Source organism: Beta vulgaris, chromosome 9 (assembly GCF_026745355.1).
Source record: "Beta vulgaris subsp. vulgaris cultivar EL10 chromosome 9, EL10.2, whole genome shotgun sequence".
Classification (NCBI taxonomy): Eukaryota; Viridiplantae; Streptophyta; class Magnoliopsida; order Caryophyllales; family Amaranthaceae; genus Beta; species Beta vulgaris.
This window is the reverse complement of record NC_079210.1, coordinates 43121842-43193930: the sequence shown is the minus strand read 5'-3', so window position 1 is coordinate 43193930 and position 72089 is coordinate 43121842. Positions and strand designations below refer to the sequence as shown.

Sequence of the window (72089 nt, the reverse complement as noted above, 5' to 3'; positions counted from 1 at the left end):
CCGTCACACCACTTCGTCCATGTCCTTCCCGCAGTGTATCTTTCCCCTATGACCCATTTTGTCCTTCTTGTCGCTCAAAACTCGTAACCTTCTTATTGTCTGTAGGAGATAGTGTGCTGAATTCAAATGCTTTTGTGGATTCTATACCAGTCGGGGTCGAAAAATTGCTAGACGAAAACCGTGATAACCTTCGTCCTAATGAGATAACAAATTATGTTATCGCAATGGATCATAGATATAGTAGAAGGCGTTATTGTAGTGATGAAGAGGCTAGGGCGTTGCGGGAGAGCGAGGCGGTGAAACCTACTCCAGCTAGCGAGGCAGCTATCGAGGCGTTGGAAAGGTTGGATGGTGGAGGAAAAGAGGTTGATTGTTCTATTTGTCTTGAAGAGGGAGGTACGATGATGAGTATAAGGTTGCCTTGTAAGCATGTGTTTCATGAGGGTTGTATTGTTAAGTGGCTTCATCAAAGTAATGTTTGCCCTCTTTGCCGCTACAAGTTGCCGGTTGACGATGTTATTGTTTAAAGAACACTTCTTTTCTCAATTGGAGTATGCCCCAACATCAAAGCAAGAAATACAAAGGAAAATTTGGTTGTCTACATGCAACAACAACGTACAGTTTGAAATATAATACAACTACCACAATTTGGCCTTTTTTTATTTTTTAGTTGGTAGACAAGATGAGTTTAATTTTTTCTTTTAGGTGTATTTGATGTTTAAGTGGTATATATGAATTTGTCAATGTTTTGATTGGTTTTTTCAAGCAGTTCAACGAGTTCCTTTCTTTTCACTCATGTTCCATCTTTTTCCTGAGCATCTCTTTTATGGCTTTATTGTTTTGGCTTTCTCTGTTTTGTTTTTGATGCAATTCATTTTTGTGTTTTTTTTTTTTTTGTGTGCGTAATACATCTGATTTCAAGAATTAGAAGTTGAACTACATCTCATCACTTGCATCATGGACAATGTTTTGAGTTTTGGGGCTTGTTACTATAAGGTGTTTGTTGTGTGAATGTTTTTTTTGTGTGTGTATCATTATCTGTGTTAGTGAAAGGAGGAGCAAATGGTCATAGACAATGGACTTCAAAATCGAAATACTAAAAAAAAAAATGATCTAAAGTCTCTATGACCTTGTAGATCTCCTATAAGAGCGAGAAAGACCGTGTATTACTACCCTATATATATAATGCAACAAACTATATTCATATGTTCCAAGTTTTTCAATATGTTTATTTTTACATCCAAGCCAGGCTAAATGTCATATGTACATAGGAATATTAAGTGTATTGTCTATGATCATATCCTAAGTATTATATATAGATTATTGTTTTGACCGCAGTTTTTAAGACTGTTTTAACCGCAGTCCTTATGTTTTATTCCACTAGTGATTATTGATACATCAATAAAAGATGTGACCTATGGAGTATCAAGTACCACCCTAGGAAAATTTGATCATATAATTAACCATAGAGATTCCTCTGTTAAACATGGTTAGAGGGTTTAATCAGGAGTTTAATGGCTTATGGATTTGCAATGATATATGCACTAGTACAAAAATGTTGATTTATGTTGGATATGGGACCCCCATTTGTGTTGTTTCCAAGTCCAACGCAAATTGCTGTGTTTTTATGAAAAAAGAAGATCAAAGGTATTGTTGAGTTTACATATTGCATTAAGATTCCAAACCAGATTGCAACATTCAAATTGCAACATATTGTTGATTCTTTCTACCACCATTTAGATTGTAACATAATAAAAAATAAAAAAAAAAGATTAAAATAACAACTCCACCACCATTCATATTCCAAGCCATGATTTTTTCTCTCTACAACTGTCATGTGTTCAAAAAACATGAATATATATATACAAAATTCAGAAACAATTTTCCAATCTTTTTGCAAAAGAAAAAAAAAATACAAAATTCATCTCTAACTAATACTAGTTCTTAATTGTTCTTCGTAATATGTAGCTTCCTTTTCCATCCTACAAATAATCAAAGAAAAATAATTTAGATGGAATAAATAAATGAAATACAAAAAAATACAAGAAAGTAGATAACAATGATATTATGAATTTAAAGCCCCAAGTAAGTAACATTGATGCATTTCAAATAGAATGCAATTACCTATAAAGATGGATAAGGAAAGGAGAAGAGATGTTAATCTCTTCTTCTTCACCTATGCAACATCTGGTCAATGCTTCATCCAGTCATCTCATTAGAATCCTATAGTTTCCATTTGTCCTGCTCAATTTCATAGCATTAGCAATTAAAGAATATTAGGTAATCTCCATTGGTAACTGATTGACCATTCCATCAATCACTGAGGAATAAAAACAGGATTAAAATTGATATTAACAACTATACATATTCAAGCGCACACACATAAACACAAAAATTTACTACAAGTATTAGGTTTTTGGGGAATGAAAGAGATAATTTGAACTGTATACTCCCTCTGTTTCCTAAAGATCTTCCCTCTTTCCGTTTAAGTGCGTTTCCAAAAGATCTTCCCTCTTTTACTTTATTCCTTATTTGGAATTTGTTTTCCGCTTTTTACCATCTCATGTCCCTATCATATGGTCCACCATTACATTATTAATTCAATTTTACTCCCTTTCTCTTTCCTACTTTAACTCCTTTTTATTTGTTTATTTATCTTAACCCCTTTCTCTCTCCTACTTTATTCACCCCACACCCCACACAAGTGGATCCTCCTTGGTATCTGTAGGAACGTTAACAAGGAAGATCTTTAGGAAACGGACGGAGTAATTCTTTAACGTCGAAGGTAGCAACTACACCTTAAAGTTATACACAAGGATAAGCAATGGTTATTTTGTCTTTGATTTTCCACTCATTTGGACTAGTTGAAAGCTGATTATTAGTTTCAAGCTATGAGATATAGAAAAGATTGTCTCTTTTTGTGGACAAAATTCAAAAGTTTATGCTTCCTATGATCAGTCCTTTATTTATCTTGGTTCTCTTAGAACATCTAGCCTGTTAGCTAACAATGAGTGAAAGCGATCCAGATCCGATCCAAAAAAAATCTGGATCGTATCGGATCGAATATTCGAAATTTTCGAATCGGATCATTGGATATTCGGAAAAAAAAAAAAAAAGAAATTTTCAAAGGAAAACTTCATAAAACAAGTTCCGGATCGGATCATCGGATATCTGGTATATATTGAAATCGGATGTTTCGGATATTCGAAAATGAAAAATTCTGATCCGTATCCGATTCAAAAAATTTCGGATATTTGATATGAAATATTCGGAAATTTTCAAATATTTGTTATGAAATATCCGAAAACTAAAAAAGCGGGTCGGGTATCCAAAATATCGGATCGGATCGACCGGGTCAGATACTTATGAACACCCCTAATATAAGCTATTGATTTTTTTTTTCAATATTGAAATTGCTCAAACTCTGCATTGTAGGGTTCTTGTAGAACTCTAGATCGAGGATCCAAACACCAGCCTTACTCACTTTAACCGAAACAATTTAGTATTCCAATAAAAAATATCAAGGAAATTTTGTTGTCACGACAAACATTAAAATCTATAGCGATATGATGAAAAAATTAGAGTATGAACCTTAGAATATTATAGAGAGCTCCAACTAAGCATGACATGTCATTCTTTTTAATTTTTATTTTTTAAAAAAAATAGTGTTTGACATAGATATAATTACATATAAGATTTTTTTTTAATAAGTGAAGATTACACTCTGATTTTGAATAAACAACCTAAATTATTCAATTATATAAACTGAATATAATTTTTGCTACATATAATTCGCAATATATTTTTTTTTACCATCGAGAGTGTTTGAAATAAGTTCCCTATAAAATGAAGTATGATTTTACAACTTATGAATATATATATTTATTTAGATGAACAATAACATATTATTTTCTACTTATTTTAAATACATATAAAATTAACTATAAAAATGGCGTATTATATGTAACAATAGCAACTATGCTTTTCAAAATCATACTTTTAAAAATTGAGTTATATAAAGATAAAAAGTACAAACATATAGTTTTGAACCTATAACATACCATGATGACATTACATGGAGAATCAAATGAAAGTTTGTCAATGACATTGCAGAGGTATTATGCAATTGACTAATTATTTTGTTCCTAGAATATTTGTTGTATAAATAATTATTTATGTTTTTATTTTCATATATCTATATGGTAGATCTTATTCTTTTCTCAATGAACTTAATTCTTCTAAAACTAATTTGAAAATTAAGGTTCGAGTTTCTAGACTATTTGAGGTCGTAGATAATAAAAAAGGGAAAGTTTGATAAGTCTTGATATGGTCATGTTGATGGATATATTTTTTCTCTTAAATAGTATTTTCGATTATTAACAGAGGTTAGTTTTATATTTAATTTAATTTATTCGTATATACCATCTTTATGATCTTCTTTTTTGCTTTTCCATCTTCTATTCTATATGCGTTAGTGTTTATGGGCTAATAATTAAAGGTTGAAGTTGTGGCTGACACTCATATTTTTTCTCTATTCTTTCTGTCCTGCATCTATTAAATTTTTATCCTCTACTTTCTTAAAGAATCATTTGGGTATTTTTCATGTTAAATATGTGTTAGCTATTGTTAGTCATACTAATTATTGGGATACTATTTAATAATAGACTTAGCTACAATATTCAACTGAACATTAAAAATATAAAATTTAAATATCCAATAACAAATCTAGAAATTAAAGCATAACGACAAATACTTTTTCTGTCTTTTTCTACTGTAACAATATAATGAATTTGGTAATGGTTTGTAAGAAAATAAAAAAGGATAGTTTAGCATAGAGGGTTAAATGGGGATAAGTAAATCCTTAATAAAGTAAACACAACTTTATGAGGCAATTTAAGTAATTAATGATGGTTTTATTAATATAAAGTAAAGGTGATGTTGTCAACTATAATTGTTTTTCTTTTACCAAAAGTAAAGTGATTCGAATAGATGAAAATACTCAAAGTAGTAATTGTTGCAATTGAAAAAGAATGGTGAAAATAAAAATTGTGTTGAAAAATCTCATTTCTGATCAACAAAAAATCAACAATGTTAACAAAAAAAAATCAAAAATAAAATAAACAGTAACCCGTGCAATGCACGGACTTCAAAACTAGTAACATATAAAGCGGGAGCAAGAATTCTATGTGATAAACGAGTATAATTCGTCATGTTTCTCCAATAATGTACTCAATAAAGATGAAATCATATGGCTAAATTAAATCCTAAACCACTCTTAACAATAAGTCTTCGAGTTAAGTACACAACTGGGTACTCAAGTTTGCGTTTTGTTTCAGTTTGGGTTCTCACTTTAAAAAGTTCCAGTTTGGGTATTCAAATGACGGACTTACTTTTTTGTGTGAAAATCTGTTAAATTCGCCGTTTGAAACGTTTTTCTAGGCGTGTGTGAGTCAAGAACCCCCACTTAACACTTGCACTTTTATTTAGGCGGTATTTTTGGCAGGTTTTATTAACTCCTCCACGTCTTCCTTCCTTGCACTTTTCATTTAATTTCATTCTCTCCATCTTCTTCCTTCCTCTGTGCATCTTTTTCCCTCTCCTCATCTTCTCACCAAAAGTGAAAGATGATCAACATTCAACCCCTAAAAGATGCAACCGCTTCTGCGAAAATGAAGGAGGAAAATAATGTATGCATGAATCTGGCGGATTCTATTTCGGATTGAAGCCCTTTTGCTTGGAAAATGTTAGTTTGGTGAAGCATCCAGTTTATTAAGCAAAACCTCCTTCGAAGCCTTAGAAAAAGTAATGAAAACGGCTGAGAAAGTGTTTAACACCCCTTCTTGTAAGTCCCATGAACTTAAACCTAAAACTAGGGTTTTCTTCTTCGAAAATCTAAGGAAAAGGGAATAAAAATTAGTGAGCCTAACACTGAGGACAAAAGAGAGAAAATTATGCCAACGCCCAATGAGAGTTTTGTGCCCAAAAGGAAGGGAAAAGAAAAGGTTTTTGAGGTCAAGATGGAGATTAATGGTGATTCGGAGGAAGAACAGGGTTGTCTTGGGAGGGAATGTCTATCAGAGAAACTGAATTTGCAGAGGGGGGAAAAGGCCATGATATGTTTAGCGAAGACGATGATGGAAAGCTTCGCCTTTTTAAAATCTGTGAAGACTATGAGGAGGACTATGACGACGATGGTCCTGAAATTAATTCCTCTAAGCCCATGTCGTGAAGGGGAGAAATTGGATCCAGATTATCAGGCTTTCCTATTATTGCGCAAAGGAACTCAATAGAGTTCTTGAGATTTAATTTAAATATCAGCCTCTTATCTTTTTCTTGACTCTATGTGCTTATCTTTGTTTTTTTTTGTATTTTAATGTGTTTATCAATTAAATTTTGTTGTGTGATTAATTGCATTTTCTTACTCCAGCTTGTTATTATGAAAAGTAGAAGAAATCAGTGAATTTGACCTCTAAGCTGGTGAATTTTGGTCAGGTTTATGGTCTGATAGGCAAATCTAGTGTTGCATTTTGTGTGAGCTGATGCTATAAAAACTAATTGTTTTGAAGTGTAAGCATCTGCCTCTATAACTCCCCGGGATTGATTGTCATCTTCTGTTTTTGGTCATTGGAAACATGAAATTGGAATACGTAGGTTTATAATAGTCATTCCTACATCACTCTTTGATATGACAAATTAGTTTGAAACTAGGGCAATTCGAGTTTAGATTAAGGAACTTGAGTTATACATCAGAGAATAGAAATTACTTTTCAACTCATTTTTTGTGTTTTCTTGTAGCTAGAAGAATTCCAACAATAGCTGCTCAATGGAAAAGTAACCAGAATCATCAACTTCCCTATCCTCCAAGCTAACTCAAACGCATGAACTACTGACATTTTGTTTTTTTTTTTTTTGGGTGAATAATATAACTTAGACAACTACTTTCTCCGATTTGTAAATGTCTAACTATGTGATGGATTTGGAATTGAACTTAGAATTGTATGAAGTAGGTGTTGGTTTTGCAAACCCACCATTTTGCTTAATATGCTGGGAAAGTTAATCTTTTTGCTGCTGCTGATTTCTTGAAAGATCGAATTTTTTGGATGTTCAATTATATATTTTGCTATGGTTTCAGTTTGGCCTATTGTTTCAATATGTATTTGATTTTTTTACAGTTGAAGAATTGGGCTGGAATTTTAACGCACTGAATTAACTGAATTTTTGCCACGTCACAATTTTTTTGTTTTTTATGCCGATAATGGTTACTTTTCAAAGATCAGTACCAAAAGTAACGTCCGTCCATTTTGATTATCCAAACTGGAACTTTTTAAAGTTTAGTATCCAAACTGAAACAAAATGCAAAGTTGAGTACCTAGTTGTGTACTTAACTCATGAGCGTTCTTATACGGATGATGTTGTCAATCAAGAATGCAGACAACATGACGATCGCAATTCTAACGTGCACATTGCATATATGTACCTTTTCCTTCTTATTAACTTTTATTATAGTTGTTATTATTGCAATTATAATTATTGTAATTATAACTAATATTATTACTATTAATTATTGTTTATTATTAATTATTCCTCTTATTATTATAATTATAATTATTATTGTTATTATTCATTATTATTTGTTACTTATTATTGGTATTGATTATTATTATATTATATTAATAATTATTATTATTAGTATTTATAATAATTATTATAATTATTTATATTAATAATATTAATTATTATAAATATATTTTTTAATATCAATTATTATTATATTATTATTATTGTTATTATTATTATTATTATTATTATTATTATTATTATTATTATTTTAGTTCAGTTCAGTTCAGTTCAGTCAAAACAAGTTCAAAAGATCGGGACATAAGTGAGTAGTATATCATAAAGTTTATTATTTACAAAGTATTGTAGTGACTTTTGAAAAATTTATTATTGAATAATTAGATTCTAATTTCTAAATATCAATATAATGATGTTATATACAATTAAAAATAAAACAAGCTAAGAGTTTTGCTTAGGCTGTGGTACCACGCAGGTTAGATAATGTAAATACCCTAACTTGGGGAGAGATCCATTGATTATCTATATAGTAACTACAAGACATTACGGCATGTTCTCCCCATCTTATTTTCAGTTTAGCCTAGTACAGTTCAATTCAGTTCACTTTAGTTCAGTTTGGTTGCACTCAGCTCATTTTAGTTCAATCTAGTTCAGTTCATTTCAATTCCTAATTTAATTTTGATAATTATTATTATTATTATTATTATTATTATTATTATTATTATTATTGAATAACTTATTATTATTTTATTTAATAACTATTATTATTAATTTATTATTAATTAAATAATACTTATATTATAATTATTATTAAATATTAAATATTAAATTATTAAAAATTATTATTACCATCAATTTACATTACATTACATTACATTATATTATATTATATTATATTATATTATATTATATTATATTATATTATATTATATTATATTATATTATATTATATTATATTATATTATATTATATTATATATATTATATATATTATATTATATTATATTATATTATATTATATTATATTTATATTATATTATATTATATTATATTATATATATTATTAATATTATTATATATATATATATTATATTATATTATATTATATTATATATATTATATATATATATATATTATATTATATTATATTATATTATATTATATTATATTATATTATATTACATTACATTACATTATATTACATTACATTACATTACATTACATTACATTACATTACAATATATTATATTATATTATATTATATTATATTATATTATATTATATTATATTATATTATATTATATTTGTACAATTATACTTTCAAATAATATAATACTTCATATACTTGTAAATTTAAATAATATGATATAATACTTCATATACTTGTAAATTTAAATAATATAATACTTTTCCATCTTCTACAATTATACAATTATACTTGTAAATTTAAATAATATAATACTTCATTTACTAACAATTTTATTTTAATTATAGTTGTCTTTCATTATATTATAAATACATTACACTTCCCTAATTTCGAATAAAAAGGTTCAACCTTTTCTAAATCATATATTATAAAGAGAACCTTTTTTAATAAAGTATCCATGTATTTTTCCATTTCCTACATTATATTCTGAATATTTTTTTTCATTTCAAATTGTAGCTTTGAGTTTTTTTATTCTATATTGCACCCCTCTGTTAAATCAACGTTAAGTTTTTCATTAGTTTCTTATTTTTAGTTCTTCGGACTTACATTATACGGGAGAGAAATTTTTCGGCTTTAAAAGGGTTGGATACGATAAAGTAGTATGGTACGTAGAGTTTTTACGGGAAGAAACTCTCTCATAATGTAAGTCTAAAGAATATAGTATAATGAACCATATAATAATATAGTATAATACAAAAGGGTTATAAGTGTAGGTTAACGTGAATTATATTCTACTATTACGAACCGTTATTTGGTTAGTTATATAATGCTACCCCAGATTGAAAATCCTGGCTCCGCCACTGCCTGTACTGTGGCCAATTTCTGATGTAATTTCCATGTTTTTCACCAATCCTATACTAACCCCAAACTTTGCACACCACATTAAATTGGATGAACAAACTAACAGGGAGAAATTATTTATAGTTATATGTTGTTCTTTACATGCACTGCTGCTAGTTTATTTGGATTGCCCAACTATATAGGTTTCAATGAAGGAGCTGCAGAAAGATAAATAAAAATATTTCACGGGAAGTGGAAACATAGAAAGGGAAGCAAGGAAACACAATTTTTGTACAACAAAGGAAGATGGTAATGCAGAAACTAAAGCAATAAGCCAGTAGTTTTGCTTAGAATTCTAATATTATTTACCTTGTATCAATAAATAAAATGCACAGATTTCAAGAGAAATCAAGTAGGAGATTGGACAATTAGCTCATATAAGTCTAATCTATAATATTTAGCGACATATTGATAAGAATAATTAGGGTTATGTAGGCAGTGAGTTGGCTCAAATATATTCTATATCTATGTGCAAAACAAGGAAAAGAAAAGGATCCTTAATCAGAGTATAACATACAGTAGTGTATCCATATTCCATAGTCCATACAAGGTTTTCATAGTGCAAAATTTGTACCTTCCACGGATCTAACTTCCTCGAAGTGTTCGACTTGCTGCATATACCATTGTACCAACCTAACAAATTCATAATTCTTTCCCAACCCAAACACAAATACTACTAGAGTTAGGATTTAGGAAACATGTTAGAACTTGGATTTAACTCCCTATTTAAATCCCTCCCCACTCTTGAAAACGTTGTTATTCATCTCACTCAATCCTTAATTCCTTAAAAACTTAGACCCATCACCGTATACACCCTATATATACACCCTATACACTCACATATCACAGATTATAACATACTCAAATTATCTTGATCCTTCTAGCTCCCATGGATAAGGTAGTAATTCCTTGCTCTCACGACCACCTTACAAACTTACGGCCATCACCCAGTACGCCTTCTTCTTCCCACATATTTGAAGTTACATTCATTCGCAAAGTTTTTAAAAGATTGATCATATGTGATCGTAACGGCCAAGAGTTAGCCATCACACCACTTCGTCCATGTCCTTTCCCGCAGTGTATCTTTCCCCTATAACCCCTTTTGTCCTTCTTGTCGCTCGAAACTCGTAGACTTCTTAGTGTCTGTAGGAGATAGTGTGCTGAATTCAAATGTTTTTGTGGATGCTATACCAGTCGGGGTCGAAAAATTGCTAGACGAAAACCGTGATAACCTTCGTCCTAATGAGATAACAAATTATGTTATCGCAATGGATCATAGATATAGTAGAAGGCGTTATTGTAGTGATGAAGAGGCTAGGGCGTTGCGGGAGAGCGAGGCGGTGAAACCTACTCCAGCTAGCGAGGCAGCTATCGAGGCGTTGGAAAGGTTGGATGGTGGAGGAAAAGAGGTTGATTGTTCTATTTGTCTTGAAGAGGGAGGAGATATGAGTATAAGGTTGCCTTGTAAGCATGTGTTTCATGAGGGTTGTATTGTTAAGTGGCTTCATCAAAGTAATGTTTGCCCTCTTTGCCGCTACAAGTTGCCGGTTGACGATGTTATTGTTTAAAGAACACTTCTTTTCTCAATTGGAGTATGCCCCAACATCAAAGCAAGAAATACAAAGGAAAATTTGGGTTGTCTACATGCAACAACAACGTACAGTTTGAAATATAATAGAACTACCACAATTTGGCCTTTTTTTGTTTTTTAGTTGGTAGACAAGATGAGTTTAATTTTTTTTTTAGGGTGTATTTGATGTTTAGAGTGGTATATATGAATTTGTCAATGTTTTGATTGGTATTTTTCAAGCAGTTCATCAACGAGTTCCTTTCTTCTTCACTCATGTTCCATCTTTTTCCTGAGCATCTCTTTTATGGCTTTATTGTTTTGGCTTTCTCTGTTTTGTTTTTGATGCAATTCATTTTTTTTCTTTTTTTTTTTTTTTTTGTTGTGTGCGTAATGCATCTGAACCGTGTGAACTTTGATCCGTCGGAGGATAAAAGTCACTTAGATGTTCAGCATGGGTAGTGTTTCCACAACTCGACTTGTCTAATAAGTAGAAATTAATACAGGAAGAGGGTTATATAAAATACAAAATTTGTTAGCATCTACCACTCTTACTTTAGCTGATATGCCAATGCTATCCGCTAATGAGCTTAGTACCTGCGCTTAACTGGGACAGGAACAACTCCCTGAATATAGAAGCAATGAGTGTTAAGTTATTCCTAACACTTTGTGTTCTCGGTTATTGCCTTGATGGCTTAGCATATAGTTTGAAGAAATTATACAATTTTCCCAACTACTTCATAAAGAATTGTCTTATTACCTTCGATGAAATCTTTAACCCACCCGACCCGCAGCCCGCAGGTGGCCTCTTACTCTCTCGTTTACTCTATTTATATCCTATATCATCGAAGCATTATCACCCGTGTGCTTATTGTGCGATTCTTAGTTTTACACAATCTAGCAATAACTCCTACACTTCCCTATTATTTTACTCTAAATAATACCTGCTGAAGCTTAATAGGGAAATTATTTGAGAATGGATGTTGTTCATTACATCCTTGGCCTCAATAATCAAAGCATCTAATAACTGAAATTTTAAAATAAAAAAAAATATATTGAACAATCCTCGTACATTTGATCAGAATAAAAGCTTGTTTACCTTTTCCATATCCAAAGTTTGACAAGATATGGTGATATTTATGTACTCTAAATATGCTGAAAGCTTTTCTTTCTAATGCGCCATTAGACTCCCCTAAAGTTGCTACCATTGAAGTATGTATGACCTCTATTTTGTGAATAATTGCTTCCAAATTATTTAATTTGTTGCCTAGATTATTAGGAGTGATGAGACTCAGTACAACAGTATCCAAGAAAAAATACATCGGATTTGATCCTAGTTTAGTGAAACTAATCCATATATTGTTTCATGAAGCTCTATATATATAGTTGTTAAACTCTGAAGACTGAACTGAGCAATTCACATAGTTTCCGCACAGTTCATTCAGCAGCAGTTCCAGGCTTCCAGCAATGTTAGACTCATTTTAACTTCCACTGGCGTACCTCTGCCTTCACTCTTCGATTCGCTTATTCACGATTTCTCAAATCTCACTAGGGTCTGTTTGTTTGTTCATCTTGCGATTTTTCCGAATTCTGATAATTTTATTACCAATGCTTATTTTCTTTTGGTTTTCTGTAAGAGTTTTTTATGCTAATAAGAAGTTGGATTTTGAGCAATGTGTATATCTTTTATCTTACTTGTGTCGGCTCTCTCATTTTATCAAGAAATTCGGTAAGTTCAAAAATTTTGACCGGAAACAAAAACCAATCTATTATTAGTCTGAATTTTGGCATTTTTTATTGATTTTACATTCAGGTTTTAAATCAAGTGAGAGATGACTTTAAGGATGATTTTTCCTTGTAAACTAAGTGGCATTTTTTATTTTACATTCGGGTGTCAAAAAATATGAGTAAGTGTTAGAATTAAGACATCTTCTATTGATTTTGTAAGCCCAATATAGTGTGTTACTATTGACTATTTGTATCTCGAGAAAAAATTATTTTTTGACGACAATTCCAGTACATACATCTCAGTCATACCAGTACTTCCATTTTAGTTTTCATATATCATTTACCTCTATTTTATATGTTATTATACCATTTTGACTCCTTTTCTTGAACTATTTACCTCTTATTTTTGATTATCGTGTTGTTTTAACCTTTAAAATCTAGTGGTTAATTAGGCATGATTTTATACCTGCATTTTTTAAATTTTGAAATCATTGTAGGTCGTTAAATTTTTTCATGGATAGTTAATATGGCCGTCTAAAAATTCGCATTTCTACTCGTGGCAATTTTATTATCTTCTGCTTATTTCATCAATATTACTGTTGAGCATCACTTTTGCTGGTTAACGAGGTATTCTACTTGAAATTTTGTTGTGATTGTAGCAGTTAACAGTACTTGTTATATTGGTGCACCTGTACATATTTTTTTTTTGGGCGAAAGAGTAAATAGATCATTAATCCCCCCATTTTTTTAATCACATGGGTACCTAATTTTGACGTCTTCGCTTTTATCAGGTACAATGGGTCGTGGTTATATTTCCATATTAACATAGAAAGCTATATGAAGTATGATAAAGCTTGGATTATGTGAATTTCTTCGTAGATTTATGGGTAGTGCTAGATAGTTTTTTTAGATTTACTTTGAATTTTGTAAGATATTCAAGTTACTTCGGATATCGAATTTGAAGATTATTTAGTTGTCCTCCGGTTGTCTATAATTTGCTACTCATTAATACTTCTTTTATTATGTCATAGTTTTGTTTTTAACGACATATATATATATATATATATATATATATATATATATATATTATATATATATATATTATATTATATATATTATATATTATATATATATATATATAGAGAGAGAGAGAGAGAGAGAGAGAGAAAAGCTTAGTTTACACAATAACAATAAACTCGTAGTCCGTATCAATTTGGGCAACAAAATAGGTATTGCACATTGTTATTTCAATTTAGCTCGAGATTTAAAATTATGTACAGCAATTTGTAGCCTAAAGTATTTTGGGCGACGAAACTAATGTTGCCCAAGACATCATGAATGTAAGACTACAAGACATAATGGCCGACAAATGTTAAGTTGTTGTTGCCAAAAGTCAGTCAAGTATAGACGACGATTTAAGAAACCCGTCTCCCAACTGTCCCATATAATGTGCAACGAATATGAGTCTCGTGGCACAAAGAATATTATGGGCAACGAATGTAACTCAACGCCCCATATATTGTTTGTGCGGCGATTGCAATTTGACATGCCCAAAATATAAGGGCAACGAACCTTATGTGACGAAATCGGCGCGTGAAAATCTCGTCGCCCAAACATTTGTGCAACGAAATTGTCCCATTAGGCAACAAAAATATTTGTTGCCCAAAACCTTTTTTCTTGTACTGAAGTCTATCATAATCAAGAGACAACCTCAAACCAGCCTAATCAACAAACTTCCAGAAATTAAATTCCTACGCATTTTAGGAACATGAAGTACATTTGTAAGAGTAATAAATTTTCCAAAAGTGAGTTTGAGAGTAATCTTCCCTTTGTCGCTAACTTTTGTTGAAGCAGAGTTGCCCATGAACACATTCTCACCTTCCAGCTTTTCATATTGATCGAACATGGCTCGGTTGGTGCAAATGTGTCTCGATGCTCTTGCGTCAACGATCCATTCAAAAGTATCTTGAGCAAGGTTGACCTCGGATACTACAGCAACAAAGTTTTCATCTGCTTTCACCAAGTTTGCTTGGTTCTTCTTTTTGTTCCAGCAATTTGTAGCCTTGTGACCAGGTTTACCGCACTCATGACAGCTGCCTTTGAACATGTATTTCTGCACACCTCCAGTTTGAGACTATTGTCTCCCTTGTGAGAACTCTTTGTCTTCTGGTTGTTCCTGTCATAAATGGAGTGTTTGGACTCTACAAGATTAGCTTTAGGGAAAACAACATGAATAGAAGGTTTTATCCTTAAGGCGGTTTTCTTCTTCAATTTTCAGATGACCAACAAGTTCTTCAAGGGTAAGGTCTCTCTCTCTTTGTGCATGATCTGAGTTGCTTCCTATAGTCCTTCCAAGAAGGGGGAAGTTTCTCAATAAGAACGATAGTCTGGGTATACTCACAAATAACAAAACCCTCGACAGCAATATTGGTGCAAATGGTTTCATAATCATGAACCTGGTTAATAATGAGTTTCTCATCATATATCATAAAGTTAAGCCACTTACTAATACAGTAACGTTTGGATCCAGCATCGTCAACACCATATTTCTTTTTTAGGGTATCCCAAATGTCCTTAGCATGGTTATAAGTCATGTAAATATCAAGCAGTGCATTGGACATATAGTGTAGTAACATCCCCTTACAGGTTCTCTCATCCTTAGCAAATTGCGTGCTATGCGAGCTATTCGCGCGACGAGGCTGTGCGAGAGGGTGTGCAAAGTCGAGCGTGGTCTGTGGCTCGAAGGGTTTGTGCGAGGCTTCGCATGGTTCGGGTGTTCGCGTGGTTGTGAGGGAGTTCGTTCGAGTGGCTAGGTTCGCGAGAGTGGGGGTCGAGCGCGAGTGCTGCCGGAGGTGTGAGTACGTCGCGGTCGTCGGCGCAGGTCATACCCTCTCTTTTATTCTTTAAATTTTTTTGTATAATATAGCTTCTCGTTATTACCTATTATTGCATAATCTGTTTTATCGTTAAGTTGTAAGTTAATTAATTTGTGATTTTCCTAGGCCAGTTTCCCAGTCCGCTCATCAGAGGGAATAACAGGATCATCAAGATTATAAGCCACATCAATTTGTTGAAGGTGAAACCTGACCCTGACAGCCCAACGTTTATAATTTTTCCCTTCAAGAGACTCAATCTTAGACATATCATGAATGGTCAGACGAGATGCCATAGCAACAAATTAATACACATCACCTTTAGAGTTGTTGTAACTAACAAGCGAGGAGACACAGAGAAATAGTTAGAAAGATCTTACTTGAATATGAGAAACGAGAAAAAAGAATGTTGTGATGTGGAGAGATCCACTGTCCTTAAAGGTGATTTCGCCGCAGCACGGGTGCAAACTTCCTCCTGATGACCACCCTCCAAGATTAACACAGACATGTCTACATGCACCAACAACGTATAAATTTAAATTGGTAAAAATAGAAATTGACTTGAAAGGTAATAGAACTACCACAATTTGAACTTTTTTGTTTTTTCAATTGGTAAAAAAGATGAGGGCGTATTTGTAGTTTAAAGTGGACACCAATTCCTCTCTTTTTCCTTATACTTTACAGATATCATTTTATTGTCCATCTAAGATAGTGCTTTATTATGGTAACCTGAGTAGTTGAGATTTGTATTGCTTACTCCCCATTTCTTTTTTCTATGATCCATTTGTAGACGTTACTTCTTCCATTTCACAATATTTGTCCCGAAATAAATTACTTGCACACTTGCACATAGTTTCACAAGAAGGATAGATATGCTAAATAACAAGTTAACTAAAGTAATTCAAAACACTTATTGCATACTGTTTATATATCATACATAATTCGCCTGTTTACTTTGTCTACCACCATAGTAAATAAATATGCTTGTCAAGAAGTTTTGTTGCGATTTACAAATACTATAATACGAATGATCAAATTAAAATCATGCCTGACAATCCCCTTCTTAAAGGCGTAGCAAAGGAATGTATTACCGCGCAAGTGGTCACTAACAATATTATAGCTTTCAGAATTACTTTGGATGCTTGTAATTTAATTATGCTAGTATGTTGTGTAGTAAAGCGGTTCACGTCGTGGCCAAAGCTTCCCATCTTTTCGAAGAAGTGTAGGTTTGATGGAAGATTTACCCCCCAGATGTAGTTTCGCATATTCTCGTGGATAAAACCTTCATTTTAGTGAAAGTATTGTGTCAGACCGTCTGACACAATACATTTGGTCGGACGACCACTCCTCTCTTTCTGTTCATCCCTTCCACCTTTCCTACCTCTCTCTAACTATTCTGATTTCTCATCATCAACCTTCATTTTCTCTCTCCTCTCCTTCTTCCATTCCAACAAAAAACTCTTGTTCAGCTTTCTTTACATAATTCCACTTATTGGTTTACACTTTTGCTCTGCCATAAACATCATAACCCAACTCAGTTCCTAAAGAAATGGAACACCATAACACCGTAAACACCATAACACCATAAATTGATGCAAATTTCTCAGTTGCTCAACTGTCAGATTTTGGGAACCATGGAGTTCAAGTGTTCGCGTCCAACACAACTACTCGCGAAAATGGGACATCTAGATCTGTAGCCTCTAACAATGGCTTTCAAGTATCTACCATGGATGTTGAAGGTCATTGGTAACCAGATTGAGATTGAAGAACAAAGGAAGAGAAAGAGAAGTGAAAGGTGCGCAAAACATTGGAGTTTTAAGAAGAGATTTAATCCATATGAATATATGATAATGAGATTGATGACGATGAATTGGTGATGATGATCGTAAATGGTGATGAATTGATTTTGTTGTCATTATTAATACAACATCTCTTCTGCAATTTAGGGGTAAGAAGAGGAATGAGAAGAAGGAGAAAGTGAGAGAAAGCAGAGGTTAGTGTTTTGTTTTCTTTTCAGTTGGACTTTGTTTTCTTTCAGTTGGACTTTGTTTTCTTTCAGTTGGACTTTGTTTTCTTTCAGTTGGACTTTATTTTCTTTCAGTTGGACTTTGTTTTCTTTCAGTTGGACTTTGTTTTCTTTCAGTTGGACTTTTTTTTTTTTCAGTTGGACTACCTGAAAAAAAACGAAGACTACCTGAAAAAGAATGAAGACTACCTGAAAAAAAATGAAGACTACCTGAAAAAGAATAAAGACCAACTGAAACCCAAAGTAAGTCTAACTGAAGTACAAAAACCAACTGAAAAAAAAGAAGACTAACTGAAAACAAAATGAAGACTACCTGAAAAAAAATGAAGACTACTTGAAAAAAAATTAAGACTAACTGAAAAAAAATTGGAACCACCTGAAAGTCGTCCGACCAAAGATTATGGTCGGACGAGTCCGACACAATACGTTCTCTTCATTTTAATGATATGTCTATTCGCTCTTTTCAAAAAAAAAATCGTAGCCAAATCAATTGTAATAAATCAAACAGAACTTAATAGAAACTATTTGAAACTTAAACTCAATAATCCAAACAGCTTCTAAAATCTAGACTTGTATTATTCATAAACTCGAAAATCCAAAAATCGAATTACTTACCCTTTTCATTTATCTTTCATAAATCACACACATGTGACATGTCGGAAAATAGTTTGCTCCAACATAAGTATCACATTCACACAATCACATACGTGATACGTTCTCGCTTTTTTCCTTGCGCAACAAATCACCATAACATAACACAAGTCCTGAAGTCCACAACAGACGAACACATCGCCAAATCAAATTTCACAATCCCAAAATCAAAAACCCTAGAAAACCCCTCTTTTCTACTCTCACACTTTCAACAATGGCGTCTACCGGAAAATTCCGTCAACTTCTGAAGAAATATGGCAAAGTGGGCTTAGGAGTCCACTTCTCAGTCTCAGCTGCTTCAATCTCCGGCCTTTACGTCGCCATTAAAAACAACGTCGACGTCGAATCTCTCCTCCATAAAGTCGGCATGGGAAGCGTCGATGTTACCACCAATGAACAATCAGAGCTTCCTCAAAACGACGCCGAATTCAGCTCCGATCTTCCGACGCTTTCTCCGCCGCCAGAAAAGAAGAGGAATCGGACGGCTGAACTCGCCGCTTCAAGTGGCGGCGCTTTTGCGTTGGCGCTTCTCTGTAACAAAGCGTTGTTTCCAATTAGGGTTCCGATTACTATTGCTCTTACTCCTCCTATTGCTAGGTTTTTGGCTCGTCGAAATCTCATAAGAACCAATGTATGATTACTTTATTATATACTCGTTTTTGGATATTATCTGAGTTTAGCTTTGAGAAGTTGGATTTTTTTTTTTTTTTTTTGCATTTTGGGAGGAATCTGATTATGATTAATTGATTGATCAATTTGATTTTCTTCTTCTGGTATTTGCAGTGAATACTTTGATTAATAAATAGAATGAATTTGTTGTCATTGGTGATAAGTATATCTGGTAGCTTGATTAGTTTGTGTACTGATATGTTGTGGAATGTTTAATTGTTTGCACTTTTTGTTTAGTAGTGTACGATCTTTGGTATCGTATCAAGGGTTGATTGGAATGGAATTAGTCGTATTGGAGAGGTAAGGTTGTGTACATTTGAACCTCGTAATCGTGGTTAGAGTGGGATGCTGTTGGGGGTAATGTTGATTTTAGACAGAATGTGGAACATGTATTCAACATCGATTTTAATGATGTTTAAGATCATTCAGGAGAAAATGTTTTTGGTTGGTGGGAGCTAGTTAGCAAGGAGCAGGGGATTTGAAGAACAGTTTCGATATTAGAATTTTGTCGGTAGTGGTGTTGATCTTGAGTGTTGGTGTTGATGTAGACTATTGCAAAAAGAGTAGGCAATTTGCTCAAGATTTGCTCTCTTCGGGAGCTGCAGGAGTTTTGAAGTTTTGTTATAGGGTTGTTCTTGCCTTATTGCTATATTCCTTCTTCTAGTGTATATTGGTTCACTAGGACATTTGTTTCGGACAAAATGGTACATAGTGTTGAACTTGGGGTATGTTCATTTCAAAAGGTGTTGTATCTATGATCAATTGATCTTTGTAACTATATCTGTGATCATTGATTCATTGTCTTAAGGTGGTGCTCTGTAATTTAGCCTAAGATTGGTTTTCACTTTTTGCCAGCTGGTTTCTTTGTACTGGAGCAGAACCACCTTGCTCGAGGATTTAGAGTTCCTGATGGCTATTTTTCTGGTTTGTTCTTATAATTTTGTGTTAGTGTTAATGATGATTAGAGGATGACCTTACATCAAGTTATTTCTTGCTTACTGAAAGAATAGAAGAGTCATCACCTTACATAGTTCACTATCAATTTCTAGCATAGGTAATCACCTTAAGACATTGGTTTCACTGTTTTGTATGAGGCAATAGAAGAGTTTACTGCTTACTAACTGATCTTACAATTTTCATGTGATTGTCATCTGTCAACATATCAAACTTCGTGTTCTGCTCTTTGCATTGCGCGTTGTATGTTGATCACTTGCTCCTATCTTACATCAAATTAAGGTGTCAATATCGTCTAAATGTGCTTGTCTTTCCTTAAGAGAACTAAGGGGGCGTATAGTTCACTTCATGGTATGGATTTTTAATCATCGATCTCAAACCACTTTATTGGTTCAAATTCCTGCAATTTTTGTACCTGGGGAACCCACCCTGCAAATCTCCCAAGTATCACTCAATCCAAACCCATGGGTATCATCATATCTCAACTTCCTACAAATTTGAAATTCTCACATGAACAGGAAATCAAATTTTGCGGGAAGCGCTTTCCCTTAAAATTCCCAGGAATGACTTGAACTTATGGAGCAGCTCAGCTGAGTAATATCTTCCCCCACAATGCAAAAAGCAATGCTATCTGCTTCATGTTAGTAATTACACAGATTAGTTGTTGGCTTGTTGCTGCATTCTAATGTGAATTATCGCGATCTTATCGACTGCCAAGGCAACATTTTTGTACCATATTCATTTGAAGCTGCACTCCGTTCTGTGTTTTCAGTTTTTATCCCTCTCCCCCGAACAAATCTAGGGATGTAAAATTGTAAACTATATGATTGATGCAAATTTTAGCATCTTTTGGTTACAGCATTAGTTATCGTACAAGCGTGTAATATATAAAGCAAATTTGAGTACTGTTATAATCATTTGCACGATAAAGAATGGTATGGCCGTTACCTTCTTGTAGTATGGCAAATCTGAGATTATGTCCTCATTCTTTTTTCCTTCCCCAAAAACGGGATTATATCCTCTTTCAATCATCGACATTGGCCTCTAGTGTGCTTCGATGAGTTCAACCTCCTCTTGTAAGTTGCAAATACGTAATTCTTGGGAAACACAAGTTTTAAATTAATCTCTGTTAAGTCCGTAGCTAGAAGAGTTCCTCAAGAGAGAGAGAGAGTGAAAAAACTTTTCCTTTTAGCAAAGAAAACCTCCAAGCTCCCACCGCCCCGCAAAAACCCTAGGGGGCTTGATAGCTGCCTGAGCCGCCTCGAACTCCTCACGACGGATGTGGGGCCCCTCCTCTTCCCCTCTTTTGGTTTCGATCTCTGTTTTTGTGGGTTAGTCTAGTATAGTTCGCCAAGCGCCGCCCTGAGGTGGTCCTTGTGGGCAACAGGGTGGAGTACAAGGGTTCACTTGAAGGAAAATCGAGCTTCGTCGTCGTCTGTTCACTAGTTATATTTTTTGCTTTCTGTTTCGCGGTTCTGGTTGGTCAGTCAGTCAAGTGGGGATGTAATAGCACCCTCATGGAAAAAGGTGAAATATCGTTGCGCGAGAAGTGATTGCAGGCTCCTCTGTTGTCGTCGCCTCCAACGCTGGACCACTAGTATTGCCACTGTCTGAGTGTTTGTTGTGTTATGGACTCGGTGGTTCATTTTTTTAGTTTACGTTATCTGTTACAGTTGTAGTTCACGTTTAACCGCTCCATCTACCCTTGCCATTATGTTGATGGTTATGTCTGGTTGTTAATTAGTAGTGATAGGTGGGCAATAGAAGGATCTTGGTTTCCTAAAAGGGACGATCTATGAAATCTGGACAATAGATACATTGCTCTTGGAGTTGGCCATTGGTTAGTAGATGTAGCTTTACGGGTTCGATTGTTTGGTAAGATGAGAGAAGGTTCTCAATTTTGATATGTTCTAATTCGATCTTCTAGTTCAGGGATTGCAAAGTTGGATCTTCTGATCTATATAATGGATGAATTATATCAATATAATTCGTCCCAAGTTCATGTGATGACTTTAGGAGTTGTCACACTTCAAAAATGCATTATGTGAAAGGCTCTCCAAATTAGTTTGGGGCAAGTTTCGACCTCCACGCATTTTGAGTTCCAGTCTCGCAAGTCAAAAACTCTAGATATCCTTGCAGAAGGGTAGGAATTCACCAAAGGATGTGATTTTTTGTTTGTTCAATCAATAGAATTCCAAGAAGATGTTTATATTCAAGGACCTTGGGATTTATCATTTTGTGAAGGTAGGATTCTACAAGATGAGTTGCGACAGTCTATTTCTAAAGATCATCTAGGTTTAACATCTCATCATATTCTCCTTCAATGTATCATCTATTTTTATCCAAGACATATAACACAACCACACCACAAATTGCCCAAGGCAAATTTCATTTGGACTGGTTCGATAACAAGTTGGTTTGCCTTCATAGAATATATCAATTCAAGTTTAGTGTATGTTTGCATTCTGTTTTACGTTTGGTTGAACTATCTTTGAATTGTAATTTCGTTTTTTTATTAATAAAAATTTTGCCGATGTCAAATAAAATAGAACAATAGGTTCATTATTCGATTCAAAATTCATGAACCTTATTAAATAAGTTTTATGAACCTCGAAATGTGAGCAAAATTCATAATGTTCTTATGTACACCCATGTGATTTGCCGAAAATAAAATATATTGGGACAACACCGAATACCAATTTGAAAATGTTATTTGGTGATAGTTTTTTGTAGAGAAAAAAACTCCACTTACCTAAAACCTAAGATCTATAGTAATAGGATGGTTCAATTTCCTAATCAACAAAAAAAAAAGGATGGTTCAATTTCGAAAATGAAAGAGAGGGTTTGAGAAGGAACTGATTTCTTTTGAGCTAATCAACTTAGCGAGGCCCGAAGATCGGACAAAGGCTTGCTTTGTTTTCAAGCCCACCAATAAACATTTTTAGAGTATTATAGTGTTAGGCGAACTGCAAACAAGTCTGTCCCCATTACCCCAGAATTGACAAAATTCCAGCCAAAATTTGGGACCATAACAAAACTAAACAATCATTAAGAAAACTAGAAAAGGGAATTCCAAAGAACCATACGGCATACATACAAGATAACAAGAGTAACGAATGGTCATCGATAATTTCTATAATTAAGATGCAAATGCAATGAGCTGATATTACAACTTCAAGCATCTGAATGAGCTAATTATACATTTTGTAAGAAAAACCAGCGCAAACAACATTGTTTGCGCGGAAAGACTAATTTTTCTAGCTTGTCTGCTTCTTTGTCACAATCTTTTTACTGTCAAGAGAATGTCAATCATGAATCAGCACAAACACAGAATACTTCTTTTGTAAACTGCTTCCCACAAGTTTATTAACAGTACCCCCCTCAAAAAAAAATTATAACCCACAACTCCCAAGCAAACAGAAGAAAAAAAAAAGGGTTTAGAATGCTTTCTTTCATCCATGAGAAGCATTTGACATTCTGAATACGAACCAAAGACCAAAGAGAGAAGTGATTTTATACCTATCTCATTGTCCTTTCAATACAAAAGAATCAAGGTATGTCATTAAGCAAAATTAGCTTGAGCACAAAAAGAACTGTATCCTGCACATTTTGATGAGACAACCGTGATTATCGCTTGACTCACACGAGTGGACCTGAGATTTGCTCCCAAAAACTTGAGCTGATACCCAAAAAAAAGCAACATGTAAAATTGTCAGAATACATCCAAATCTAACATTTTCCTTGGCACAGAAATAAGAAAGAGGTAGAGAACAAGTAAAATTGAACCCATGTAACAAGAAGGATAAGCGTGAAAAAAATGAAAAAGAAGGTTAAGGTTATTGTGTAACTTCCATCTTCAGTAAGTTTTAAACTTAATGAGATAAGGAGGTACTCTTAACAAACCAAACTGTGCAATCTTTTGAAGGAGAAAAGAACCCTAACCTGTTGCAGAATTAAACAACTGACGGTAAAGACTCTTGAAATGCAACTACGGCGACAGCAGGTGTTCGAATTCATGACAATCAGCTCCTATATCATTCAAATTTGAAATAAGCTTTGGCACAATCTTAGCCAGCATCAACTTGAAACCAACAGATGTGGCGTTAGTTTCGCTTTTCTCTGTAATTGAAGCATCCTTTGCCAAAGATCCGATCAGATAACCTTTCATGTAGGCATCACAGGCTTTTAGGACGTAATAACCACGCTGCTTGAAATGTTCTCTTACAAGATCTTCAAAGTCCTAGAAGATCCAAAAGAAATTTAACAGTAGATGTCAAGCCTCTAGCAATCATAGCTTCCAGAAAAAAAGAACTTTTTTCAAAAAAAAGAAAAGGGAAATTCCCAATGGTAGGCTCCTATTCTTGAGAATTCCCAATGATAGATTCAACTTTTTTTTCTTACCATTACGTAGCATTAATTAGCTCAAACTTCAGTTTCATGTTTAGTTATAGAACTTCTGTTAAGTTTTGTCCAAACCCTACTAACCATGATTTATTTAGAGGTAATACCAAATAACAACACCAACCATATCCAATCACACCACCATAACATTAGGCAGTATAAAACATCCTACCCACTATCATACCATGCTTAACATGATTTAAATCAATAGAGAATTACTAACATGAATCCTTAGCATATGCTTCAATAAAAACCACAATAAACACATATTTTATACTGGGAAAACTAATTCATCCAAAAATATTAGTAGGTATAAAAAGATTAAGAGCATATCATACTTAAGATTGGGCCAGCATACAAGTGCATATAATTAACGCAATATGCGTGTGAATTATAACCTTAAATTAGACTTGATTAAGCTGTGCGCTATACTTGATTTTTGGACGCTAAATCGCGTTAATTATATGCTAAAGAGGGACCGGAAAACGTTTAAGCCTCTAATTAATGCTATATTTGGGTAATTTAGGAAGACTGAGGCCTGGCAATGGGAAGAAACAAAAAAGTTTAATCTACCATTGGAAATTCTCAAGAATAGGAGCCTACCATTGGGATACTCAAAAGAAAAATCATTGCCCGCTAACTATTGCTATTTCTTTAGGCAAAAAACTTGAATTATTTTACATAAAAACTCCATCATAAACTCAATATAGCTTCAACACCTTAACATTTATCCTTTAGATACAGCGCTGCTGTACCAAACAAACATCAACCAAGGTAGCCCAGAAATGAAGCACATATGTGATGAACCGACATCTTTAGGACAAATTAAAGAAGAAGATTATGGACTTAAATGGAACTTGATTGATAATTTTCTAAAAAACAGTAAGATAAGGATAGTGATTAGTGGCGCCACGATTCTCAAAGTGGGGGGACAAAATACGGACATCGGATTGTTAAATACTTAACGTTTTACATACGAAATCTCAACATGTTTAAGGTCTTACAATCCAAAGAGAAATGACAAAAAATGCTTATAGAGGATCAAGGTTGGTCATAATTATCATACCCTCATGACCTCCTTACCAATAAATTATATTTGCCTTACAAAAAAGTTTATACTGATAACCAAAAAAATCAATCAATAAAATTATTGTAACTCCCCCTTTAAAAACAAGAACACAAAAGTATTAAAAATGCCACGTGTAATGAGGTATTTACATTATGTTATAGAGTTGTTACATCTATAAGCTTGTTAGGACATAGGGGATAAAACTTAATAATAATTCTTTAATTGTAGTTAGGTGAGCTAATAATACTACAGAGGTAAAAGCTCTCTTTCTCTCTCCACAAAGAAAATCAACTTCTTCTTTCATCACTTTCATGGAAACAGAGCATACTCACTCGATCTTTCTCGTTTAATTCTTTTAGATTCCATGCGTTGTCCAAACATTCGAATTTTCGCGAAAATTCGAAGCTGAAAATCTGCAATTAGTATTTGTTAGTTGAATTTCTGAAAAGTTTCGTCATGAATTCGTTCTTCAACTCAATCTAAGTTCGGTTGAAGTTTGGCTGAGTTTTTCTTGTTGAATTTGTGGTCGATTATCTCAATCTACAGTCTGAATTCACGAGCTGCTCTTCGCGAGTTTGTTGCGGCTGTTCTTTGAAGATTTGGTTCAAGAAATATGAAATTGTTTGCAATCGATTTTGTTCGATTTTTTTTGAGGTCGATTTATCAATTTTGTGGTAAATTTTGTTCGCGAGTTTGAGTTTCTCCATATGAAAATCATCTTCTTTCATCATCATCAATCATTAAACACCACAAGAATCATCATCTTTACCAAATTACTCAAAATTACATTTTTTTCAAGTGGGGGGACATCTGCCCCCATGTCCCCCCTGTTGGCTCCGCCTCTGATAGTGTGATTACAAGCTTTCGAGAGGCTTGCTCTCTCCCAAAAGAACTCTTAAAGTTCACCCAAAATACTACTCAATATTCAACATATCCTCTTTCTCCCTAATTTCCTCTATTTACAGAGTTTCTTCCCTTCTAACCCTCTAACTTATTTCTCAAGCTATAACTAATTATTGCAATACCAAAAGTACCCCTCTCCCTAGGTTGGTTCATTACAATATGCTAATATGTCAAGCAAATAAATGAAAATTTCAATGTTCATTCTTAGTTGCTTTTGAAAAAGATATATTTCCTCTCGTCTTCTTTATATAGTTGCATCACTTGGATTTTTACACTGTTCACACATGTATTTGATTCTTTTTTACATGTAATGAATAGTCACGTGATTCATTTCGATATGTACTTTCAGAATATCTATTTTTTTTAATTATTACAAAAGAAAAATTAAATATGTTGATGGTTTAAATTGTGCATTAATGTGCGTGACACCTAAATAATGCAATTATAGATAAAAAAAAAAAAAAAGAGGAAATATATAAGAGACAAAAAAAAGAGAAGCAAATGAAAAATTAAAAAAAGGCAAAAGCGCCTGCATATCTCTTTTTCCTAAGCCAGGATGCCTCCTTCTCCCTCCTCTTCCGCCTTCATAACCATCTTTAGAGTCTCCCTCATCCTTCCCACCGAGGATCTCTATCAGTTGTTCAATTTCCTCCAACCACAGCAGAACTTTCTTTTAACGACATAATAAACTCGTAGAATTATCATCAATATCTACCCCTTATACCATGAACCAAGAGTTGCCTCTGCATCTTTAGAGTCTACCTTGGACCACATAAGAAGACCACCTGGCCTCTATCCCAGTGGTCACGGCTGCATGGATTTAACCTTCCCATACGGCCATATCCCATCACCAGGAGCCATGAATGTCAATTCTGATGTAATTGCACCAACTTATGAACTAGGGAAAGAAAACTAAATGACTTCATAAATTTGACCTTTCTATATTGCTATAGATCATTATTGATATTGCAGTAACCTTGTAAATTGATGTAGTTGCACTCAATTCATAAGCTAAATAAACCAAGTGACTTCAGATGGCATTGTATCTAGTATCCCGTCCTTCTTCTTAAAATCATATCATAATCCATATAAAGTTGTGTGCCCGAATCAGAAGGTTGAAGGAACTAACGCCACAGAGAATGACACCAAACCCACATTTGTACTTAAGATAACAGATTAAAATTAGAACAATTGGACTTCAAAAGTTCTCAAATAGCTCGTGCAGCAGGCAGATTAAGGTAATGGTAATGCATTCATACACAATGTTGTAAATACACCAATGTGCATACTAATGCTTTTTCATCTCAAATACCTATTTTTCACAAACTCCCATTACCCTCCAATACTACCACTTATCAACTTATGAGGTGATGGAAATTAAAGAAGAAACACACATGTCTAAGGATGAAACTAAATAACCATGGTCATTGACATGGACTCTTAGTTTTAAAAGGCGCAAAGCGCAACGCGCAGAGAGGCGCAGGGCGAAGGCGCGCGCATCTCGTAGATGAGGCGCACTATTATTTTTTATTTAATTATTTATTTGGGTACTGAATTTCAAAGGATGCGCCCAGATTAATGTCTAAATAACAAGAATTAAAAAAATCCCTTACTTTTTCTTTTAAAAAAAAGGGTATAAGTTGAAAAAAAAAAGTCAGAATCCTAATTGTACTTGACTTTTGTTAGGTAACATTAAAATATGGAAAAAAGAAAAGAATACAAAAAGTATAGTAAAGAAGCTGACGTGAAAGGAAGGTCAAAGAAGAGATAAAATTCTCTAAAAAAAAGAAGAGAGAAAAGAGGACCGAAGAAAGAGGGGAAAGGAGATCGAAGAGTCACTGACTCATCAAAGAAAATAAAGTTTTCTTAAAACGAAATACAGAGAGAAGAAATAAAGAAAGAAAAAAGGAGAAGTTAGAACGACACAAAAAAAAGAAGAGACGAAGAAGATAAAGAGAAGAGAGAGAAGAAAACTTACCTCAGATCACCGGTGAGGAGACGCCGAGCAGACGGCGACCACCGGCGAGGTCCAGGCCGGTAAGCAGCGAGGCGACCACCGGCAGAGGAGACATTTGTGCTTCTAAGCCCGTTCTAGGGTTACCATTCCACAAGCAAAAAACGAAGGGTCGAGCAAAATAAAATTCAAAAACGTGGAAAAGAAAAACGAAGGGGGGCGTGACCCATACGCGCGCCTCAGCCCAAAAAGGGAACGCTTCATGCGCCTTGCGCCTCCTTAAAACGCACCAGAAGCGCACATCTCCAAGCGCCTCTTGTTGCTCGCTTCACCTTGGATGACAGATGCATTTTGCTCACCGCCTGGGCTCGCCGTGCGCCTTGGGAGCGCTTTTTAAAACTAAGATGGGACTTGCTTAGCAAACTCACAAATAAGTTACGTTGTCTTACCACCATTTATTATTGGCTAACAAACGGGTCATATGAGGTCTATGAATGCGGCCACTTCAGAGGAAACATATGTGAGCAGCAAAATGCATAGCACAGAATAACCAGCTAATATGCTTGTCATAAGCCAGAAGTTCCAATAGAAAGTTTAGAAAATAATTTATTAGTATTACAAGCTTGCAACCATCCAATACACAAATATTACCATAACAAAGCCTGATAACAGAGCAAGCAAAGGACAAATGTGGGATCTTCCAGAAAGGATACTCAAGAAATTCTCATAGGCATGCAGTATAAAGCAATTTTGTAGTTTGATTTCAGTTCAGATATACATGCATATCAACATAATCCCAGCGTTACTTAAGACCCAAAAATTTCCCATGATCCGAACAATTGGCTGAATATTGCAAAACCATTTCATAGAAAGTTCACTGATTTCTTTTTCTAAGACTAAATCAACTTCAGATCTCCTATAGTTGACAACAATTCTGCTTCTGTTGTAATGAAAGTGATAGAGACCTTTATGATGAAAGAAAAGCGACGCTAGATGTTAATCTCTAATGAAGAAGTAGCAAAACAGCTCATATACCAGCAATAATGCAAAGACCTTCAGGTACAATCAAGTATTAAAGCGAATAGTGATTGATGACAGATATTGATCCCTTAGAAAAAGAGTTGTTAATTTACCTTTGGAGGCTTTCGTATTAGATACATGATTGTTTTGCAATGAAGCAAAAAGGTATTCTCATTGTAGGACAATGAGTTTTTCTCCCCTTCAGCTGTCCCGATTTGCTTATCATATCCAGCTTCATTAAAATAAGGCTTCGAGTTCAGAACTAATCCTTGAAGTGAAACCAAAACTTGAAGAATGCTTGAGGATTGTGGATCCCAGACTTCGTTTCCTCTTCCTGTCCAGGTGTTTAGCAGACTAAGGCACACCTTGCCTTCCTCGTATAAATTTGGGTTTATACGCCAGCCACCAGAATGATAATGTGCCGACTGCAGAAGAAAAGAATTTTCACTACCAAGTATCGGCATTTACAACTACAGTAAAGGCCAGGAAATCCAACAGAAACTGAGCTTTGCATTTCATATTGTGGCATAAGAAAGCATTATACACACCGGTGGAACATCAGGATACTCCGGAGGAAGGTGGAAATCGAAGAAGAAGAGACCATCTTGGTAGGGTGTTCCATAAGCTCCCACAATTACTGCTCTCAACAGATCCATTCGATCCTCAAATACTCTTACATAAATGCCATCTGCAGGGGAAACGAGGGAATGCTTAAAAAAACCAATTAGTGTATAAGAATAAGACTGCAGAGCGTATCAATGGCAGGCCAATAAACCTGGGAGGTTGTTCTGAAGAATGTTCCAATCTCGCTGAACCTTCTTAAGCCACTTCCTGCCACTGTTGCTCTGAAATCATCGTTGACAGAATTACCTCAATAATTCATAAAATTAATGATAACCATGCATAATTAATACACAACTAAGGACACACATTTGCTCAATATGCCAGGAAATATGACCTAAAAAGAATACTTCAAGTCAATCTCATGCATATCCTCTTCATCATGATACCTACTTCACCCCTTGCCCCAATTACCCCTCCAGACCCTCCTTAGGTCACAATAATTGAACAGATGTACCTAAAAACCAAGCCTATTGATTCCACACCAAAAAAATTATACGGGAACTCGATTATCTAAAATGCTGCTTTGATACACATTGATGTATAGGACTTACCGGTATGTTGGAACCAAGGAAAAAATGATCCAAGGGATCTTTCGCAGTATCAAAGCGCTTAAAGCTGCATACGTTGTCATCACTGCATAGTGCAGTATGTGATTCTTGGGCCAACACATTTTCCGAAGCTTCAGTTATATCTGACAATTTTGCAGACTCAGCTTCAGCAGGTTCCTCAATTTTGTTCGTGTTATTGTGTCCACTACCAACGTCATTTACACAAGGATCTTGAGAATTAGACTCGTTGCTAGAAGCTCTTTCATCAGATAGATTTACTTTATCCTCTAGTTGCCTGCTGATTTCCACAGAGTCGTCTGAGCCATATGAATCCTCATCCCTACGACCACGAGAGAATATACCAGACGCAAATCTGGTAACAAATCCAATAGCAGCAAGTGGAAAAGCCAATGGTCCATTATTTCCCGAATCATGCTCCGCAATCATGATGTCTTCTCCTGCATCAGGATTGACTTCTGTGCCTTCTGGAGATGGTTCCTAAAGTCATAGATGGTGACATCAATTAGCTAACTAATGAAGCAACACAATTAGCAAAAGGATATATATATCAGTCACTGTCAGGAGGGTACTGCCAAATCAACATAACACAAGCTGGACAGTGGACATATAGCCATTTGACGACAAATGGAATAGCAAAGGAAATGCCATTTTTTTTGTTTTTCCACTTATTAATTAGGCTTATGTCTCAGACTAGGAGCGGTTCTTATCAACTGCATTAGCTATACGGGAACATGCAAAACGAAAAAGGGCGGTGCTGCTCCATAACACAACTCCCAAACTCTGTACAATGACAAATCCCCATCTTTGATTGCTCCTCTATTTCAACATGTCTCAGCCTATTGTGCACGTGCCTAAGCATAATATTAGCTACCCCTAGATTTCTCAGCATATTGTGCATAAGTTGATACCTACGTATAAAGTACTCCTCAGTCCTCACCACTTACCCAACCTATCCCGTCAACCTTCCTACTTCCCCTTTCCCTTTCCCGCTTTGCATCTCCATCTTTCACTCCCCATTTTTTGCTCTATGTTGAAATTGTTCCATTCACTTCCTATCCTTCTAAGAATCAGGAAAGCTGTTGCAGCAAGCAAATACCATATAGAACAAACATGGACAAAGTGGTAGCATAGGAAGTTGAATAAGGCCCAAACGTAGACCACATTGGCGATATTTGCTAAGTATATGAACTGACTCAATTTCTTCATCCTTCAAGTTTTTTAATATCTTTTATCTTATCTTGTGAGATCTATGTACGACAATGTACAAAGTTAAACTACATGTCTGCATCACAGATATTCTGCATCTAGAACTTACCAGTTTCCCATAAATACATATATATCCTCATTTTCACCAGCTATATTGAAAACAAGAGGAGGAAATTCATTTCAAATGGTCACTAGACACGCTTGAAATATAGACCATGAACTAATTATGTGATGCAGAAGGGAAATAGAACCTTTTCTGTGTTTCCAAGGGCCTCCGTTTCATCATCCTCAACTGTTTCCCAGCTAGCAGCATCATCGCTAATTTCACTCCCACCGACAATAGATTCATCATCATCACGACCAACAACATACACTGCCTGAGGGCCAACCTGATACCAAACTAAAAGACAATGTTAATCAAGAATCAGAATATCAATTCGATAATTCGATAAAGTAACACTTACAACAGACCCATATGCTAATATATTTGCACATCAAAGAAATTTCTACTACTGAAAGTAAGCATTTGATAAGTGTGGTAGAGTACCGTAGAAACCATGCCATCAGCCCATGTTACTTCTATATCACCATTTTTTAAGCCAGTGATATTTCCAACCCAGGATAGATTTGTCAATTCATTGTAAGCTGCCTCGTCAGATGCATCACCTTCTTTATCATGAGAATATGTTCCGGACTCTCCTGTGCTACCATTAGGAACATTTGATGCCCAATGTTTTTCTGCCATAAAAACTGGGGACAAGCGTACAACTACATCCCCGTAACAATAATCATAATCTGGATGCGCTTCAAGTTCATAAACACTAACAACTTCCTCTTTCTCAAATTCTCGGGGTTCTTCTGGCCGAGATAACAGCTTTAACCATTTCACACAAGCTGTCTTCTCCTTCGCATCGACACTTTTGACAACCCCCACACGTCGTATTTCAGAAGTATCTTCGCCATCATCAGCAGCTTTCTCTACCACATATTGCTCAGCAATAAAATCATGATCACCAGGGCTTTCAATAGGAATCAGCAATGTGGAGTCTAGTCCATGCTGTACAGTTCCATCTTGCCACGCAACATCAGCTTTTGTCTTAGTACCAACAATCAAAAGAGCTCTTTCAAAGTTTTCTTCCTTTTTCCGTGCTTTCTTATCCCTCTTAACCACAACTTTACGAAATTTCTTTCGATGAACATGTCGATTCTCATGGACAATGTCCTTTGATATGGACAAGGAACTACCACAAGAACTCGATTTTGGTGACGCGTTGTTTTGAGCATTCTCATCTACACTCTCTGATGTGCTTGCCCCATCAAGATACGTCAATTCAACATGCCCATTCGAGTCCTCTGGAATGACTTCATCTGCATCACATTCTCGATGACCAGATTTAGATTCATTAAGCCGCAACTTAGACAAACCTTTATCCAAAGGAGTGGAGGAAGATATCGGAAGGGATGGATGAAGACACCAGTCACCCAGCTGCCAATTAGCATGAGTGAAACAACTCAACAATTTTAAGTTCTTTGGATTCTGCTCTTCTGCTGGAGAAGTAGAAGAATCAGGTCCATAGCCAGCAGAAGCTATCCAATGAACATATACCGACCCTACTGTCACCTTAATGACAGTACCTTCAAGCCGGTTTGCTTTCCATGTACCTGATAACCACCGCGCATTCTTAAATACAGAGGAAGAGCTTGCTCTAACGCGTTGACCAGGATGATAAAGACAGTGCCCATCTTCCAGCAAATTTTTTGCAATTGGTCTGAGCCGCAATGGCTCAGCCCTCGCTACTTTACAGATAGAACCATCGTCAAATAAAACAGTCACATTATCAACGACATCATCAACTCTACCAAGCCAAGGACCAGAAACTACATAGTCACCAACAGTAATATCCCTCACACGCTTCACATCCCTGGTAGACACATCTTTGACAACAGATCCATCAGAGGATAATAAATCAACAGATATATTTACATCCACTACAAGACCTACTTGACCAGTGGGATCCAGAGCAGAGGCTACAAAATCACCATGTAAGAAACCCCTATCTATAACTGTCAGTTCATTTCGGTGAAGTATGGTCTCTGAGTCATCCATCCACAACACGCGAACCTGATCTCCAGTAAGTGGATCTCTTTTGTGACTACCGGCACTTTCATTATCATCACTGCTTTCATCGCCAGCCCCATCTCTGACCCTATCATCTCCGCCATTCTCAACATTACCACCCTCCTCCTTTCCCTCCTCTCCTTCCCCCTCGCCTTCTTCTTCTTCCTTGTCATCTTCATCCTCATCATCCTCATCATCGGTAATATCACTTTCTGAATCTGAATCACCTGCAACTTCAGTCACAACCCCAATCATACTCCCATCATTACTCCTCACAACATCTTGTCTATAGATATGCTTATCGTTTTGGAGATTAACAACAGGTGAATTTTCATCACTTTTTGCATCACGATTAGAGCTACCTTCCATATCAACACCCCCGTTTAAATAAGAATCTCCACTCTCTCTCGCGGTTCCTTCAATAGCAATTGAAGAATCATTTTCATTGATTTCCATCTAAGAAACAACCAAACAATAGAATCAGCCTACTATAATAGACCTCAAAGACAAACAAAACCAAGAATGCCCACAGCCACCAAAAGTTATCAACACGCAATTTCGAGCTTTTACTCAATACTCACAAGCCCCTCCCATCAAAAAACTTCACAACAAAAATCAAGTTGGCGGCATACTAATTCTCCATTAATCAAACAAAACCTAAGTCAATGCATCCAAAATCAAAAACAAAATTCAACAATAACTCTTCATCTAGATTCTAGCTACGCCAAATTAATATAAACAAAAAGATATTAAAGAAAACAATTAAATCCAATAAAAATTGCAAAAATGTATAAAATAATCTTTAATTAAACCCTAAATTAGCTACGGAAAGATTAAAATTTCAGCTCAAACATCGAACAAATTAAGCCGCCATTATAATATGATGACGAAAATCGGAACAACCAACCAAGAAATTCAAAAAAACGTCACAAAAAAATATCGAAAAATTCAGCTTAATAATAAACAGAATATAAATCAGGCAATTAATCTGGAATGAAGGAATCAATGAAAGAAGAAAGACAATGTTACCTGAAGAATCGAAAGACTTTCTTGGAAGAAGAAAGAAAGAAAAAGAGGGAAAAAAAAAAAAAGGTAAAAAGGGTTGAATCAAAATAATATACGTTGAAATGAACGGCTCTTCGTTGGTTCAATATTTTTGATCGCTGGTACAAATTGAGACAGAGAGAGAAAGAAGAGCTTTCATATGAAAAATAACGAAATGGAATGACTTGACTCTTGAGGGGAGCTGAAAATGTTCTCTTCTTACTTGTTAGGGTTACAAACGTACTTTAACCGCCATTAACCGTGAGAGGAATGTTTCATAATATGGCCCTGTTTGATGGGTGTTTGGCGACTAGAGTTTTGCAGTGAAAAGAGAATTTTGACTAGTTAAAGCCTCTAAAAGGGGTATTCGATAAAATAGAGTTTGAGAATGAAAACTTTCAAAATGAAAAAACTCCTAATATGAGCTTTTTTTTTAGAGGATTAGGTACAAACATGTCAAATGACTATTTTGCCTCTAATAATACTACTAATACACATTGTATTGAAATTTCTATAAATGTCATTTTACATAAACAAATAACAATAAGCTTTTAGCAATCGGTTAATTATTGACAAATAAATTTTTTTAAAAAAAATTGTCCAATCATCAGTCAAATCTGCTGAACAAAAACTCTAAACTCTAACAACTAAACTCTAAACTCTAACAACTAAACTCTACACTCTATTTGCCAAACAGGGCCAATATGGCCTTATTTGATAAAGAGAGGTTTGGAGCAAAACTAGAGGTTTCAACTCATATTAGAGTATTTGACTATTCTATCCTATAATTTGAGTGTTTGGTAAAGATAGGTTTCATTTAGCTTATTGGCACCAAAAAGCTCTTTTTGAAAAAGTTAAGAGAGGAACTTTTTGCCATTAAAGGTTTGGATCAATTATATGTATCTTCTAAAGTTTTTGAAAATCACTCTAATAAACAATAGATTATACACATGTCCTTATTGGTCATTTTACACAATTATGTATCAATCAACTATCAATTACTTACCAAGCACCTTTATACAAATAGTTAATACAAGCAAATAGACGAATCAGCTTATACAATCAGTTATTAGCTAACACAATTAGCTATTAGCTAACAACTATCTACTAATTACCAAACAAGACCATTCTCTTTCCATATTTAAATGCATAATTTGATTAATTGTTAAGTTTGATCTTATTCGATTCGTCCTAAAGCATACTTTTACAAGATATAATTTTTTACAGATATCAAGGAATAAAGTAGTGTTTTTTATATCGTGTAAGCAGTTGGAAATGTTGCATTGCATGTAATTAGAATTTGAGGGACTAGATCAGTAGCAAATAATCACATTTTTCCAGAAAATAAATTAATGGGTAAATGGAAATGGTTTATAGCAATCTTGAGTTTAATAAAGTTTTTTGAATATCTTGATTTTTTATTTTGGGAATCAATTTATGGGTTTCATTGATATTTTGTTAGAGTGTTTTTGAAGTTAATGCCGCTAATTGAGCGGAATCCATCCTTGTAAAACAAACTGATTTACTATGTTAAATATTTGTTTTTGACATAACTTGTCTAAATTCGTTTTAAAACTTGATTAAAGTTAATACCAATCAAGTTTAATCAAGTTAATTTCGAGTAGTTCATGAGTTAGTTCGAGTACTCATTATCATCTTCAAATGGGTCCTCTATTTTTAACAAATAGAAAACAATACATCTTATATAAAAATAAAATATATTAATAGATTTAATATGAGCAACAAAATCGTTAAAATGTTGCAACTATTGTCAAAGCATGAAATATCATTTAGAATATTTCAACTTCATATTAATTTTTAATATGAGTTGTTTATACATGAAATCTCAAAAGGAAATGACTATGATAACACCCTACTTTTTTGAGGATTACCCATAGCTTTGTTGAGTAATGACTCATGTAGGAGCTACATGTTGTCAAAGGACAGATGAATGACTTTAAAGTTTAAAGCATATCTCAACCGTTTAGGCGTTAGTTAGACTGTTTATATCAAATATGGAAACTAAATTTTTTAAAAGGGAAAGGTATGGGTGGGATGTTATGTGCATGCCCACTTCCTAATAAAAGAGTTATTGCTCTCTAAGTCGGTAGCTCAAATTTCATATGCAAAGACTTGTGTTTGATGTAACACAAATTGTTTGAAGTGACTTGATGATTAAGCATATAAATTGATATATGCTGTTGTCAAAGCAAAGAAATGGGATGTGCCTACTTAAAGAATATGAGGGGGAGAAGGAATATTTTGGGACGAGGAAAGGAACACTTGTTTGTAAGGACAAGTAATGTACTTCTCTCAAAAGTCTACCTACAAAATTAGAGATGTGAGGGGGAGTAAAGCCATTGTTGTAAGTTGTAACTAATTCATTACTTCTAAAATTTGAATTCATTCTGAGCAAAGAAAGATATTATTTATGGATTCCAATGAATGATGATTAATGAACCTAGATGTGGAGCTTATTGAGAGTAAAACAAACCTCCTTTCAGTTTAATTGCCAGTTTTTTTGGCACTATTAATACTATATTCGTTTCTTTTTAATTTACACATCTTATTTTTCGGGCCGTTCCTTTTTTATGGTTACGTTGTTAATTTATCCATATAAGGTAAATGTGTAATCATTATTCTCCGCTTTTGTCTTTCATGTGGTTCCTAACCAAATAAACTAATCCACCTACCCCATTTTTCTCTCTCCTCTATTTTTTATTTACGTTTTATACTTCTTACTCACATTTTTCATAATTCATCTCCTCTATCTCCTACTTTTTCTTTTTTTTTCCTTGGTTCCAATGAAAAGCAAACCGTGTAGATTAAATGAGAACGGAGGTGGTAAAAGTGAACAAAGGTTGAGAAAAAAGAGTGCATATGGTATATTGGCAATTTATTTCTTTAGGTAAGAAAAGAGCATTAGGCTACTCTACTCGCGAAAGGAATGCCTAATGTGTTGTATACAAGAATAGAAGTAAGAGAAGAGTTATTACAAGGAGAAATATCGAAACTAGACATTACTAGGTTCCTTACATTGGCTATCCAATCAGTAGCGCGATTTGCTTCCCTATACACATGTCTGACTTGGCAAGAGGCAATTGAGTGAGCATGAACTTACAATCAGCAAGAATATTAGCAATCTTCCATAGTTGGTGTTGATGACCAAGAGGTTATCCCCTTCAATGATGATGTTGTAACTTATGAATACCCAATTGCAAAGCGGATACCTTGTTGCAGTGCAACAACTTCGGTAATGAGAACCGAAGTATAGCCAAGATTGAAGGCTTCGGCGTGAAGAAATTGACCTTCATGATTATGATTACGGATAATGACACCAGCAGCTGCAGCTAAACCATACACCGAACCATCAAAGTTTAACTTGAGATCATGTTGTCTGAACTTCATATTTGTGTTAGCGAATAAATGTATATATAAACTGGTTTAGTTGCATTAACCATAAACCCGTTAAGTTGGAATATTACGTAAATTAAACAATAGATCACTTTCTTATAACTGAAATCGTCATACTATTTTGTGAATCATTTTTGAGTTTTTCTATTGTGAACCCCTATATACTAGTTTTGAAGCCCGTGCGTTGCACGGGTTATTTTTTATATATATTTTTTGTAATTTTTTGTTAACATTATTGATTTTGTGTTACTGTAAAATGAGATTTTTCAACACGATTTTATTTACATCATCTGTTAACTATCTATTTAGACCAATCAACTTTTAGTAAAAAAAACAATTATAATTGTCAATGTTACCTTTACTTTATGTTAATAAAATCATCATTAATTATTCATCAAATTGCCTCATAAAGTTACGCTTACTTTAGTAAGGATTTACTTATCCCCTACACTTGTTAATTAAAGGAGTACCTCTATGCTAAACTACCCTTTTTTTTATTTTCTTAAAAATCATGCCCAAACCCATTATTGTAGTAGAAAAAGAATTGATAAAATATTTGTCATTATACCCTTATTTTTAAATTATCTTTAATATCTTTAATTATCTATTAATAAAGTTTATAAAAAGTTGATATAAAGTTAGTATTGCAATGGTTGTTTCCATCTCTAAATAAGTGAAGGCATGTTGACCGGTATTGTCAACTAACATATCAATATATCACTCTGATAAAAGTTTAAAAATAAAATAAAGTAGATATTGAGTGGCCACAAATGCAAAGAAGCTATCATTGAAAATGTTAGCTACTTTAGTAGATTTGCAGCAGTTCATTAGATGTTTTGTTTTTTGACAGGAAGCAGTTCATTAGATGTTATCGTATGGTTTAGGCAAATCTCAAGAATCAAGTTTTTTTATTTTATTTCGTGATTTTATATGTGAATCATAGCCGTAGAGTGAATATACAGTATAGTAGTACTTATAATAGATTCCTAGTTATAATAGATCCGTAAAAGATAATATTTTTTGGTTTTTGTCATAGAAGTAGAGTGAATAAACTCTTATCTCTCAGACTCTAAATTTTATTATCGCTCCAGCTCTAAATTTTATTATCTCTAAATTAATAAGATGATGTGACAATCCTAGGTGGCGCGCTCTATGCTCCCGAAAAGTTCCTCTTTTATATATATATATTGATTAGTGTGATCAACGTTTTACCCCCTAATGTTTTTCTTCCAAGTTATACCCCTCAAACTACATTTGTTCTATGTTGCATCCTTCTGTTAAATCAACCTTAAATTTTTCATTACTTTCTTATTTTCAAATCCTAAACTTGAGAGGGAAATTTTCCTACAAAAGATTGGTTACCAAAGAAAATATGTTGTAACTAAGTTAAAATATCCTCACATTGCAATTTTTTTATGTACAACCAAATGACCAGATAAAATATGATAAATAGACCTTGTAGGCTCGCATTACTTGGTTTTTCTTCAATCGGATGCGCGGAAAATCTTGGTTTTCTGGTGCAAAGACTACGCGAGACAATATTCACATCTATAAAAACTCGTCTCCTAAGACAATAATATGCTCCAGGTTTTACCTATTACAGCAAGCTGAAATTTAAAAACACGAGCCCCAGTTTCTGGTTTGATGACCCACCTTTGGCCAACAGATACATTTTTTACAGATATACCAATGTACTAATAGATTTAATTAAGAAATAATCCAACAATTAAGCACACCCATAGGCTAATATCATCAGTTAATTGTAATATTAGCCGGCCCGCAAAACAAGATCACTTAAATATCAATCTTCCCGTGTACAGGATCAAAGACATCTATGTTGCCTACTCTTGAGACTAAATAGTGCTAATATAAGTACAAAGAGAGTCAGGGGGTTGCAAATAAGCCCCTACGCATCATAGTCACCTTCAGCAAATCTATTTTCAGGATAAAACACAGCAACCACTTGGTTTCCACCGAATCTCCTTCCATTCATTCCTGCTCGAGCTTTGGAGGAACCATCCGTGTCAGAATACTCCAGAAACACCTAAAATACATTTGAAAAAAAAAGAAAAGAAAATGGTTTTAAACTTGCAGTATGTTTCGATAAGAATGATGGAGGAAAGGGGGGAGGGAGGGAAGGAAGAAAGGGAGGCAAAAAACAGGCTAGCATTATCCTTCCAAATCTTCCAACAAAAGAAGGAATTGGTTTATACCCTTTCCATAATAAATACACTATCATTGTCCAAAAAGTGTTATATACACTAAGATAGTGTTCTATTCTACTTCCTCCGTTCTTTTTCTATAGCAACAATGAAATTTTTATACTATTTACTTACCATCCTTTAACTATCTATTGTGATTTTTATGTAAGGAAAAATATAGTCTTGTAAGGTCTTGTTAAATTCGTCTCGATATACACTTTCATAATATCAAATTTGCATAATTTTTACTAAAAAGTAATTAAATATATTAATATTTGAAGTTGTACATTGAAAACTCAATTGTTGCAATAGAAAAAGAACAGAGGAAGTACATATTTAGACTTGTCTAAGAAGAAGTAAATTTCAGTTATGTTACAATAAGGTCCAATAAGTTATGAAAATAAGTTAAAATACATTCAGAAAGTTATAATAAAAAAAAATAAGTTGAAAAAACACATGAAGGTATGCTGAATAATTCAAGACAAAGCACCAAAAACTAGATAATAGCCCTCCAAACTCTTCATTTAAAGGAAGGGGTTTGTTACAAACCTTTCCAACTCCAGGTCCAAGTTCTCCATTTGGCCCTGGTCGTGGGATGACAACGTTCACCAAAGGACCTGAAGGCAACAAAGAAATAGATTTGAAAAAAGGCGAACAAATCAAATTAAATGATGCATGAAGGATGATGGGAAAGCCATGTCCATAGGTAAATGGTAACACAATATTGTCTCTACGTTAGGACCCTTGCTTATAGCAGAATGAGTGTTTTGAATGCAGTAAAATAGAGAATAAAATATGCAAAGTACTAATCGACAAGAAAATGCAGCATAAGATAAGATATAACTCATAGGCAGATAACATACCAAACTTTTCACCCTCCTCTTTCATGTCAACCATTATATCTTGATACTCGTCATCATCTTTAAGATCATCAGCAGTAACCACTTCAGTCAAGCACACAACCTTGGTAGGAAGTGCTCCAGGTTGAAACATGAGCTTCTGAAAATTAAGAAAAAATGTGAACGAAATCACATTCATTTATACACTGGTTAATGCAAGCTATCATGCCTATCTATTAGCACATTCAGCAATATGCCCATCATGCCAACATACCTACATGGAAAAAGAGGGAGAAAAAGGGGTATGAAGAAAAATATTGATTTCGGAATTCTTCCATACACAGATGGAGCTTATAGATCATGTAGCATATATACAGACCTCAAGTCATTTGTAACTGAATTAAAAACTCATACCTGCAACATTATCTGCTGTTGTGCATGCTGCAAAACAATCTCCTGCTCAGGCTTAGGTTGGACTGCTCCCTGATTAGCACGTCTAACAGTGAGTGTTTTATCACCCATTTTAATCCCATTCAAAGCTGCACAAGCTACGTCAGTGACTGAGGGCTCGTTATAAACACAGAAGGCATAACCCTTTGAGTTCCCAGTTTCTCTATCCTTCACGAGATCAAAACCCCGAAGGGGGCCAAAAGATTCAAGTAACTCCCGGATCTGTGATTCTGTTAAGTAGTAAGGTAGCCCACCCACAAATATTCGATCTGGACCCTCGAGTCCACCAGCTGACCCCGGTGTTAATCCAACAGCAGCCAGGTTCAAATTTGGATTGGGTTGACTGGGACCGAGGGTTGCAGCTAGAGAAGGGTTGTAATCACTAGGTCTTCTCACTTTAACTGGCGTACCCTACACAGGCGCATATTGGATAAACCATATTGGCCAAAACAGCATCAGTCACTTGACAAAAAGCTTAGAAGAAATCTTATGACATCACAGGCGCCAACCCCTATAACTCAAAAAAAAAATCATAAAAAAGGAATGGAACACTGGTTCTGAACGTAGCTAACTGATCAAGCCAAGGATTTTCAAAAAAAATATGTATTGTGTATAGGGATCAGACGTGCATACTTTCAAATTTTCAATCAAGCTTTGTTATTTTCAAAAAGAACACGCAACATTTTTCAACTTTTTGCTAGTCCAAAACATTAAATTTGTCACATCCTCCATCTCAATGTAAGAGTGCATGCTTCCTACGTTTTAAAAATACTTGACACGGTTTGACTTTTTCACTATTCACACTCTCTTTTGACTGCATTTTGTGAATTATATGCAAGGAAAAATAGTCATGTGGGATCTTGTTAGACTCGTCTTGACATATACTTTCAAAATATCAACATGTTATAATTTTTACTTTATAGGGAATTAGAGTTATTAATGGTTAAAAATATGCATTGGCAAGCGTGTTGAGATAGGTGTGTCAAGTATTTTGAAACAAAGGAAGTATTAAATATGTAGACGAGTAAAGAAAAATGGATTTTACTAAGCTAGATTTGAGAATTACATAGATCATTATATAAAGGATGCATTATGTTAAAAAAAGTCAGCATGGAACTATTAGTTTGTGAAGGAAGGAGAACTGAGTTGCAGCCATCCATAACCTTCACATTAACATGAGCAAATGAGCTATTATACATCATTTACACCAGAAAAAAGTGACATACCTCAAATATTATACCGTCCAATGCCATAGCATTGCTAGCTTCCTCCACAGACCTCATTTCCACAAAAGCAAACTTCTTTTCATGATTAATATAAACATTGACAACAGCATCACCTGATTATAGCAAAAAAATGTTGGATATCTTTCTATTGATTTAGAAAAATCAATCATTTACAAGAGTAATTATCTTGGCACACCTGGTCCAGCAGTATTCCCCGCAATCGCAGCCATAACATGGCTAAAAAAAGTTGCCACCGACTGTGGAAAAGATTAAAGACTTTGAGTCATTATAATGGTAATACCAATTAAAAGGAGCAGCAAGAAAAAAGGAGACTTGCTTAAAATGCCACACCACACAGAAAAACAATGACCCATGAAAACCTTTATGCTGGCGGAGAGAGTACAAACGAATTAAACCTAGTGCAAAACCGGAAAAAAACAGTCATTGAACCGGGAAATTTTTTAATGGCTCTTACAGACAAAAGCTCAAATACAAGGTGGTCACGGTTAAATTCACAAAACTAGAACCAACAAAGTTGTTTTGTCTCCCATATGCCCCCTTTTCCCATAAATCATCCATTTGTCAAGCTAACATCAACTTCTTTCATGCTTTAAAACATGCGAAGAAAACTCGTCAATTTGAACTTTTTCTCATACATATAAATCAGGTTCAACGTCACTCGAGCAAACTAGACAAATCATCAATGAGGTGACTAGAAAAACCTGTTCGTTAGCAGTAGGAGGAAGCCCGCCAACATATACTCGCCGCGCATGCCGCGTTGCCTGCCACAAACCAATTTAAATAATCAAAAAAAAAATTCCACAAGGTAAGGAAACAAGGATAGAAAAAATAAGAGAAAGACCAACTCAGTCAACCTGTTGTGTCATGGCCTGCATAGGCATAACAGGAATAGCTCCTAATGGCTGCATGCAATAGGATAACAAAATCAATGACTGTAAAGTAAATACTATTTTGCTAGCACCACAAAAAAATTGAGGATGCAGAGCTAAGGAACAACCTGTCCAGGAGTCAATTGTAGCATGTTTGGAAACATTCCAGGGATTGTTGGAGCTGCACCGGGAAGCTGACCTGCAAAGGCTAATCACATAAAAAAAAAAAGTACTTGTTAGCAAGTGCAAAAGCTAGTCCTACAATTAAGAAAACTAGAAAGAGACTTATTTTATACTCTATATAATTTATCGAGTACACTTGTATTACGAAAACTGAAAAGATACTCTCCATGATTAATGTTGTTTCCTTGGCTCTTGCAACCACATTCAATATAAGAGAGGAGTAAAATAAATCAGATGCAAGCGCTGGAGGAAATTGCAAGACTACCAAAATAGGCAATAGTTGCCGATTGAAGACGAACTGGTGCATTGATTCCTCCTTGTATATATAAGCTACAGAAGTCGGCTCACGCCCAATGTCAGCAGAGTGGGGCGAAAGACCCAACATTGCCTTCTTATGCAAAAAAATAAGACACAAAAAACACAAACACCAAACACAAGAACAAACCAAAAATGTCTTTCAGTTACAGTATTATTTCACTAAATAACAAACAAGATAATTCAACCTAGAAAAACACTGTAGTAGAAGTAACAAGTGCTAGAGAATATGTCAAACAAGTAAAGCTTACCCAAATGACATAATTTACTTGGATAGTCTCTATTATATAAGTCAAGGGAGGAGCTATGGTATCCTCCTATAAAAAGACTTATCTACCCCTAATCTAAAATTTCTCATTCACCTCCTGATTTACAATTATATCTAATAAGGAAAGTTATAAAAGAGAAAACTAACATAATAGAGTTTAAGATTGCCATTAAAAAATTACTTACAATGAGGAAACTAACCTAACAAAGAAATTTGTCAACAATTGTAAAGCCAAACGTTCAAAGTTTTCTTTTACTGAAATATTCAATAACAATTACAAAGAACATAAGATAAAAATTCATAAAATTATCGAGAAAAATAGAGTATAACTCATCTTTTTATTTCTTAATTACATAATTATCGTAGTCAAGATGTTATTCAATCGAAATTGTTAAACCTGCTGAGAAAAAGTAAGCATAGACCAAATTCTCTTATTTTCATTTTCAATCCTATGTTTTGTAAAGATTAATTGTAAGTACGAATTACATGTTTATTTTCGCGATAATATTAGTGTTTTTACAATTCTGAATATCAGTATTTATACTAATATATTGTCGCACGCATCGCGTGCATATGAGACTAGTAGATACATGTGGGACAGGAATACCAACCTTGCAAATAATAAAAGAGGGACGGGTGCAGGAGAAGCTAAAAGAAAGAGAGATGGGAGCGCGGAATCGAAAGAGATGGCTAAAAAATAAGATCAACTGGAGCATAGAATGTACCTGCAGCAGAAGATAACATTGCAGAAGAAGGAGGTGCCATGTCAAATCCGCTTATCCTTTTGCTGCAACAATATAAGTTAATACAGTAGAGATAATGGTTTGCAAGGCACCAGGACCCATATGATTACAGTAAATGTCATGCACGGTGGCAGAGACATATAGTACACAAGTACAAAATTGACAACAAAAGAAGCTCTATTTTCAATTAAAGAAAGGCTTTTGGTTAGACATTTCTCCACCTGTTTAATATGCGAAAACTGCATCAAAATGGTAGAGAAATATCTCCCCAAAAAAAACTTAATCCACAAAACTTAAGGTAAGGCGGTGAAAAATTAATGCACAGGTAAGCAGCCTCAGCAGGAAAATGACTTCCAAATATCTGGATCAGGAAAAAAAACTCATAAATTGAAATATAAGCATCAACTGAAAATCAAGGAACATCTAACAATAATATATATAAGCAGATAATTCAAGAAAAAATAGGATTTAAATAACTCGAACAGCCAGGTGCAGCTGCTGCTACCTTCACAAATTACACAAAGCTAAAAGGTATCTGAAGGAGAAGATAAGCAACACAAAACTTCCACAATGGGATAGCCTCATACTCCAGACTAGATATTCTGAACCACATCAAAGAAAACCATAAGTAACATTGACCAAGATACATGTCTAGCAAATGTGTTTTTTTAACTCCAATGCCAATTCCAATGCACCAAATACCTCTAAAGATGGACCCGTCCATAGCAGATCGGCAAGTGAGGTGAGCTGGAAGTATGCAGCCTTACCCTTGCAAGAGGGAGAGGCTGTGTTAATAGGTCGAATGGACATGCCATGTAGGTGACATGTCCGGTATGGGATACATATCGATACAAACGGAATGCCTCAGACAAGTCAAGCACTCAAGACAGAAAAGCGGACACAAAATCATTTTACGCATTTCAGTATTTTTCTGTGAATGATAGAAACCACTGAAACTTCACTCTGTGGATGGTACAAGCAACAGGTTGTCAACAAGCTAGATTTCTAAAAAAATGAATGGCGAACTAGCTAATTTACCTCAGAACCTAAGAGTCCAAAGTTTCAGTGATTTCAGTATTTCACCAACTTTCCATCCATATCTTTCAAGCCAATGTACATACAGGGGCTACTGTGGACTGTCTACACTCTACATAAATTTGCTAGGGAAAATGTGGCACACATAAAACAATACAGATCTGAAGTTACAAAGAAAAAGGCATCCCACTAATAACTATGTAATAGTTCAGAATTGATGCGTGACACTAAATATTCATCACAAGGTGGGGCGGGGGAGGATGCTGTGTACACACATTAGCATGTACAAAAGATATTGACACATGCCAAACAGAATTGGTACAAAGCGAAATTAAAGCTTGACTAACCTTTTAGAGCGAGAACGAGATCTTGACCTTGACCTGTGCTCAGATCTTGCCCTTGAACGAGATCTGTGTTTACTTGTATCATCGTTATCACGATCATGATCTCTCCGCCTATACATGCAATGGTAAAAATTTGTGGCCTTAAGCAAATATGAGGTAGTTACAAAGAAAAAAGCTTAATATAACATGATCTACGAGGAAGATCCTAATGAAAACAGGAGTTAAAAGTTGCTTTGAATTGATTGCATAAAGGAGGTAGCCCATGAATTTTTCTAAGCCACACAAAGGAGGGATGAGGTGAAAATTTTACATATATTTCCTTTTGCCATGAAAAAAAAGGAGCAATGGAAGCATTAGAAACAACGCATGGGTCTAATTATTATCAAAAACAGCTTATAAATGCTTCCAATTGATGGAGGTATGAACAATAGGACAAAGTGCATGAACCAAAATTGTTATGCATCATAGACACAGTAGAAGCATAAAGGTTTTTTTTGTCGTATCAAATGTGTGAGCTTTAACGAAAATGTCTTTGTATATGCGTTGGTATTAAGAATTGAGATTTCAGTCACTTCATAATGAAATAAATTTGGTTCACCACCTCTAATAAACTGTAATATATAGTGGGATCCAATTGAGAAGTGAGTACCAATGATATACTTTCATTGTCTATTTAAAAAAGGTAGTCTACTCTAACTAATCATTAGATGTAGCTATCACTCTGTGTATAGTCTAATCCCTAAGGGGGGTAACCAATTTTAGGCTCAGTAGAAGTATTTAGTCAATTTAATTGAAATTCCATAGGTGATGTATGTTGAAGTAGAATATTGTATTGGTAACACACAATTACCTATAATCGTATACTAATATTTTTTAAATGGCATTTAATGTTGCATTAGCCTTTGAAAATTAATAAATTGGCTACAATGCGCTATAATTTGTAAAGAGGGGAGCAGAATATAGTAGTAATAAGTATACTGAGCTATAACCACCAATAGGAACCAAATCAAGTGATCTGAATCCCAATTCCCAGACAATGCCCAATAATGGAAACTGGGATGTCTTCCTGACAATTATTTATTAAATCCAACACTAGTTCACACATAGAACAACGGCCTGTCTATTATAGAAGATCATTAAGGAGGAATGCTATATCACCATAATCTTAAGAAGAATTAGAGTTTAGATGGAAAGTGGAAAGTGGAAAGTGATGCATCAATCATAATAAACTTTAACAGATTGCTGAAGACTCCTCAAAACACTGAAACAGAAATGGGAAAATAGATGAACAGATATAAAGGCAGATATCAATCACCTGTCACGGTCTCTGCTTTTGTAGTAATCATCATCATGCTCTCTATCTCTGTGGCGATCACCTCTATCACTCCTGTCCCTATGCCGGTCTCTATGACGGTCTCGATCTTTATCCCGGCTCCTATCTTTGTCTCTTTCCCGATCCCTATCCCTGTCTCTATCCCTATCTCTATCTCTATCTCTATCTCTGTCCCTTTCCTTGTCCCTCTCCTTGTCTCTCTCCCTTCCTCGATCTCGATCCCGATCCTTATCCCTTCCCTTCTCTCGGTCCCTTTCTCTACTTTTTGAAGAACCCCTCTCATGATCCCGAGAACCATGCTGCCAAAAAAAATTAATATTAGCATTTTAACTAAACATACAACAGCCCAACAAGCAACGGAACATGAAATATAACAAGATACACCACCTCCGTCACGATTTACTTAGCACATTAATAATTCAAATCACATTACAACCTTTTACAAAAGTCATGCAATTACACGTTTCACGAGCTTAGACAATTCATAACGGATTAAAATAACAATAGACAGAGCTCTGAAAAACACGGGACAATTCAGAACAGGTTCAAGCTTCTATACCTGGGATTTCGAGTCGTTATGTTCATCAAGACCACCATTATCATTCTCCTGCAATTGAGGAGGAGAACCATATTTATCGGGATCGTCCTGGTATTCCGACATCGTTTAGGCTACACCCCTGACCTCAAAGCCTACCAGACCTGAAACATAAAAAAGTTACAACAACATATGATTAGAAAAGCAGAGAAGACTTCATTATATGTAAAAATTACGATTAACATGTAGAATAAACCTTCTTTGAAAGTAAATTTTATCAATGACGCTTCAGAAATTATTAACTCCAATTAAAAAGATTAGCTATAGTAGCTGACATTATATGAACCCTAATTTGAATTAGAAACCTAACATAAACAGATTAAACACTGTAGTATGATAAATTAGTGATGCTAATAAGTTATAGAAAGAATTTCAAAAAAAGTATAGTGTTGAATTTAGGGGATAACAAATTGAATGTAGAATTGAGAGGAGAGAGATTGAGAAGTTACCTGGTAATGCGAAGGAGAGGATGAGAAAGATGGAGCAAATTCAGAAGATTCCAGATTTCCAATAGCGTTAACGGGGGAACAACGAACTAGGGTTCTTCTTCGGTTGTTCTTGTGTTTGTGTTCCTAGTAAACTAAAAACACACCAAGCCTGGGCACTCAACACTTCGCAAACTTTGTTGTTTTTTGACCTTTTTAATTCATTTACCCTCCTAGCCAAAAGAAAAACGCAAATAAGCATTTGGGTGCATCCTCTTTTAAATTACGTCATCTCATCATTTTTAGAGTTTATAATTTTAAAAAATTATGTTAATTGTTTACTTAAATTTTGCAATTAAATATTTCTTTTGCAAATTTGAATTAAGAAGGTATATGTTCTTTCACATTAAGCGTGATGTTCATTTACTATATGTTCTTTTCATTATAACCTATGTTCTTTTATAAATACAGATATACATGTTCTTTTATTTTATGTCGTGTGTTCTTTTTTCAAGTATAAAAGTTGTTGAAAAAAGTACATATTCTTTTATATAAATGGTATGTTCTTTTTGGGTTCACAATGAGCATTGTGCATCCTATTGCATAATCCACGCTTTGAAAAAAATGGAGGACCAATAAGCTCTAGCAGGTTAGCGCAAATTAGATTTCAATCACGATAGTAGGATAATTATCATGTGCAACAAACCATAACGCAGGTAAAATGTAATAAAACAAGCGCGTAAAGATATACCAAAAGAACGTACAATGATCTTGATTTAACACTTCCGAGCTACGAATGAATACTTTGAGTTTTGCATCTATCAAAATATTCATTTCTAGATCTTATAATATGAAATTCAAACATTAATGTACGTCTACTTTGTTGTTAGATGAACTTGTGATTTTATTAACTAGACATTTGTGAATCAATGAACATTTAAAATGTTTAATTATAAAATTTAAACATTAATGTACATCTACTATATTGTTGGATGAACATGAGATGCTATTAACATAACATTTTTGAGTTATCAATGAACATTTAATATATTTATTGTCAAAATTCAAACATTAAGCACATTTATCTATTGTTTGGTCGAACATGTGCAGTTGTTAATTGAACATTTGCGAGTTATGAATAAATGTTTGCAAGTTATAAAAAAATCAAAACGTGTATTTATAAAATTCAAAATGTTTACTAATTGAACATAACTTTGTATGGAATCAACATTTGGAATAACTCAAAAGAACATTATAATTGGCTAATTATTAAAAACTAAAGATGCTATTTTTGTTTGAACATAATTGTTATGGCTGATTTTTATAGGTTGACGCTGACATAACGACGTAACGACTTTGACGTTAAGACGTGAGGCTAGCTGTGAAAATAAGATGCGGAGACTAAGTCAACCAGGCTAGTAACTACTAGTCTGAAAAAGGAGGATTATGATTTGATCACGATTTGATTAACAAGGCTGGAGGGGAAAATCGGTTGCACAATGCTAAGAGGCGAATATTGTTGGTTGAGCATAGCAAGGAGAATCTCCTACAATTAGGGAGATTACCGTTGTAAAATCCTAGCTTAGTGATTGAGTATTTAAGCACAAAAAAGCCAGAGAGAAAGATACGACATTATTGATACAAAAAATCATACAAAAGAGAGCTATTCATTATTATGGTTTACAATCCACATTTGTACTTAGTTCACAAAACTTAAGCTGTGACGATTGTTGTTCATCCGGAACGACGATCACTGATAGGAGATTGGTGGAACCATCTCCACCCACGACTTTTACCCACCTTCATTGGGGTTTTTCGCGTCACCATTTTTGTGTGTTAATCCCTTGAATTCCCCTTTGCATTCATTTCTTGCATCATAAAATCCAATATCTGGTTAAATCATCCCTAATTTTAATTATGTCGTAAAAGGCAAATTTTAGCATAAATAATAATGTTCATTCTATTACACTTAATGTTTATTTGTGTCATTGTGTGTTAGGTTATGACAACTTCACTTGTGTTTTCACTTAAGCACATGATGCACTCCCTACAACCGTGTGTATTTCCTAAGAATTGTCAAATTGGGGAAAAAAAAAGGGGACATCCAACTAGCTTAACCTACCCTCTGAGTAACATAATACATCTATTTCTTAGAAATTTTTTGCAGGAAATAAAATTGTAATTTGAAATGTCTTTCAAGTAAAATAGATTATTTTGTATTTAAGTCTTCTCATGTTTATTTTTCAAAATTAAAGTGATTTTCTAAGGGCCCGTTCGGTATTACTGTGATTTTCTGTTTTTTTATTTTCAAAGTCATATGATATATGTCCTATAATGAATAAAAAATTAGTCAAATTTATTGGAAACGTGATGATTTTGAAAACTGATAACTAAAAAGTTAAAACTACAAACCGAAAACTGAAAAGAAAAAATGATAACAAACGACCCCTAAGTAAGTAGCAAGTATGGCTCTATCTGAATTAATATAAGAGTTACATTCGCAAGTGTGAAGGTCAAAATTTAACAATTATGATAAATTAAGGACACCTTGGAAGCTCGACGATTTATATACTATTATAAGAATTCATTGACTAATAAGATCAAAGATCTTAAATTTTAATAAATGACCAGGTTTCCAAAAATGAAGATTATTGTCAGTATTGTTATTCTATATCCGACCCTATATAAACTTAAAATCCAATATTATATTAAAGGGAAATTTTCACTATAATATCCCTATTTTTGCAAATTTATATAGGAAAAATTGACGAGATCAGTGCAACCTTTCAGTTATGAACGTTCCGACATTTTCAGTTCCAACTTTTTATTATTTTTCATTAGTCCCAATTTTGAGGTAAGTTTTACAAAAACGATCCTAGCAGGTTGATTACCTGTTACAATAGGTAAAATCACTCATGTCAACCACCATTTTCACCATCACATTTTATCTCCCCTCATGTCACTTTCTCTCCACCATCCTTCCCTTTCTCTCCTCCAGACCTCCAACATCCTCCCTCTTCTCAAATCCCTGATCCTCCCCTTGCAGCAGGCTTGGATTGCCTACGTCGCTCTCGTCGTCCTTGATTTTCACCCTAAAGCTAGCCAACAAAAAAGAAGAAATTACATCCATGGGATTTTTGATGAGTGTAGCGTGTGGAGGGATGAGGAGGAGGATATTGAAAAAGTGGTGGCGACTTATTATGAGAAACTCTTCACTTCGAGTTCCCCTTCGGAAGAGGCTATGAATGTCGTCATTGATGTTGTTGCACCGACAATTATAGCAAGCATGAATGCAGAGTTTTGTAGAAAATGTAGCAAGAAGTGTGGGAGGCTCTTCCAAAATGCACCCAAGTAAAGCCCCGAGGCCTGATGGGATGCATGTTGTATTTTACCATCGATTTTGGCACATTGTTGGTGATGACGTTACCTCTGCTGTTTCAGGTATTATTCATGGTACTCGACCCCTAGATGCTTTGAATAATACTAGTATCGCATTAATCCCGAAAGTTCACTCTCCAACTCTTGTCTCTGAGTTCTGTCCGATCAGTCTGTGTAATGTTATTGTTAAACTTGTTACAAAAGTCTTAGCTAGCATGTTAAAAAGGCCTAGGAAACCGGTTGAAAACGACCTAGGAAACCGGACTACAACACGTCTCCATCTCACATGTGTCCTAGGTTAGGAGACCGGTTATAATGCCTGGTTTCCTTGATTCTTTGAGAGACCAGTTGATAGGTAAAACCAGTCTCTTAGATAAGTGTACATATAATATGTAAAGAGGTTAGGAGACCAGTTAACATTTATAACCAGTCTCCTTACCTTACCCTTTGAAACCAGTTATTGACCACAACCGGTTTCTTAGGTGTATTACACGTTTTTTTTAAAAAAAATTGTTACAATATACATACATTATCCTGTAACTGCTCCTGTATATACGTGTTTTTTTATTTACAACAATCTATAAATAGCTACAACAATATTATTAAATAGAAATTCCTTTTTGCTTTATTCATCATGTCAAAATAAATCTTTGCAACATTTAATTCATATACAAAACCAATTTCGCTCAAAACATCTATTTCTTCCAATGTCTTAAAAATAAAACTTCTATAGTCTAATGCTATCGACTAAAACTAAAATTCTAAAATAATTAAATAAAATGTACAATTCAAACTTGACCGTTGTCTTCAATCTCCATCGTCTTGTGTTTGGTTTAGCTCGTCAATCACCTCTTGCAAATAAATGCTAGGAATCCCAGGAAAGTACGCTACAAAAATAGTTTCAGATAATTATAATTAGAACTAGGATATTTTTTTTTTTATAAGTTTCTTATATACAAACTCATAAATAACAAATCGATTAGAGTATATTAATCTCAACATAAATATTGCAATAAAACTATCCGCTCTATAATTCTCCCCTAGATATTGTTATGCTCCATCCCGGAAGGACCCTATCAGCAGCACCTAAAATATGTAAGTCTGCTCCCATGACTAAGTAAAGTAAAGACGCAAACTGATGTGTAGAGCCTCCTTAACCAATTTAACAAAGAGTCCCCCTAAGGCCCTAAACATACACTAAAATGTTCACATGAACAACCTCATAATCCAGAATTAGATACATATATACTATTCAAATGAAGGTTTCAGCTTCTATTAAAAAACCAACCAAAATCCCCTAAATGTCTTTTTCTTCAACAATAAATAAATCCAAGCATACATACATCCATTTAATTATAAATCTTAAGGGCTAAACTAATTAACAGTTAGTAGAGGGTGGAGAGGGTGCCTCGCTTTGTAAAGTTGCCACATTTTATCAATTATCATCCTGACCAGGTAGGACCTGCTGTGAGAGACGCGCTGAACTTTCAGGGATAATGAAACAGTAACAAGACTTTTGTCAAGGATTAAAATGTACGAGACAAGTTTGTTATTGAGACACACTGAAAGATGAAAGAAGATGAAGAATAGGGAAAAGTCTTGGCAACCTGCATAATTGGTACGAGCAACGTGCATGAAATGTGAGAACCTTGTGTGAAGGATTGGATTCAGTGATCACACACTGTAAATATGAGCTCAGAGAGAGTAAATCCTGTTTTGGAACAGAACATTGATGAGTCATGAGTGCATGCTATCTTAAATCAAGAACAAGAAGCATGGACAAAGGTTACTGCATACCAGCAGTAGCATATATAAGTACCATGATAAAAGCAGTAGCATAACCAGGAGCATATACAAGCAGTAGCATAACCATTGTATAAAAGTTCTCTTCTACAAGTCTCTTCTACCATAGGGATATTTGAACAATGGAAAACCCATTTCATGTTTACAGGAGTTAGGACTGCAACATATATCATTTACCAACCACGTTTGACTAAACACTAGCATGCACAAAACAAATCCAAACTCACTCATGATGGATCATACTGACAATATATATGAAAAACTAAACTAGCAAGTTGTGAGATCACCTAATTTAACATGTTAGGTAATTTGAGGGAGATCTTGTAATGAATGATAAAAATTAGGGTTACCACAACAAAACCATAATTAAACCAAACTCACTGCACTCTGTATCAAAATAGTATAGCAGTAAGTAATGCTATTAACAAGATGTCAATGAAACTAAAAAAGTCTCAAGTAGACAATTAGTCCACCACAATTCGTCAGTTTTTTAGAAGTGGTATAAATTAACAAGATTATTAACCAAAAACATTGAGCTCCTTCATGAAATTCAGTTGGAAACCAAAATTATTGTCTACTAGTTGTACGAAAGTACAACTTAATGAATCAAACAACAAAGCACTCACCCTGTAGAGTCAACATTCAAGTTCAAAATTCAAAATCAAACCCCAAAGTACTAATCCACCAATAACACCAGAGGACATCCACAAAATCATAAATTCACAAGCAATCACTAAAGAAAACTAACTTCTTGCTATAAGAGTAGGAAGAAAACGATAGGAAAACCCAAATTATATGCACCAATGACAATCAGGTACACTATAAGAACACCAACCTTGTTAACTAAAACAGCAAGTACAGCAAGCTTCGACACATAGTTGCCGAAAGCATCCCCCATAAGAGTATAAGACAACCATAAGAGAAAGATTTTCATGCCCTGCTAAACTTAAGCAACATATCAATGGATCATTTCAGTCACTAGAGTCATAACAATGATCATAACAAGCCCAAGACCTAGAATCTTCCGAGTAGCTGCCTAGTAGGTAAGGCCATAATTTCAACTTCAATAATTATTGTTGACAAATTAAAGACTGCCACAGAAAATCAAGCCCCATTAAACTCATCAAACCCAGATTCTTCATGGTGTTTGGTGGGCAACAAATGGGAATTTTTATCTGGGACATGCCACATTTTCTTTGATTTTCTCTCTGTTTTGGACTTTATCTTAAAAGAGTCATCTCTATTTTTCCTTTGAAACTTAAAAAATAACAGGAGAAAATCCATATACTAAGCAAATAGATTTTTGCAGCAGATAGACCACAAAACTAGAAACCTAGAACCAGAATGATACTAAGCAATTGATCAAATCAAAATCAGAACTAAAAGATAAGTAATTTAATAAGATAAGAAGAAGTACTGAGACGAGCGTCTACACAAGCTAGCAAAATCAGAACTAATACAGAAATATAAGAATCAAAACAGGGAAACCACACAGATGTTGCAGAGTGCAGACAAATAATATGAATTGTAAAAGATAGATTAAACTCACATCCCCAATAAGATTAAACAGATAACGCAGTACCTCAAAGCACCAACTAACAAGTGATATCAGAAACCCAAATTCAGTAGTTCAGTAACTATTTCTATCTGCAACGCTGTTAGGAATTCGACCTAGATCGAGTTAGCTAAGTGTCATGTCACAAAGCCTTTATCTAGCATATTTAATACTCCTAAATTAACCTTCTAATTATGAAAATTTCTCAACATTCATACCATGTCTAACTTCTAAGAAAAACCCTTAATTTCTCAATACCTAAATAACAGCCAACAAAACTAACTTATAAAGACGAAAAACCTAATCTAATATGCGAAAACGAACAGAGAGCCAGCCGAATCCATTGGTGAGTAACGCAAAACACGAAACAACAAAAAAAATCGACAAATTAAGCATAAGGAACCGAAGAAATGTGCTAGCTTTAGACGACGAAATTAGGGTTCAACAGTAAAATAAACAAGCTTTCGTCAAATAACTTAAGATTTAAAGCTTAAATAACACAAATATCGAAGGAACATCAACGAGCAGAATCAAGCAAACATGCGAGATTAAAAAACAATCGAAACTCAAAACCCTAAAATCAAATCAAGAACATACCTTATGCTTTCCGTAAATAGAGTAGAGAAATCAGAGTAGGAGAGATGAAAAAAGAGAAGTACCAGATAGGGGTTGAGGACGAAAGAGGAGAGAGAGAATGCGAGGATAGGAGATGGAGGTTGAGTAGGAGGGTGAAGAGGGAAAACGATGACTGTGAGGTTTTAAAATTTTTAAAGAATGAGGAGGTATTATTCGTTCTCATAAATTGCACAAAATTACTGGTTTTTTTTTTTTACCATTATTCGTGAATTTCTTTTTAAAATTAAAATATATCAAGGAAACCGGTTTTATTGATAAACAGTCTCCTATCTCAAAAAAAACTTTTCAATAAGTCAAATAATTAAACTTAAGAGACCGGTTTTTGATAATGAATGGTTTCCTACATTTAAGAAATGGGTTAGTAACATTAACCGGTCTCCTATATATAGTCTCCTTGCCCTTTTTTGTAGTAGTGCTAGCATGTTAAAGATGATTTTACCTGGAGTTGTGTCTAATAATCAGAGTGCCTTTGGAAGACTTAATACTAACGATGCCCTTATTGCCTTGGAGTTATTTCATTCGATGAAATATAGATGTAAAGGTAGTAGACGTTTTGTTGCTATGAAGCTTGACATGATTAAAGCATATGATGGAGTTGAGTGGAGTTTTCTTCGTAGATTGATGCAAAAAATGGGGTTTGTGGACCCTTGTATTCGTTATATTATGGATTGTTTGTTTTCAGTTCGATACTCCTTTGTGGTTAATGGTGATGTATGTGGCTCTGTGATTCCCTCTAGAGGTCTCATGCAGGGTGATCATATATCTCCATACTTGTTCATCATTCTTGCATATGCTTTCTCAGCCCTGGTTAGAAAAGCTACTGCAGACAAATTGATTAATGGCATGAAGGTTAGTCGAAGTGGCCTGAACATTTCTCATCTCCTTTTTGCTGATGATAGTTTGCTCTGTGCGCGAGCTTGTCGATAGGCATGCTCTGTTATAGTTGATATTCTCAACAAATATGAAGCAACATCTGGTCAGAAGATTAATATTGATAAGTCGGAAGTTTCGTTCATCAAAGGTGTCAATTCTATGCAGAAAAATGAGTTAATTGATTTCTTGGCTATGAGACAGGTTGACAAACATTCTAAGTACTTGGGAATAATATCGACACTAGCAGGTCGTTCTAAACAACATCTTTTCTCAAGCATTATTGATAGAGTTTGGAAGAAGCTACAGGTTGGAAGGTGAAGCTTCTCGCCTGTGCTGGCAAAGAAATTCTTTTGAAGTTTTTCATTTAGGCTATACCAACCTATGTGATGGATGTTTATAAATTTCCAATTGCTATTGTAAATTCAATCTACTCTACCATGACTCGATTTTGGTGGGGGGGGGGAGAAAGGGGGATCAAAGATCAATGCATTATAAAAGTTGGGCTACCATGTGCAACCCAAAATGTCTTGGAGATATGAGTTTCGTGATCTCTCGGTTTTTAATGAAGCTTTTCTTGGGCGACAAGCTTGGAGATTGATACAATGTGAGACCTCTCTTCTTAGCCGTATGTTGAAAGCTATTACCCAAAGTGCAACTTTCTTGAGTCCTCTTTGGGATTTGTGGGAAGCTACTCGTGGTGAAGTATTTGGGGATTGAAGGCACTTGTGAAGGAGGGGGTGCTTTGGCGCGTGGGTAAGGGTGTTACCATCAACATATGAGACAATCCTTGGGTGTTGGATGGTGATAGCCGGTTCATCCCAAGTTCAAAAGTAGATGTCTTAACTTTGTTTATGATCTCATTGACTTTGGTGCTATGGATTGGGATGCAAATATTGTGAACAAGAGTTTTAACGAACAAAATGCGCAAGCTATAATTGCCATTCCTTTGAGTGAGAGTTTACTCGATGACCGAGTAGCATGGGCATTCACCAAAGATGGTTCCTACTCCGTCAAAACCGCACACATGGTGGACAAATCCAGCAATTTGGATTTGTTTCATCAAGCATGGGTGAAGCTTTGGAGTTTGTAAGTATTGCCAAAGGTTTGACATTTCTTATGGCGCATTTGTTCGGCTTCGTTATCCGTTAGAGCTATGCTTAAATACTGGCACATCCTTGCTGACGAGATGTGTCCATCACGCTCTTTTAACCTGCTTGAAGGTAAGAGAAACGTGGGAGCTGGCGGGTTTGAACAACTTTTTGCCGAGGGAAGAGGAGATGAGTTGGCTGGAATTTTGGGTTGCGTGGGATGGCGTGGATGAGCAAAAGCTGGGGGAGTTTTGTTACAGTGCTTACTATGTGTGGCAACAAAGAAATAAAGTGGTGTTCGAAAGTTGGTGCAGGCCGAAGATCTTGTAGTTTCATAAGCTTTGAGTTCAGCGAAAGATTATGGTTTATACTTCAAGAAGATTTATAGTGGTAAGGTTAAAAAATCTTTTGCTCTTGTGTGTAAATGGATGCCTCCTCCTACTGAAATGGTGAAGATCAACTCCGATGCGTCGGTTGGCGAGGATGGCTGGATTGGCATAGGCGTGGTAGCTCGCAGTTAAGAGAGGTCGGTGATTTTTTCTGCTACACGTCGTGTTCGAGCCTGGTGGCGTATTGAAGTTGTAGAAGGAAAGGCTCTATGTCTTGCTATCAAATTGGCTCGAAACTATGGATTACATGATGTTATTTTTGAAACTGATTGTTTGACTATTTTGAATAGGTTGTCTAAAGGTGCTATCTATTTTAGAAAATGCGATTTTCTTATGTAAGGACTTTGTCTCTGTTAGATGGTCGCATGTGATTAAGGATGGGAATATTGTTACCCACCATCTAACTCGACTCATTCCCTTTGGTGTTACATTGTCCAGCTGACGTGTCCGTATGTTCTTATGGACATTTGTCCAGTGATTAATATTACTCACCACCTGTTTTCCTCAAAAAAAAAATACATACTCTCTGAAACGGCTGATCTCGGGGCTTTGCCTTAAGCTTTCCTCGTTCAAGGTGACAGTGAGGGCAGAGTTATATTGGATCACCATTTTTCAGAAGTTGTAAGGAGATGATCGTCTGTGTTGCAGTCGTCGGTCACCAGGTCTTTCTTTCTCGCTCATCATCACACTTTTCATCTAATTAATCACCCTATTTTCTTCAATCAATCAATCACTGTGCTTCTTTTTTATTTTAAGATTATAGGATATGATAGATTTGAATCAAAATTGTAATTGCAGAATAATCCGTTGTACATTCAAAGCTTCACGGAGGCTGATGATGCACTCAAGCTTCATCACATTGTTCATTGCTCATTGGACGTTATTGACGAACGAGGTCCTTTTTTCTCTCTATAATTTTATATGCGATCTTCATCCATTTGTTTGGTGTTATGCGTAGATTGTACTAGAATTGAAGTAGCAGTTTTTCGAGGTTTAGGTTTTCATATGTGGGAAAATTCTGAGTTGAGATTATTATTTGATGGTGAATTTTTCGATTTGTTAGGCAAAACCCTAATCATAGATTTGGTAGAGGGGAATTACAATTGAAGGAACTACAGGTATGAGATATGATCAAAATTAAAGCAGAATTTGTTAAATCTACCCTGTTTTAGCAACTATTATGATAGGTTAGTTCCCATTCAATTATGATTAGTATAGAATTAAGCACGCGACTGCAATCTCACTGAAGTGTGTAAAGAGAGAGATGTTGTAGCTCTACCTCTTCATTTAGGGTTTGTCGAGCAATGGTGGAATTTGAAAGAGAGAAGCTGAGATCTCAAATGTAATCATGTTGTTGAAGGAAGTGGTCCATTAGCTAAGCTCAATGAGTGATGTATGTCCATTGATCATATTGTTTAGCCGTCCTTAAGTTATCTTTTCTGCTATTAGTTTCATGGGGAAGGATATTATGGTTTTGTACTTGTGTTACAAATGAGCAGTCGGATGCTGCCACACACAAGTTAGAATGAAATGGGATTTCTCTTCTACGTACTTGCTTTATCTATCTAAAGCTTCGTATTTGTTTCTATGGTGCAACTCAAAGCATATTCGGTAAAGCTCTTGATTTTTATTTTAGATGTAGTGTGTAATATTTTATTTTGATATTTGCCAAAATGGTTATTTCTCATGTAGCATGGGTTTACTTTGTTAAGCTTCTGATGATCTATTTAAAAACATGTCTAGATCTTAAGCTATCCTAGAATCATATGATGAAAGGCACCGTCATTGATACATTTGACACCTGTTAACTTCAATAGTCAACTTCAAAACATTTCTTTTTGGGCTGTTGTTGAGGTCGTTTAAACTTGTCAATTTTTAATCCTTTTTAAAGCTGATTCAAACTTAGATTGTTTGTGATGATAAAATACGGATAGATTGCTATTGGGCACTCTCCTATCAGACTGATGTCTATGCGTATGAATAATAGAAATATAGCATGCATTTCATGTGATTAGTGCTCTACATCTTTACTGTGGAAAACATTCTCATAGTTGCGTGACGTAGGGAGATGATATAATAACGACTACCTGTAATGTGTAATGCGTGCTTGATGGATCAACTGTGACTCATGCTATATGTCTTGTATATCAGTGAACAATCCCAAGAAATCCGGGCCGATGCTCAATGAAACATATCTTGGTCTACTTTACCCAACAGAGAACTACAAAGTGTAGGTATCCTTCCTCTTAGATTATGTTGAGGTGGACTTGTCATTTTGTTGGGTGCCTAAGAAATAATGGTACTGATGATATTAGCTTTTTGTTGCTTGTAGGTATGGCTATTTGACCAACACTAAGGTGAAATTCATCTTGGTAACCACCGATTTAGATGTTAGAGATGCTGACGTGAGAAATGTGAGTATAGCTAAGATATGGCTTTGCAAAAAATTCATGTGCTTGCTACATATCATGCCTTTTGTCCATCTGTGGTACCTTTACCTGGGTTTTTCGCAAATATGTTCTTGTAACCGTACAAGAACAACTATCATGGTCAGAACAATGGTGCTGTGAACTTGTGATATTGTTGACTTTGTAGGTTCCCTTAAGCATGTGAAAGATTGTGGATGGTGCTTAATAACACAGGGGAAATATATGAGGTTAATCATGAAATATGTTATATAATTGCTTTAGTGTGCTGCCTCAACTTATCGCTTGCTATTATAAACTGAGCTAGCAGTGGCAAGGGTTGAAGCAATTCCAGCTGGACTCTTATTTGAGGCCTTTTTGCTTTTGTCACAGTGCTCATTTTTGTGTATATCTGGCATTTCCCTTGCGCTTCCCTGTCCAAAATGAAAAATTGATTCTGTTTTTAGTATTTTCTTACAAGTGGGGTGAACCTTGTTTGTTTCATCAGGTTCATGGTTTGATATTGCAGACCTGTAAGGTTGTATGGGATTAGAATTTTGAAAATTTGAATTTAATCTTATTGTATTGAATCTACTGTATGATCAAAACTTAGGAAAGTAGATTTATTTTAGATCTGCTTTGGCCCCTGCATGTCTTTGGATTCCTTATCTTTAACTTTCTAAGCCTCCTCTTTCTTTAAGAACAATTTTTCTAGAATATAGTAAGGTTTCTGGATCCCTATTCTTGTATGATGAACCTTGTTTGTTTCATCAGGTTCATGGTTTGATATTGCAGACCTGTAAGGTTGTATGGGATTAGAATTTTGAAAATTTGAATTTAATCTTTATTGTATTTATGTATGATCAAAACTTAGGAAAGTAGATTTATTTTATATCTGCTTTGGCCCCTGCATGTCTTTGGATCCCTTATCTTTAACTTTCTAAGCCTCCTCTTTCTTTAAGAACAATTTTTCTAGAATATAGTAAGGTTTCTGGATGCCTATTCTTGTATGATTGTAACTCAGGGAAGTTCAAAGTTCGATATCTCCTTTTTAGTTTAAGTGTAATGCATCAATGAATCAATCATTATCCACTTTAACTGCTGAGGCTTGTGTTTTTAGCAATTTGTTTTTCTGGTAATCTTCAGTATGTCATTTATTCTGACTATTCTTTCATACTCTCAGCTCTTCCAATTCTTGTCGATTTTTGGCTCCGTAAACTTTCTCTCAACCCGTAGTTCTTTCATACAGCCCTTGAAATTTGTTAGTATAGGCTATGGCATGGGTTTTTGGTCAGTGGTCACTATCTCTACTGCAAACCTGGTTCTAAGTAAACCAATTATAATTGCAAATAGGAAGTGTCTATTCCCACCATTGACTTCACTATAATTTATTCGCGCTTTATTATAGTTTGAATATTTTCTGATATGAAGTGGAAATAGACATTCTTTTAGAATATGAGGAAAAAGGCGGAATTATGTGCATAGGAAAATGAGGCAGGGCGAACAGAAGAAGACAAATAGCAGCAGAAGTAGGAAGAATAGAGAAGAAGAGAGGTACTCGATAACTTTGATGAAAAAGTTTATTACACTCCTCCAGAATAACTAGTGATCTGGTGTATCTCCCAAGAAAACACTGAAATGATACTTGCTCAACCCTACTCTCCTTCCCTGTTGTATTGACAATCTATTGCACTTTCTTACTTTCTGAAGAACTGTCCACTTCAGCTTACTTTTCAAATAGAATCTACTCTTCAATCCACATATTGCTCTCTTTGCTTGCATCTTTGGCTGATGTGTGGCTTCTATTCTTTTGTCATCATCTTCTTGCATGATCAATTACTATGATAATCTATTGTGCATCTTTCTAAAAGGAGACTTATTTGCAGGAGGTATAGAGTGTATTTCGTTGTTCCTTATGCACAGTGTCCTTATGGATTTCAACAGAAAGTTGCACACTTGCACATCAATACTCCAACTATTTGTGTGTGTAAATTTTTGTTTTTGGGAATATTATTGAATGCTACTGAGTTCTAAAAGCTGATCCTATGCATTTTGGTTGAGAACAGTTCTTCCGGAAATTTCATGCAGCTTATGTGGATGCAGTTTCAAATCCTTTTCATGTACCAGGTAAAAAGATAACCTCTCGGACGTTTGCTGAAAGTGTCAGTAAGATTGTCAAGTCCTTTGGATTGGGTTCATCTGGTTGATCTGTGTCGCCCTTTCTGAAAACTCGTGAAGCCTTTCTGCTGGAGTCAGCAGACCTATTTCCTTTGCTGAAGAATTTGGCGGCAGCCAAAATATGACATTGGTTTGTTTTGTATGTGGTACAAAATGCACTGAGATGACGAACTCTTCTGCTAATGGCCTGAATTTGTCATTTGTACTTCATAAAGAAGGCAACGGAAAAATTCCCTGAGCTTGTAGGTTGTGACCAGATCTTTTTACCATTTAGTACCAGAGAGGTGTATTGTAACATTCTGTATCGATTATTTTCAAGAAGCCATTTTATTATTGGATTTGGTTTTTGGTTGGCGCTTCTCTGCTGTTGATGAATTGAGACTTGTTATGCTCGTTGTTTGCGGCTTCACATTTTAAGCTTTATGCGGGTCTCGTTTATATCATTATATTGTGATGACAAATGCTGTAATGCTGCTCATATACAATTGAACTTTTTGGGTAACTCTGGTTTCAGCGAATTATGTCTACAATATAAGTACTCTAATAAAAGAAGTTACATCCTAATGTATAAATCTCATCCATGAACTATATAACCAGTCACAGGTAAGCTAAAACCTACTCTCATGCTGAAATATTGTTATTTTTTTGGGTTATAACTTATAAGTAGCCCTCGAAAGACGATGATGTAGATGAGATTTGAATTTAGGTTTTGGGTACCATCTAAGAACTAATATGTCACACGAAAATGATGTTGTAACTTGTAAGATTGACAAAAGATAAGCTATCATACAACATAGTCAATCATCAATTTAATATTCAACATAAAACATTATATTACAGGCAAAACAAGACAGCAAACATTCTGTTCAAGAACTTCAACATTCAAGAACAAAATCTCTAGGATCAACATCAGCCTTCTTAATGAAGAATCCAGAAAGATAAGCAGAAAGAAAATTCTCTCTCAGAAACCTTATTCCAAACCCATCAAACTCCTGTATCCAGCCCAATACATAACCTGTATAAATGAGATCAATTGCTCTCCACCTCCTCTTCTTTGCATAATTCTTCAATCCACTCTCAATCCTCTTATACTCATCCTTGGATCCATCATTCTCTCCTGGACTGCTCGAGTTCTCTCGTAAGGCATCAGCGAGGCACTTCGCTAGAATGATGCCGTCTTCTAGAGATGAGCACCCTCCTTGGCCAAGGTCTGGTGTCATCGCGTGAAATGCATCACCTGCTACACATACATTGTCTTTGCTTATGTTGCCAAATAGTATCTGCAATGGAGGTCTATATCCTAGTGGAGAACGCACTATTTCCTCCACTCTTGTGTCTTCTATTACACTCATTATTTGATCTGGTACATTACCCAGTTTAGTAAGCACAAATTGCTTCAGTTTCAGTTGATCAGCTTCTTGGAGTGTTCTGCTCTCTGTTTATCAGCATAAAGTTGATTAACTCACAGTTAAACATATACTTTTTCTTCTTATTCTGTTTAGTCGGCATTGAAATTGATATGACGATATTGTAAATGCGCATGCATATATAATCAAAGAATACGTAATTGATTAGTTGTGCAGGAGTTGTGCACAAAGCAATGGGAATATACCTTGAGCAGATGGAGACCAAGTGAAAAACCAATAAACAGCAGTGTCATCACAGGGAACGATACCATATCTAGCACTATTTCCAACAAAGAGCTGAAATTTGGGTTCGAAACCATGACCTTCTTTGTAATATGCACAGCCCCTTATGGCTGATCTTCCTGTCAATGCTGGTTGTTTGAATCCTAGCCATTTTGCCACAACTGAGTTTACCCCATCACATCCAACTAATATCTGTTTGTGGAAGACCATATTAAAAGCATGTAATTGAGGAAAGACATAAGACATATAATGTCATACTTCTGGCATTAGTTTGCATTTTAGTGATCGCGACTTTTTGGACAATCGAATGTTAGCTACTTGACTTGTTTGACTAGCTGGTATAGCTAACTATTTGTTTGTATCGGTCTATTGGACATTTATTTGAATTACTTTATTCAATTAGTTGTTTACAAAAGATGTTTGGTTTTTTTTTTTTTTTGGACAACAAGTGCAAACATCAAAACAAACTACAATATCCTTTCTTCCTAGCTTTAGTAGCTAAATCAGGTGCTTCTTGCACCAGGTCCCTGCTAACCTTTTCTATACTAACCAGTTCTAAATTCTTACTAATATCAGCACCATAGAATCCGTCTTGACGTTAATTCTTGCATAAAGCCAATCAAGTTTCATATTGGATCGAATCATCGAATCAACCACCCTATAATAGAATTACAAGTGATCATACAAAATATAGTTCGAACACATATAGACATAAAATTGAAGAAAAATAATCACAATTTCATGCTTGTCTTCATACCTTAGTCTTAAAGATGGAACCATCGGCGATGTGTACTATTTTTGAGAACCCAACTTCCTCAATAGAGACCACCTTGGAGGAATACCTAATTGTGTCTTTTGGTAATTCCTTTGCAAGTGCTTCTAGTAGGTTTTTCCTTCTCACACAGCGAACTTCATGATCATTTCCTCTGCATTTTGATCTTTTAGTAAACTAAACAACAAGTGAAAAGTACAATAAGAATAAATTTTGAACACAACCAGATATTGTAACTCACTTGTTTCCTTTGTCTGTAAAAGTAATATCTGAATTCAGATCCCCTGTAACTGTAGATAAAGATGATATCCTACAGTGCACCCATTTTATTAGAAAAATCTGTCAGATACCCCTATGTATGAGTCTAGAGCTGACAAATGGGTCGAGTTGTATCGGGTCCATAGATTGACTCTCCCTGGCCTAACCCATACTAGACTTGTTTGTTGAACAGGTAGTAATCTCAAACCTAAGCTCAACTACTCATCAAACTCATAAATTTTAATTTGTTGAACACACAATTATATAAACCAAACAAATTAGCCTAGTAACTTAAATAACAATTTACAAGTTTTGCCACCCTTCTATATAAACTCCATCTTTGATGTTTTATGGGTGAAGTCCAATTTAAGCAGTTGAAGAAGAAACTAAGCAATTTAATCAGGTGGAATAATAGAAGTGAGCAAGAGTAATGCACCCACCCAGATAGCTCGCCATGCTGTTGCCTGAGTGTGTCGCCAATCTTAAGCGCATCCAAAGCCCTCCAAGCATTAGTCCAAGTTGTGAATGCGATTCCAGCTGCTCTCAGCTTATCTGATGACTCCAATACCAAACTTTTTATTCCCAATCTGCAAATTTAGCAACAAAAAATTCAACACCTTATCATGTGTGATTTTTGCACTCTATTCTCGTAAGATGATACACACTAGCTATGAGCCCGCCTAATGCTACATCATAAGCACATTGAGAACGTAAATAATTGTAATCATATATATATATATATATAAAACGTCTTAAATATGAACAATTTATTTGTTTTTCACTTCTATTATAACTAATAATATAAATGTGCATGAAGATCGTGAACAAGTTACATTAGATTCATTACTATATAGTATGATTTATGACAACAAACATGGGGGGTTCAACATATATATTATATATTACCGGTGAAGTGCTAAAGCTGTAGCAAGACCAGATATTCCAGCTCCAACGATGACAATGTCTGTATTTACTTCCATCTTCCTTTCAACTTGATCTTGCAATTTGCACAAAATCTTTTTAGGAGTGAAGTAGATTATATATCTATTGAAGATTAGCAATACAATAATGGGTTGACGATAACGTCAGTGCTTACATTATAAAGGCTATTATGGTCTATTTTCTCATGAAGGTGGCTGCGCTTTTTGACTGGAACAACTGTTAGTTGACTTGTTAGTGTAAGGTCCTATTTTTGAACTTATTTTTCAGTTCAGTTCAATTCAATTCAGTCATGTTCAGTTTAGTTTACTTTAGTTTAGTTCAGTTAAGTTCAGTTTAGTTCATTTAGTTTTAGTTCAATTCAGTTCACTTCAGTTCAATTAATTTTAGTTCTATCGAGTTCAGTTTCTCTCTACAATTCAGTTTATTTCTGTTCAGTGCATTATAGGCTCCGTTTGGTAGGGTGTAAAATATTTTCCATGAAAATGAGCTTTCCTTTTCCTTTCATTTTCCATTGTTTGGTTTAATAAGGGGAGTAAAACAAGATTTTCATCAAGGGAGCTTCAGGTGAAAATCATTTTCCTTTCAAAATGAAGGGAAAACACATTTTCCTCCCTCTTCCTTAGCAACCTTTTACTATCCTCTTATCCATCCTCTCCCCTCCCCTTTCATTTTTCTTTTTTCCATAACTTTTTTTACATTGAACCAAAAGCTTTGCATTTGAATTTTCCATTGTAAATTGTTTTACATGAAAAAACATTTTACATTGAAGATGTTTCACATCCAACCAAACGGAGCCTTAGTTTCTCTCTTTCAGTTCTATCAATTCAATTTATTTTATTTCAGTTTAGTTTAGTTCAATTTCTCTTAGTTTAAAATACCGAGACCTAAGTCTATGACGTCTCGAATTTGAAATTGGACCCATATTTCTGGGATAACCCCGTTGTATTAAACCGGATACGGCTATTTCATGAACCATTCTAATTTTATGTGATTTCACCTGGCCTAACAAGTATACATCTAAATCTGCAATTTTTGCAGATTAATCTATATTTGCAAATCTAAATACTATGTTTATACATCTAAAGATAATGTTGCACATCTGAAGTGTATGATCACATATCCAAAAATTATGTTTGCCTATCTAAAACGTATATTTGTACATCCGAAGCCTATATCTGCACATCCAAAAATTATGTTTGCGTTTTGCAATCCAAAAGTTTCCATGCATATCCAAAATATATGTTTCGTCTATATCCAAAACGTGTGTTTGTATATCTGAAAATTTTGGTTGCAAAAGAAATTAGAGCAAAACAAATAAAGGTCCTATACTCCTATTTGACACTAGTATTTCAGGTAGTGGGTAGAGATTGGACCAAATCAAAATTCTATTTGAAGAGAAAATTAATGTTTGGCAAAATAGTGATTGCACTAGCCAGTAGAGATTAGAGGTTGGAGTAGAGATTAGCAAACGTTAGAAATACTAACGTTTCATTCACAAGACTAGTGGGAAATGTTTTTTCGGTTTCATCTAAAATAAATGCTCAATTGACATGTGGCCTTGATGAAAAATAAAAGCTTAAATTCATTAAAAAAGGATAAACCTTTCTAAGCAGTATTATAACTTGTGAGATGTACCCCTCAAAAAAAAAAAAAAAAACTTGTGAGATGTGACTACCATTAGCCTAATGCGTGCATTGTGCTCCCACAATATAAAATAGAACATTTACGAATACGAAAACGAACATTTTATTGTTGAAGTAGAACATTACAAAAATTCACTTACAAAAACGAACATTTTACTGTTGAAATGGAACATTTAAGAATTCATTTACGAAATTGAACATTAATTTGTTGAAGTGGAACATTATTAGAATCTATTATGAAAATGAACATTTTATTGATGAAGTGAAACTTTACTAGAATTCAATTACTTAAATAGAATATTTGCTTATCAAATATAGAACATATTTTCAGGGAAAATAGAACATATTTTTTGCTGGAAAATAAGCTTTAAAATAATATTTTTCATAATAGAACATATTTTTTGCTGGAAAATAAGCTTTAAAATAATATTTTTCATAATAGAACATTTGCTTTTCGAAAATAATAGAACATTTGCTTATCGAAAATAGAATAATTTTTACATAAAATAGAACATAATTTTATGCTAAAAGATTAGGTTAAAACCAACATTTGTTGAAATAGAACATTTTCTTACTGATAGAATAATTTTTACGGAAAATAGAACATATTTTTTTGCTGAAAAATATGCTTTAAAACGAATATTTGCTGAAATAGAACATTTACTTATCGGAAATGAAACAAATTTACCGGGTGCATGGTGTGTACCGTGCTCCTGGGAGCACAATAGAATTTTCACCATTAGCCGCTGTTTTTCCATTCAACTAAGATTTGTCTTCTAGCCAAAACAATTTGATCATTTTGCCAATTGGATGATAATTTGAATATAATGAAATTTATTACATATGAGATAATTTTGGTTCTTTAATATAGTATGATTATCATTACTTAATAGTTGCGTACTTATTTTTATATGTAAGTTTATTGAAAAAAATAAATCGTAAAATTTGCTAATAAATTATTTTATAATCTTCTTCAATACCAACCTCTAGTTTCTTGCTAGTAAACTAATATAATTTTTTTGAGTGTTGAATATTATCTTAAAATTTTTACGTTTCTTTTAGGAGTCTTTTTTGCGTAAGTTCTTTGAAAAAATAAATATCAGATTAACTATTGAACGTACATATAAAATTATTGTATTTCATTTTATATTTGAATAAATGTCATTTATTGTTTTTGCAATTTCAACAGCTACTTTTATCAAACACTTCTAATTAAACAACTACTTTAATCGCTAACAACTACTAGTAGACAGCTAGCAGCTACCCCAATTTTTTTTTTTTTTTTTTTTGAGGGGAAGCAGCTACCCCAATAACTACAACTACTACAACAACTAACAACTATTAAAACCGCTAGTTTTGTCAAACATACCCTAAGTGGAATATTTTTTAGATGAGTTATTTAAGATAAGTTTATTTTAAAATGGAGAAATTATTATATTTTGTATTATCATTATTTTTTTTCTTTTTTGTATATAGCTTCTTTTCATTTGGACTCATATTTCATCATCAATGCAGATTTCTCTTTGGACCCATTGGATAATTTTTGTGCTTTTGTTCATTATTGATGTCTAACCGGACCCAACGGACAACGGGGTTGCTTACATCTATGAGACTGACATACCATCCAACAATTATGTAAAAAGGTTTAATTGCCGAGTAATTATTGGGATGATAATTTGATGTGGCGGCTCCGCACGACAATCCCTTCACATTCGTACCTGAATAAAATTTCGATCCCCATCTTTACTCCATTTATTATGGGGGAAATTCCAAACCCATCTACGCTCTAGTGGGTAAGTATTTACCCACATTACCGCCCCATCACCCGCATGAATACCCGCGCCTGCTTCGTACCCACTTCATACCTAAAAATATCCTCCCAATAATCTCAAACAATCTACTAATACTACAGTTGTAAAATAAAATTATTAATAATACAAGTATATAAATTATAAATTGAATTTTAATAATAAATATTCTAATATATAATATGTTTTTTAGTCGAGAGAAAGGTATGAGATGACGGAGAAGTGGCCGGGGCGGGAAAGGACGAGACGGGTATAGTATAAAATTCACAAACGCTCCACCACTCATTGCGGGTACAATTTTCATTCCCATCTCCGCCAAACCTAAACCCATCCCTGTCCCAGGTGGACGACAATGGGGAGAGTCTCCTACTTAACCAGCCCCACTGCCATCCCTAGTCAGATTGTTGAGTTAGTTAACCTTTTTCTCTCCACTTTTCGAAAAATCCGCAACATGTCCTTAATGACTAACAGACGTTAACTCCATAAGCCATTAAACTCCTAATTAAACTCTCTAACCCTAATTAACCTATTTAGATCTAATCCACTCTAAACATAACCACCCAACCACCAACCCTCCCCCTTACCCCCATCCTCTCACCCCCCCTTCTCCACCCCCGCAACCCTGATTTCTCTCTTCAAGGGATGCTAGGTTGCGAAGGAGAGAGAGGGAGGCTGCGGGGGATGGGAGGCTACAGGGCTGGGAGGATGCGGGAGAGTGGAGGCTGCAGGTGCTGGTGGGCCTGCAGGGGTGGGGGAAGGGGTAGGGCTGTAGGGGTGGGGGAAGGCGTACGACTGCAGGGGTGAGGCGGTGGGGGAGGATTAATGGTTGGGTTGTTAGGGTTAGGGTAATAGATTAGGGGTTCGGGTTAGGATTAGGGACTTAGGGTTAGAGGATGTTAAGTTTTAGATGGGTTAATTAGGGTTCGAGGGTTTAATTAGGAGTTAATTACTAACGAAGTCAACATCGTCCATTAGTCATTAAGGGCATCTTGTGGAAGTTTTGAAAAGTGGAGGGTATATAATAAATTTTGAAACTTGCAAGGATATATGGTGCAAAAAAAATCTGTTAGGACATTTAGTGAAAAAACAGAATAGGAAATATTGTTCGGCACAATGGATAAATAAAAGAACATTTTATATATGATTTAAGCGAAATTTTTCTCTAAAGAAAGGTGACATGTGTCCTTTTTTATTTCGATTAATTGATAGGAATAATTCCATCTTTACGCGGTCTTCTAAAATAAATGATCCCAAATTTTTCATAATATGAGAATAAGCCCACCTTTTACATATATCTGCCAAAAATAGGTCATTACCTGTTGGTGACTTGCAAATGCAGGTTTGATACTCTAATCATATAACTTAAAACTAATTTAATTATTTATTACCCTAATTATATACTTGAGAACTAATTTAATTAGCTAAAAAAACTAAAGCACTACCCTCTCCCCTT

The 72089-nt window shown here is 34.7% G+C and overlaps 6 protein-coding genes and 1 long non-coding RNA gene across 11 annotated transcripts in view; 3 read left to right on the top strand and 4 right to left on the bottom strand.

The window, feature by feature from the left end:
• LOC125493686 (RING-H2 finger protein ATL54-like) overlaps positions 1-527 on the top strand; it is a 681-nt gene extending 154 nt beyond the window's left edge. Inside the window, exon 1 of the mRNA XM_048637170.1 lies at positions 1-527. This exon is cut by the window's left edge and continues 154 nt beyond it. Coding sequence (XP_048493127.1) covers positions 1-527 — 527 coding nt within the window.
• Positions 528-18526: 17999 nt separating this feature from the next.
• On the top strand, positions 18527-19288 carry LOC104903908 (uncharacterized). The gene has a single exon (XM_010692044.4). The coding sequence runs from the start codon at positions 18681-18683 to the stop codon at positions 19101-19103; it is 423 nt and encodes a 140-aa protein (XP_010690346.2). The 5' UTR covers positions 18527-18680; the 3' UTR covers positions 19104-19288.
• A 3911-nt stretch (positions 19289-23199) lies between these two features.
• LOC104903907 (probable ubiquitin-conjugating enzyme E2 23) lies at positions 23200-35215 on the bottom strand. 3 transcript variants are annotated; one of them, XR_007270102.1, is made up of 10 exons: positions 34984-35212; positions 32383-34410; positions 32087-32224; positions 30612-31106; positions 30212-30281; positions 29985-30124; positions 29550-29861; positions 24032-24329; positions 23609-23768; positions 23200-23380 (listed from the first exon to the last, which is right to left on the bottom strand). XR_007270102.1 is itself a non-coding variant. In XM_010692043.3 (9 exons), the coding sequence occupies exons 2-8, from the start codon at positions 34408-34410 to the stop codon at positions 24078-24080; spliced, it is 3435 nt and encodes a 1144-aa protein (XP_010690345.2). In that variant the 5' UTR covers positions 34984-35212; the 3' UTR covers positions 23200-23768; positions 24032-24077. The 3 variants fall into 3 exon arrangements, 1 of the variants encoding a protein (XP_010690345.2); XM_010692043.3 differs by having other exon boundaries at positions 23200-23768; XR_008967799.1 differs by lacking the exons at positions 23200-23380; positions 23609-23768 and adding an exon at positions 28441-28815 and having other exon boundaries at positions 24189-24329; positions 34984-35215.
• A 4879-nt stretch (positions 35216-40094) lies between these two features.
• On the bottom strand, positions 40095-49484 carry LOC104903905 (splicing factor U2af large subunit B). Of its 2 annotated transcripts, XM_010692041.4 has the most exons (14): positions 49284-49484; positions 48799-48938; positions 48222-48538; positions 46910-47017; positions 45510-45571; positions 44147-44226; positions 44004-44051; positions 43851-43910; positions 43325-43385; positions 43129-43241; positions 41867-42313; positions 41477-41612; positions 41163-41230; positions 40095-40456 (listed from the first exon to the last, which is right to left on the bottom strand). In XM_010692041.4, the coding sequence occupies exons 2-14, from the start codon at positions 48898-48900 to the stop codon at positions 40319-40321; spliced, it is 1740 nt and encodes a 579-aa protein (XP_010690343.2). In that variant the 5' UTR covers positions 48901-48938; positions 49284-49484; the 3' UTR covers positions 40095-40318. The 2 variants fall into 2 exon arrangements, with proteins under 2 accessions (XP_010690343.2, XP_010690344.1); XM_010692042.3 differs by lacking the exons at positions 45510-45571; positions 46910-47017; positions 48222-48538; positions 48799-48938; positions 49284-49484 and adding an exon at positions 44467-44536.
• Positions 49485-53216: 3732 nt separating this feature from the next.
• LOC125493376 (uncharacterized) lies at positions 53217-57042 on the bottom strand. 2 transcript variants are annotated; one of them, XR_007269927.2, is made up of 3 exons: positions 55276-57042; positions 54245-54348; positions 53217-53524 (listed from the first exon to the last, which is right to left on the bottom strand). It is a non-coding gene; the product is annotated as an uncharacterized LOC125493376 (long non-coding RNA). The 2 variants fall into 2 exon arrangements; XR_007269926.2 differs by having other exon boundaries at positions 54245-57042.
• A 2439-nt stretch (positions 57043-59481) lies between these two features.
• On the top strand, positions 59482-63922 carry LOC104903904 (uncharacterized). The gene is made up of 5 exons (XM_010692040.3): positions 59482-59643; positions 59780-59876; positions 61133-61211; positions 61314-61395; positions 63453-63922. The coding sequence occupies exons 1-5, from the start codon at positions 59611-59613 to the stop codon at positions 63591-63593; spliced, it is 432 nt and encodes a 143-aa protein (XP_010690342.1). The 5' UTR covers positions 59482-59610; the 3' UTR covers positions 63594-63922.
• Positions 63923-64346: 424 nt separating this feature from the next.
• Positions 64347-67309, bottom strand: LOC104903903 (monooxygenase 2). The gene is made up of 6 exons (XM_010692039.4): positions 67150-67309; positions 66684-66830; positions 66227-66295; positions 65971-66139; positions 65177-65405; positions 64347-64999 (listed from the first exon to the last, which is right to left on the bottom strand). Exons 1-6 carry the CDS (start codon positions 67221-67223, stop codon positions 64440-64442), a joined length of 1248 nt encoding a protein of 415 aa, XP_010690341.2. The 5' UTR covers positions 67224-67309; the 3' UTR covers positions 64347-64439.
• Between the last annotated feature and the right edge of the window lie 4780 nt (positions 67310-72089).

Coding starts and splice junctions, on each gene's coding strand:
- LOC104903908 (XM_010692044.4), top strand. CDS start 18,681: ATGGCGTCTACCGGAAAATTCCGTCAACTTCTGAAGAAATATGGCAAA.
- LOC104903907 (XM_010692043.3), bottom strand. CDS start 34,410: ATGGAAATCAATGAAAATGATTCTTCAATTGCTATTGAAGGAACCGCG. Junction 30,125..30,211: donor TCTTCAGAACAACCTCCCAG/GTTTATTGGCCT, acceptor TTTCCCCTGCAG/ATGGCATTTATGTAAGAGTA. Junction 29,862..29,984: donor AGTATCCTGATGTTCCACCG/GTGTGTATAATG, acceptor TTTCTTCTGCAG/TCGGCACATTATCATTCTGG.
- LOC104903904 (XM_010692040.3), top strand. CDS start 59,611: ATGATCGTCTGTGTTGCAGTCGTCGGTCACCAG. Junction 59,644..59,779: donor TTGCAGTCGTCGGTCACCAG/GTCTTTCTTTCT, acceptor TTGTAATTGCAG/AATAATCCGTTGTACATTCA. Junction 61,212..61,313: donor CCAACAGAGAACTACAAAGT/GTAGGTATCCTT, acceptor TGTTGCTTGTAG/GTATGGCTATTTGACCAACA.
- LOC104903903 (XM_010692039.4), bottom strand. CDS start 67,223: ATGGAAGTAAATACAGACATTGTCATCGTTGGAGCTGGAATATCTGGT. Junction 66,831..67,149: donor ACAGCTTTAGCACTTCACCG/GTAATATATAAT, acceptor CTAAATTTGCAG/ATTGGGAATAAAAAGTTTGG. Junction 65,406..65,970: donor GTTCCATCTTTAAGACTAAG/GTATGAAGACAA, acceptor TTCCACAAACAG/ATATTAGTTGGATGTGATGG.
- LOC104903905 (XM_010692041.4), bottom strand. CDS start 48,900: ATGTCGGAATACCAGGACGATCCCGATAAATATGGTTCTCCTCCTCAA. Junction 43,386..43,850: donor CTCCTACTGCTAACGAACAG/GTTTTTCTAGTC, acceptor TCTTTTCCACAG/TCGGTGGCAACTTTTTTTAG. Junction 41,613..41,866: donor AACAGCAGATAATGTTGCAG/GTATGAGTTTTT, acceptor CTTAATTTTCAG/AAGCTCATGTTTCAACCTGG.